The sequence below is a fragment of the Meriones unguiculatus genome, chromosome 21 (assembly GCF_030254825.1).
Source record: "Meriones unguiculatus strain TT.TT164.6M chromosome 21, Bangor_MerUng_6.1, whole genome shotgun sequence".
Classification (NCBI taxonomy): Eukaryota; Metazoa; Chordata; class Mammalia; order Rodentia; family Muridae; genus Meriones; species Meriones unguiculatus.
The window spans coordinates 3,208,605-3,280,693 of record NC_083368.1 but is presented as its reverse complement, the minus strand read 5'-3'; the positions used below and the strand labels follow the sequence as shown (position 1 = coordinate 3,280,693).

Genomic DNA, 72,089 nt, shown 5'->3' with positions numbered 1-72,089 from the left:
ATTGAAATCAGGGACAAGGCAAGGCTGCCCACTCTCCCTGTATCTATTCAAGATGGTACTTGAAGTCCTAGCTAGAGCAATAAGACAGCAAAAGGAGACAAAGCTACAAATTGGAAAGGAATAAGTCAAAGTATCACTATTCACAGACGATATGACAGTTTGTAATAATTTCATTTCCCTCCAAAATTTTTAAAAATTTAGGGGCTAGTTTTTCCAAAGTTTGGCTGTTACAAATAAAGCTGCTATGAACATAGTTGAGCAAATGTCAAGAATGAATTCATTCAATGGTGGGGAGACTTTTGGGTATATACCGAGGAGTGGTATAGCTGCATCTTGAGGTAGCACTATTCCTAATTTTCTGAGAAAGCTCCAGGTTGATTTATAAATTAAGCACTTGTGCAAGGTTACATTCCCATCAGCAATGGAGGAGGGTTCCCCGTTTCTCCACATCTTCTCCAGCATGCATCATCCCTTGAGTTTTTTTTTTATTTATTTATTTTTGTTTTTTTTTTATTTTTATTTTTTGAGTTTTTTTATCTTAGCCATTCTGATGAAATCTCAGGGTTGTTTTGATTTGCATTTCCCAAATGACTTAGGATGTTAATAATTTAAGTGTTTCCCTGCCATTCAATATTCCTCTGTTAAGTATTCTCTGTTTAGCTCTGTACCCCGTTTTTAATTTTATTACTTCGTTTGTTTAACTTCTTGCTGCTTGCTGTTTAACTTCTTCAGATATTCTAGCTATTAGCCCTCTGTCAGATATAGGGTTGGTGAACATCCTTTCCCAGTCTGTAGGCTGTTGTTTTGTTCTGATGACAGTGTCCTTTGCTTTACAGAAGCTTTTCAGTTGCATGAGGTCCCAATTACTAATTGTTGATCTTAGAGCCTGTGCTGTTGGTGTTCTGTTCAGGAAGTTGTCTCCTGTGCCAATAAGGTCAAGGTTCTTTCTCACTCTTTCTTCTAACAGGTTTAGCGTGTCTGTTTTATGTTGAGGTCTTTGATCCCCTTGGACTTTAAAATTCTTCAGTGTGATAAATATGGTTCTATTTGCATTTTCTACATGTAGACATCACCATTTAGGGATAGATACAATAGATGTGGTACATTCACACAATAGAATAATTAGCAACTTAAAAAAAAGGAAATCATGAAATTTGCAGGCAAATGGTGGAAACTAAAAAAGATCATCCTGGGTGAGGTAACCCAGAAGCATAAAGATGCACATGGTATGTATTCACTTATAAGTGGAAATTAGCCATACAACATAGGACAAACATACTAAAATCAATAGTCCTAAGGAAGCTAAACAACAAGGAGGACCCTAAGGAAGAAGTTGAAACCTCACTCAGAAGGACAAACAGGATAGACAACTGAAGTAGGACAAGAAAAGGAACAGGGCAGGAGCCTTCCACAGAGGACCTCTGAAACACCCTACCCACCAGGGTATCAGAGGAGATACTGAGAACCATAACCAAGCTTTAGGCAGAGTGCCAGAATCCTTAGGGAAGTAGAGGGAGATAGAAAGGCCTGGAGGGGACAGGAATTATAAGGGATAAGAGGGAGGATGGGTGGGACTGGGAGGATACAAGAGGGGAATTGCAGAGGGAATATAAAGTGAATAAGTTGTAATAAATATATAAATAAAATTTAAATTTAAAATATTTTAAAAATTAAAACCTTGGGGGCTAGTTTTGTATGAAACATTTCCATATACCTCCATTTTCATGGTTTTATGTATAAAACTTTAAGGATGTATACATTAATAAAAATATTCATTTCCTCTACTAATAATTATGTGTTTTTGATAAGATAACATGTACATGTACACAGTGTTCTATGACCACATTGACTACAGAGTAAACTCTCTTGTGACCATTGCAATTATACTGACTCCTTTCTTTTTCCCAACTATATTTCTTCTTATATTTGAGTCTTTTGGTTTTGACCTACTGGCTTTAGGATTACTTTTATGAGCATGAATAGAAGATTGTTTACTGGATCATAGACAAATTTCCTGGGGCCTCAAGCTTAAAGAAAATGCTATTCCTGAACCAGGAAAGCTTAATTGTCAATAAATCCTCAGATGAGACTTGGGGATTCATGACCCCTTTCCTATACAGGCTGGAACTTGTGCCAGTCCAGTGCTATTTTTTTCATTATTTCAATGATCCTGTCATATCCAAAAGACAATGTTTCATAATGATTTTCATCTTCCTCAAACTCTTATGATATTCCTGGCTTCTGTTCCAAAATGTTTCCTGGATCTAGGAAAAAGGTAAAATAACTCTTTCATTTAGGGAGGAACATTAAACAGTCACTTGCTCTGCACTTGAAAGATGTATAGTTCTTTGCATTAAGCACTACACAGTGCAAGAAGAAACTACTCAACATGCTAAAAAGTGTACTACGGGTATTAGCACAAATATTTAAGAGGCTGCCATCATTTCCATGTCCGATAAAAAACAAAATAAACAAACAAAAACCAAAAAACACAACAACAACAACAGTAGGTAGATTCTCCCCTAGGACCTTGAACTTCTTCATAAGCTTTTATGAAGGCTGCCTTCACAAAGCTATCTTCAAGTCTCTGTTATTGATGTGAATTGGCTGAAAGGAAAAAAAACAGCAAACATATAGAAAAAAGCTAGAATTGAGTGGAACATGTGCTCCAATGGAGATGAAACAAGAGCAAATTGGAAATTCAGCAAGTTCATTATATACAACAGGAAAGAAAAGGACATGGATTAACTCATCCTCATAGGAGGGGAACAGTTTCAGGTTGCAGTCATCCTAAAGGAGAAAGCTATAGTGGATTATTGCTGCATACACTGGTTTTAACTAAGGGTCAATCATTCGTAAATACTCATAATAGCACAAGAGAGAAGCTTTACTTTTTCTCTAACCCTTTCCCAGTGAAAGCTTTCCATGGGTTTGAGGTATTTGCATCCTTGACATGGCCATAATTATTTCAATAGTGCACATTAACTGTGGACTGTATTTCCTCCCTACCCTGAACATAGTGGCCTGTGAACTATGCTTCTCTACTAATTATAAACTTGTAATTGTTAAAAAGGAATTATAACAATAAAAATGAACCCTGGGATGTAATGTGCTTCTTATGCTCTCTGACCCTCAGTACTCAATTTCCCATTTTAGTTCTTCCACATCCTTCAGGAGAGATGATTTGCTCAACCTCTCTCACTTTTCTCTACAATTGAATATTCAAGATTAAAATAATAAAAGGGTAATGCTTGATTTTAATGTAACAAAACAAACCTGTTTTGGATACTAGACTATATTTAAAATAATTTATTTCATGGTTTTGTTTCAAACATTGGATTAGTAGCTTCATAAATAAGTTAAGTCACTGATTTTTGTCATATATTTATTTCTTAAGCTAATTCTTGCGAATAAATGAACAACTTTGGGGAAAATATTCTTTACTTGCAAGGCAAGGATATCAGGAAGATGTATTTCCTTTGAGTTTGATGACAAACATAGAGATTAGGTGGGCAAATCACCCCCAAAATGTCTAAACTTCTATTAAGCATTTTATCTGATGTAAGCTACACATTTTATTCGAATATTGTTTTGATCCGGATCTTAATTTTTAAACAGTTTCCACTGGGAATGCAATACAATGCCATGCATCTTCTTTGAGCTCTTGTAAAACTAAGAGACAAACTTGAACATTTATTAATTTTGTCTGTAAAATTCAGTTGGCCTGTTAGTGCCACTGAAAAGAAAAGCAAGCTATAACTAATTTCCTACAAATTTAATTTGTCAACCTTCACATAACATTGCCATAAATTGCTATAGAATATGCTTAAATCTCAATGAGCTTCATTGAGAATCACATATTTATATATCATATATCATATATGTCACATATAAAGAAAATTTAGAATAATAAAAATCACTCAATAATTCAAAATATATTACTTTTATAAAAACTAACCTTGAATCTGCTTTCTCTGGTTTTCTTCTTCTCCCTGTAAAGATTGAAATAAATATATCTTAGCTCACAAAGTGATGCCCAACACCTATCTGCCTTTGGATGAATTGGAAGAGGAAGAGTTTATGCATTTTCCTCTATTGAATTAGGTCACAAAACTCATTGGAATGAGTTCATAATATCACTTAAGAGATTCTCAGTATAGTCATACTAATCTGTGAAGAAATTAACTTACTCAAGTATTATATCAAACAAGAATAGTACTAATTTTAAAGTTAAGTCAAATAATACAGAAGCAGCCAGAATTTGGGTTGAATTCTTCTGATGCATTTTGATGTCTCAAAATGTCACTTAAACATGGTTGAGCAAATGTCCTTATTGTGTACTTGAGAATCTTTTGGATATATTCCTAGGAGTGGTATAGCTGGATCTTGAGGAAGTGCTATTCCTAGTTGTCTGAGAAAGCGCCAGATTGCTTTCCAGAGTGGTTGTACAAGTTTACATTCCCACCAGTAGTGGAGGAGGGTTCCCCTTTCTCCAGGACCTCTCCAGCAAGTGTTGTCACTTGAGTTTTTGATCTTAGCCATTCTGTCGTTTTGATTTGCATTTTCCTGATGGCTAATGAGGTTGAGCAATTCTTTAAATGTTTCTCTGCCATTCGATATTCCTCTGCAGAGAATTCTCTGTTTAGCTCTGTACCCCATTTTTTAATTGGATTACTTGATTTGTTGCTGTTTAACTTCTTTAGTTCTTTATATATACTGGATATTAGCCCTCTGTCAGATATAGGATTGGTGAAGATCTTTTCCCAATCTGTAGGCTGTCGTTTTGTTCTGAGGACCTTATCCTTTGCTTTACAGAAGCTTTTCAGTTTCATGAGGTCCCATTTATTGATTGTTCCTCATAGAGCCTGTGCTGTTGGTATTCTGTTCAGGAAGTTGTCTCCTGTGCCAATGAGTTCAAGGGTATTCCCCACTTTTTTTTTCCAACCGATTTAATGTGTCTGGTTTTATGTTTAGGTCTTTGATCCACTTGGACTTCAGTTTTGTGCAGGGTGATAAGTATGGATCTCTTTTCATTTTTCTACATGTAGACATCCAGTTAGACCAGCACCATTTGTTGAAGATGCTATCTTTTTTCCATTGAATGGATTTGGCATCTTTGTCAAAAATCAGGTGTCCATAAGTGTGTGGATTTATGTCAGGGTCTTCTATTCCATTGATCCACCAGTCTGTTTCTATGCCAGTACCATGCAGTTTTTAGTATTGTTGCTCTATAGTACAGCTTGAGATCAGGGATGGAGATACCTCCTGAAGATCTTTTACTGTAGCGATTGTTTTAGCAATTTTAGGTTTCTTGTTGTTCCATATGAAGGTGAGAATTTTTCTTTCAAGGTTTGTAAAGAATTGTGTTGGTAATTTGATGGGAATTGCATTGGATCTGTAGATTGCTTTTGATAAGATGGCAATTTTTATTATATTAATCCTGCCTAGCCATGAGCATGGGAGATCATTCCATCTTCTGATATCTTCTTCTAATTCTTTCTTCAGAGAGTGGAAATTTTTTTCATACAAGTCTTTGACTTGCTTAGTTAGGTTCACACCAAGGTACTTTATAGCAGCCTTATTTGTAATAGCCAGAAGCTGGAAACAGCCCAGATGCCCCTCAGTGGAGGAATGGATGCACAAATTATGGTATATCTACATAATGGAATATTACTCAGCAATAAAAAAACAAGGAAATCATGAAGTTTGCAGGTAAACGGTGGGATCTGGAAAAGATCATCCTGAGTGAGCTTTCCCAGAAGCAGAAAGATGCACATGGTATATACTCAATCATATAGACATATAATATAGGATAAACCTACTAAAATCTGTACACCTAAAGAAACTAATCAAGAAGGAGGACTCTTGCTAAAATGCTCAATTCCTATCCAGAAAGGCAAAGAGGATGGACATAAGAAGAAGGAGAAAAGAGGGAACAAGTCAGGAGTCTGACACAGAGGACCTCTGAAAATCTCTGCCCTGCAGACTATCAATGTAGATCCTGAGACTTAAGGGCAACCTTTGGGCAGAGTGCAGGGAATCTTAGGAAAGAAGTGGGAAACAGTAAGATCTGGAGAGGACAGGAACTCCATAAGGAGAGCAACAGAACCAAAAAATCTGAGCACAGGGGTCTTTCCTGAGACTGCTATTTCAACCAAGGACTATGCATGGAGATAACCTAAGACCCCTGCACACATGTAGCCCATGGCAGTTTAGTATCCAAGTGGGTTCCATTGTAATAGGAACAGGGACTGTCTCTGACATGAACTGATTGGTCTGCTCTTTAATTTCCTCCCCCTGAGGGGGAAGCAGCATTACCAGGCCACAGAAGAAGACAATGCAGCCACTCCTGATGAGACCTAATTGACTAGGATCAGAAGGAAGGAAAAGAAGTCCTCCCCTATCAGTGGACTTGGGATGGGGCATGCAGGCAGAGGGTGGAGGAAGGGAGGGATTGGGATGGAAGGAGGGAGGGAACCATGGGGGGGATACAAAGTGAGTAAAGTGTAATTAATAAAGAAAAAAATCTGTAATCTGTTACCTCTAAAAAAAAGGTCACTTAATATTCTATTTTTCTCTTGGAATAATTTCAGTATTTTTTCCTAATTTTAATGCACATTCAGTTTGCCAACCTGCTTTTTAAATATGTCATAGTTTAAATGGCAAGTATTCTAATATTTAAACCTTTTCAAATGTTTCATTAGATTTATGAGAGTAGAAAGTTATGAATTTATTGTCACATGAACTAGTGTTGTCATGTGACAATACTAAGTAATCAATTCAATAATGTAATCTCTACAATTCAATTCAACAATTCAATAATGTAATCTCTACAAAAGGTATCTCAGGATCCTTCTGCTTTTGTCTCTTCAGCTTCTCCAACCAGTGTGTGTCACCATAACTGGCTGAGAGTGGAAAAAGAAAGACTTCTTCAGGAAAGATCATGCCCAATGGTTATCCAATATTATATGCTCAGCCCTAAAAACATACACATAAGTAATATTATATAGACTGAGACAGTTATATGTAGGAATACAAATGTGTATACATATACAGATATGCAAATAATAATTAATGAAGAAAACTACGAATTTGAAAGAGAGCAAGAAGGTACATATGGAAAGGTTTGAAGAAGAAAGGGTAGAGGAGAAGTAACATATTTATATTAAAAATATCAAAAATAAAAAGAAACATTAAAAAGTTTTCTCACCTCAATCATTAAAGGGCTCTCTAAAGAATGATGTCATTTCATTCTATATGTTAACCTAAATAATGTAGACTGCATAGGTAAATAATGAATTCTTTGTTTCTTCATGTTTGTATGGGGATAAATGGGTAGGTAAGTAGGTAGCACATATATTTGTAGACATGAAGAAAGCATGATCTTTGTGCTGTGCACATACATACAAATACATTAGACAATACAACTATTTTCAACTGTTGCACACTACTTAATTATCTTGCAATAAGTTCTGGAATGAGCTTTCAGTTATGTGTTTGAATAGATTAACAGTCTTTTAAGCATCTGGGATTAGTTTATCTGACCCACTGAACCACTACTGGGTTAAAGGACTCTGTTATGCCTGGATTATGATATGGGTGCTCGAAACTTAAAACTTAAAACTTATGTATTTAAAAACTTAAAACTTATGTGTTTCTCTTTGCACAGCATAAAGTTATCTTACTCACAAATCCATTTCCAGAACATAGTAATGGTAATTTTTAATATTTGTTTACAACTATCAGTTTATTCCACAATTTTGTGATTGAATTCTTCATTTTGTTATTCCTGAAAGTGTAAACTATAGGATTGAGCAATGGTGTCAAGACTGTGGTAAACACAACAGCATTTTTCTCAAAGGAGAATCTGCATTCATGTAGGCCTTGCATATGTTAATATGCATGGAACAAAGAAAAAAACCACAACAATAATGTGGGATCCACAGGTAGAGAGAGCTTTAAATTTCACTTCAGAGCTGTGAGCTCTCAAAGAGTACAAGATGACACCATACGAGACAAGCAAAATAGAGAAGATTATGATGCATATAGACCCACTGTTGGCAAACACCAAAATGACAAATATGTATGTGTCAGTGCAGGCAAGCTTCAGCAATGGGAACAAGTCACACATGTAGTGATCAATAATATTGGGACCACAGAAGGGCAGCTGCAAAGTGAAGATAATTTGTATGACAGAATGCAAGAAACCTCCTGTCCAGGCCACCATCACAAGATTGCCACAGAGCTTCCAGTTCATGATGGAAGAGTAGTGAAAGGGTTGCAAATGGCCACATAGCGGTCATAGGCCATGGCTGTCAGGACAATCACCTCAACTCCTGCAAAGAAGTGCCTAGTAAACAACTGTGTCATACAACATTCAAAGGAAATGGTCTTCCTTTCATAGAAGAAGTCTACAATCATCTTGGGTGTGATAGTAGAAGAAGTACACACATCCAGGAAGGACAGAAATGCCAAAAAGAAGTACATGGGGGAACCAAGTAGTGCAGGGATGTAGATGATGGTCACCACAATTATCATGTTGCCTCCAATAGTTGCAAGGTAGATCATCAAAAATACAACAAATAGTACTTTCTCAACATTTGAGTTCCGTGAAAGCCCCAGGAATATGAACTCAGTGACACAGCTCTGGTTTTTCATGATTCTCAAGGAGATGGTAAATGTAAAATATGTTCAACTAAACCTACAATTAGGAAAAAAAAAACCACTAAATATAATTTATAGAATTACTATGAACAAGTTTTTATGTCCTTTATCAAAATTATCTTGATTTATTTTATCACTATTAGAAGCAAAATATTAAAATGTTTGTAAAGTATATAGGTATATATCATGTAGAACTGAGGTGAGAATGAACTTGAACACCATGAAATAGCCACATTTTAAATATTGGGGATGAAAGCATCTACTCTCTGGTAGGGAAGAAAAATAATATATCTTTGAACTGTTATCTTTTATCATTATCTTTGTATTTTTAAATTAAATAATAAAAACATTTAGAAACTATATTCTAGATATGTACAAAAGATCACAATTTAGCCATCTTATCTGGTATTGCACACATTAGGGCAGATGGAATTATCCTCAGTGACTAGTCAGAACACTGCCTTATCTAGCAATAAGAGAAGCTGTAAATCATTCACTTGAAAAACTGGCTGCGCTGTGAATTTGTTTAGAACAGTGAGGTGTGTTGAAACATCAAATGAATCAATCTTCATTTTACTAAAGAAAATTCTGTCTGTTGTCTGTGAGCCAAATATTGAAATTTCACTTTTACTTCATCATTTTAAAATGTGACCACAGCCCGGCTAGCTCAGTCCGTAGAGCATGAGACTCTTAATATCTTAAAATGTGACCAGGAGGGAACATAAGTTCCACAAGGAGACCAACAGAGCCAAAACATCTGGGCCCAGGGGGCCCTGCAGAGACCAATCACCAACCAAGGACCATGCATGGAGATGTAGACCATAAGCAGCTCAGTTTCTATGTTGAGTTGTCTAGTAAGGGGAGCAGGGGTGTCTCTACAAGGACTCAGTGGCCAGCTCTTTGGTTACCTTTCACTGGGGCTTGGGGGGGGACAGTCTTGCCAGGCCAGAGAGGAAGAGGATACAACCAGCCAGTCCTGAGGAGACCTGATAGGCTAGGGTCAGATAGTAGAGGATGAGGACCTCCCCTATCAGTAGACTAGGGGAGAGGTGTAGGAGGATAAGAAGGAGGAAGGATGAGAATGGGAGGAGATGAGGGTGGAGGTTACAGCCAGAACACAAAGTGAATAAATTGTAATAAATAATAATAATAAAGAAAAAAATTTAAAAAGGACATGAAACTAAATAGTTTTTGAAAGCTGAAATAAAAATGTCTAAGAAATATTTAAAAAACAAAATGATTTCCTTGTTTTTAATACCTGAGTAGTATTCCATTGTGTAAGTGTACCAGAATTCCTGCATCCATTCATTAGTTGAGGGACATCTAGGTTGTTTCCAGTTCTGGCTATTATGAATAATACTGCTATGAACATAGTTGAGCAAATGATCTTGTATGGTTTAGCATCTTTCAGATATATGCCCAGGAGTGGTATAGCTGGATCTTGAGGTAGTACTATTCCTAATTTTCTGAGAAAGCACAAGATTGATTTCCAAAGCAGTTGTAAAAAAGGTTACATTCCCACCAGCAATAGAGGAGAGTTCTCCTTCCTCCACATCCTCTCCAGCATGAGTCATCTCTTGAATTTTTGATCTTAGCCATTCTGATGGCTGCAAATTGGAATCTCAGGGTAGTTTTGATTTGCATTTCTCCGATAACTAAGGACGTTGAGCATTTCCTTTTATAAAAAAATATATTTATTATCATTTATTATAATTTATTCAATTTGTATCCCAGCTGTGTTCCCCTCCCTCATCTGCTCCTAATCCCACCCTCCCTTCATCCTCTACCCTATTCGCCTACCCTAGTCCACTGAGAGCAGAGGTCCTCCTCCCCTTCTATTTGGCCCTAGACTATCAGGTCCCATCAGGAATGGCTGCATTATCTTGCTTTGTGGACTGGCAAGGCTGCAACACTCCCCCCTCCCAGGGAAAGGTGATCAGAGAGCCTGGCACTGAGTTCATGCCAGAGAAAGTCCCTGCTTACTAGGGACCTACTTGGAGACTAAGTCTATGGGCTATATCTGAACCTGAGTTTTATGCCCTCTCCATGCATTGTCCTTCGTTGTGGTGTCATTCTCTTCAGGGACCCCAGGGCTCAGTTTTTATGGCTCTGTTGGTCTCCTTTTGGACCTCTTGGCCCCTTCAGGTCTTCCTATCTCTCCCCTTCTTTCATAAAATTTAATGTTTTCTGCCCAAAATTTGGCTATGAGTCTCAGCCTCTGCTTCAATACCTCGATCAATCGTCTTGCAGAGGCTCTCTGTGGTAGGCTGCTGTACTGTTCCCTGTCTTCTCCAGCTTCTGATATCTATCACGTTTGTCCTTCTGAATGAGGATCGAACATCTTCCCTAGAGTCTTCCTTGTTAGCTTCTTTAGGAGAATGGATTTTAGCATATTTATCCTATACTATGTGGCTGATATCCACTTATGAGTGAATATATACCATGTGTGTCTTTCTGCTTCTGGGTTACCTCACTCAAGATGATCTTTTCTAGTTCCTACCATTTGCCTGCAAATTTCATGATTTCCTTGTTTTTAATAGGTGAGTAGTATTTCATTGTGTAAATGTACCACAATTTCTGTTGAGCATAGCATTTCTTTAATTGTTTCTCTGCCATTAGATTTTCCTCTTTTGAGAATTCTCTGCTTAGCTCTGTATCCCATTTTTTCTTTTCTGTTTTTTCTTTTCTTTTTATTAATTATAGGTTATTCACTTTATAACCCAGCTGTAGCCCCCTCCCCATCCCCTCCAAATCCCACCCTCCCTCACTCTTCTTCTCCTATGCTCCTCCCCTAGTCCAATGATAGGAGAGTTCCTCCTCTCCTTTCATCTGACCCTATCTATCAGGTCTCATCAGGACTGGCTTTTTTGTTCATGTCAGAGAAGGTCCCTGTTCCTATTATTGGGGAACCCTCTTGGACATGAGCTGCCCCATGGGTTACTTCTTGTGCAAGTGTTCTAAGTTATTTCCATGCATGATCCTTGTTTGGAATATCAGCTCAGAAGATAACCCTGTGCCCAGATGTTCTGGTTCTATTGCTCTCCTTGTGGAGCTCCTGCTCCGTCCAGGACTTTCTAACTTACTTCACAATAGCCACAAAGACATAAAGTACCTTGCTGTAACTTTAACCAAGCAAATCAAAGGCTTGTATGAAAAGATTTTTCAGTCCCTGAAGAAAGAAACAGAAAAATATCTCAGAAGATGGAAAGATCTCCCATGGATTGACAGGATTAACATAGTAAAAATGGCCATCTTACCAAAAGCAATCTACAGATTCAATGCAATTCCCATCAAATTACCAACACAATTCTTTACAGACATTGAAAGAAAAAATCTCAACTTCATATGTACCCCATTTTTTAATTGGCTTACTTGGAAATTCAATTAAAATTACTTTGACATAGAACCCTTGCTTAGCCTCCAAGTGGGTTTCCTAGCAAGAGAGACAGGGGCTGTCTCTGACATGAACTCAGTGGCCAGCTCTTTGATCAAATTCCCTTGGGATTGAAGCCTTACCAGGTCAAAGGGGAAGATGATGCAGCCAGCCCTGATGAAACTTGTTAGGCCAGTGTCAGATAGAAGGGGAACAGTGGAAGAGGGAAGGAGGATAGGGGGAGAAAAGAGAGGGTGGGTAGGTGTGACTGGGAGGAGATGGAGGAGGATATGGCCTGGATACAAAGTGAATAAATTGTAATAAATAAATAATGAAAATCAAAGTGAATAAATTGTAATGAATAATAAATCGATAAAAGAAACTTCAAGATTAAATAAAAGAATAAATAAATAAATGAATAAATAAATAAAATGTGACCAGAACTTTATAAAAAACTCATCCTGTTTTTATGAAAACAAAATGATATTACTGGGACTATAAGCTACTATAAACTATGCAGGATTTAACCCCTAGTAAAAAAGTATGTGGGAAACTTTACTTATCCTATTTAATTTGTTCAAAATATATAATGAAATATATATATAATATATATAATGAAAATATTAAAATAAAGCAAAGTATAGGTGATTAATCTGGGGTCTTAAGTGACCCAGGTGTCAACATCCAGGAGGTCTCCACAGTCTACTGGTAAAGACTGAAATTGTTTTCTCAGTGAAATTGTTTTTTCAGAACAGCATTGTTTTGTTTTGTTCTGTTTTCTGCCATTTCCCTCTTTTTGTAAAGGTTAAATAATTTTATTACTTTGTTTATATGAGAAAAACATCTTTATAATGGCAGCACAATAGATGTTGAAGAATCAGTAGGGAGGGACCAATTGGCTAAACATGAAAACTGGGGAAGCATGTATCTGAAGAAGAGACCACTCATTGAGTAGAATTTAGGCTTTTGAGACTTAATTACTTGTCAATTGTTAACACAATATAATTTTTTCTGAAAATGTAGTTATAAAACTACATATACATATGTTTATGATTTGAAATCTGTATGAATTAATTATAAAATATTTTCATAAACAGCCTACCTGCTCTTCTCTAAGGATGATGCAGAAGGTAAAAAAAAGAAAAAAAAAAACCCTCAAAATGTCACTCATGGTAATTGTCTCATGTGTTTCACTTTCACAAACATTGAATAGAAAGAAGTACTAAAGTTTTTTATGGTGTTATATAAAAATTAATTCTGGAACCAAAAATCTGTAGGAAGAGATACTAAAAGTTAAGAATAAATGGCCTAAATGACCCTGAGCAATGACATTCGCCAGAAAATTCAATTTTAGATAAACTCTTGATGTGCATAGCTAAAGCTGATAAGTGCTATTCACCATATTTATGTAAAAGGCAAAACACCAAAATACTTCATTTCATAGCTACAAGATAGGATAGCTTCAATGCACAGTACTACCTAATGTTCTTAATAATTAGTGGTAGAATATAAAGACGATCTTGTGAAAAATAAAGCCCTCACTGATAGGTTCCAAGATAAACAATATTCATTGTTAATTTTAAAATCAAGTAAATCTATAAAAACTCAAAAGTTTAAAAAGCAACAAATCAAAGAAATGGTGCAAGCCATGAAAACAGAATTAGAATCAATAAAGAAAACATAAACTGAGAAATCCCTTGAGCTGGGGAACTTGGAGAAAATATCAGGAACCACAAAAGTAAGTATCACCAACAGAATACAAGAGATGGAAGAGAGAATCTCTGGAGCTGAAGACACACTTGAAGAAATTGATACTTCTCTCAAAGAAAAAGTAAAATCAGAAAAGTTCCAATCACAAAATATCCAAGAAATCAAGGAAAAGACAAAATCTAAGAATAATAGAAATTGATGAAAAAGAAGACTCCAGGCTCCAAGGTCCAGAAAATATTTTCATGAAAATCATAGAAGAAAATTTTCCCAACTTAAAGAAAGAGATGTCTATAAATATACAAGAGGCCTACAGAACACCAAATAGACTAGACCAGAAAAGAAACACATCACCTCACATCATAGTCAAAACACTAAATCTACAGAACAAAGAAAAGATATTAAAAGCAGCAAGGGAAAAAGGCCAAGTAACATATGAAGGTAGAACTATCAGAATCACACCGGACTTCTCATCAGAAACTATGAAAACCAGAAGGGCCTGGACAAGTATCATGGAGACTCTAAGATATCACAAATGTCAACCCAGACTACTATACCCTGCAAAGCTTTCAATCAACATAGATGGAGAAAACAAAATATTCTAGGACAAAACTAAATTTATACAATATCTAAACAGCAAACCAACCCTATAGAAGATACTAGAAAGAAAACTCCAATCCAACAAAAACAACTTCATTCAAGAAAACATGGAATACAGATAATATCCCAACAAAAATGAAAAGATGACAAGCAATGAAATAGGGTAAGATCACCGACTCCATTACAAAAGGAACTAAAATGCATTGGTCACTATTATCTAGCAATATCAATGGACTCAACTCACCAATAAAAAGACACAGGCTAACAGAATGGTTGCGGAAACAGGATCCAACATTCTGTTGCATCCAAGAAACACACCTATGCAAAAAAGATAAACACTACCTCAGAGTAAAGGGCTGGAAAAATGTTTTTCAAGCAAATGGTTCCAGAAAACAAGCTGGAGTAGCCATCCTAATATCTAATAAAATAGACTTTCATCCAAAGTTAATCAAAAAAGATAAGGAGGGCCACTATATTCTCATCAAAGGAAAAATCCACCAAGAGGACATCACAATTTTGAATATCTATGCCCCAAATACAAGAGTACCTACATTCATAAATGAAACAATATTAAAGCTTAAATCACACATTGATCCTAATACTCTAAATGTGGGAGACTTCAACACTCCACTCTCGCCAAGGGACAGATCAAATAGACAGAAAAGAAATAGGGAAATAAAAACACTTACCCTAAATCAAATGGGCCTAATAGACGTCTACAGATCTTTTCATCCAAACTCAAAAGAATATACCTTCTTTTCAGCACCTCATGGAACCTTCTCCAAAATAGACCATATAGTTGGTCATAAAGCAAGCCTCAACAGATACAAAAAGATTGAAACAATACCTTGTATTCTATCTGGCCACCATGGACTAAAGCCAGACCTCAACAACAACAGAAATAACAAAAAGCCGACACACACATGGAAATTGAACAACTTGTTACTCAATGACAGCTGGGTTAATGAAGAAATAAAGAAAGAAATTAAAGACTTCCTAGAATTCAATGAAAATGAAGGCACAACATACCGAAATTTATGGGACACATTGAAAACAGTGCTCAGGGGAAAATTTATAGCACTAAGTGCCTGCAAGAAGAAATTCATTACATCACATACAAACAACTTAATGGCCTAACTGAAAACCCTTGAAAAAAAAGAAGCAGATACAGCCAAGAGGAGCAGAAGGCTGGAAATACTCAAACTCAGGGATAAAATCAATCAATTAGAAACAAATAAAACTATTCAAAGAATCAATGAAACCAAAAGGTGGTTCTTTGAAAGAATCAACAAGATAGACAAACCCTTAGCCAAACTAACTAAAAAGCAGAGAGAATTTATCCAAATCAACAAAATCAGAGATGAAAAGGGTAACATAACTACAGACACTGAGGAAATTCAAACAATCATTAGGTCATACTACAAAAGCCTATATGCCACAAAATTTGAAAACATAAATGAAATGGACAATTTTCTTGATAGATTCCATCTTCCAACATTAAGTCAAGATCAGGTAGAAAGACTGAATAGCCCTATATCCCCCAGGGAAATTGAAGCAGTCATTCACAGTCTCCCCTCCAAAAAAAGCCCTGGGCCAGATGGTTTCAGCGCAGAATTCTACCAGACCTTCAAAGAAGTGCTAACACCAATTCTCCTCAAACTATTCCACAAAATAGAAACAGAAGGTACATTACCAAACTCATTCTATGAAGTGACAGTCACCCTGATACCTAAACCACACAAAGACCCAACAAAAAAAGAGAACTTCAGACCTATCTCTCTTATGAACATTGACACAAAAATACTCAATAAAATACTTGCAAACCGAATCCAAGAACACATCAAAGATATCATCCACCATGACCAAGTAGGCTTCATCCCAGGCATGCAAGGATGGTTCAACATAAGGATATCCATCAATGTAAACCACCACATAAACAAACTGAAGGAGAAAAACCACATGATCATCTCCTTAGATGCTGAAAAAAACATTTGACAAAGTCCAACACCCATTCATGTTTAAAGTTTGGAGAGATTAGGGATAAAAGGCACATATCTAAACATAGTAAAGGCAATATACAGCAAGCCTATAGCCAACATCAAACTCAATGGAGACAAACTTAAATCAATCCCACTGAAATCAGGGACAAGACAAGGCTGCCAACTCTCTCCATACCTCTTCAACATAGTACTTGAAGTCCTAGCCAGAGCAATAAGACAACTAAAGGAGATCAAGGGGATACAAATCGGAAAGGAAGAGGCCAAAGTATCACTATTCGCAGATGATATGATAGTATATATGAGCGACCCCAAAAATTCAACCAGAGAACTCCTCCAGCTGATAAACACCTTCAGCAAAGTGGCAGGATACAAAATCAACTCAAAAAAATCAGAAGCCCTCCTGTATACTAAAGACAAAAGGGCCGAGAAAGAAATTAGGGAAACAACACCCTTCAAAATAGCCACTAATAACATAAAGTACCCTGGGGTGACACTAACCAAGCAAGTGAAAGACCTGTTTGAGAGAAACTTCAAGTCTCTGAAGAAAGAAATTGAAGAAGATATCAGAAGATGGAAAGATCTCCCATGGTAATGGATTGGTAGGATTAACATTGTGAAAATGGCCATCCTGCCAAAAGCAATCTACAGATTCAATGCAATTCCCATCAAAATACCAACTCAATTCTTTACAGACCTTGAAAAAAAGATTCTCAGCTTCATATGGAGAAACAAAAAAAACCAGAATTTTCAAAATAATCCTGTACAACAACAGATCATCTGAAGGTATCTCCATCCCCAATCTCAAGTTGTACTACAGAGCAATAGTAATAAAAACTGCATGGTATTGGCATAAAAACAGAAAGGAGGATCAATGGAACTGCATAGAAGACCCAGAAATAAGCCCACACACCTATGAATACTCGATTTTTGACAAAGAAGCCAAAACCATTCAATGGAAAAAAGACAGCATCTTCAACAAATGGTGCTGGTCCAACTGGATGTCCACATGCAGAAAAATGAAAGTAGATCTATATTTATCTCCCTGCACAAAACTAAAGTCAAAGTGGATCAAGGACCTCAGCATAAAACCAGATACTCTAAATCTGTTAGAAAAAAAAGTGGGGAACAACCTAGAACTCATTGGCACAGGAGAAAACTTCCTGAACAGAACACCAACAGCACAGGCCCTAAGAGCAACAATCAATAAATGGGACCTCATGAAACTGAAAAGCTTCTGTGAAGCAAAGGACACCGTCATCAAAACAAAACGACTGCCTACAGATTGGAAAAGAATCTTCACTAACCCTTTATCTGACAGAGGACTAATATCCAGTATATACAAAGAACTAAAGAAGCTGAAAAGCAACAAACCAAGTAATCCAATTAAAAAATGGGGAACAGAGCTAAACAGAGAATTCTCGACAGAGGAATATCGAATGGCAGAGAAACACTTAAAGAAATGCTCAACCTCATTAGCCATCATGGAAATGCAAATCAAAACGACCCTGAGATTTCACCTTACACCCATCAGAATGGCCAAGATCAAAAACTCAAGTGACAACACATGCTGGAGAGGTTGTGGAGAAAGGGGAACCCTCCTCCACTGCTGGTGGGAATGTAAACTGGTACAACCACTCTGGAAATCTGTCTGGCGCTTTCTAAGACAATTAGGAATAGTGCTTCCTCAAGACCCAGCTATACCACTGCTAGGTATATACCCAAAGATTGCTCAAGTACACAAAAGGGATACTTGTTCAACCATGTTTATAGCAGCTTTATTTGTAATAGCCAGAACCTGGAAACAACCCAGATGTCCATCAACGGAGGAATGGGTACAGAAATTGTGGTGTTTTTACACAATGGAATACTACTCAGCAATCAAAAAGGAGGAAATCATGAAATTTGCAGGCAAATGGTGGGATCTAGAAAAGATCATTCTGAGTGAAATATCCCAGAAGGAGAAAGACAAACACTGTATATACTCACTTATATAGACCTATAAGATATGATAAACATAATGAAATCTATACACCTAAAAAAGATAATCAAGAGAGTGGACATGGGGTAAGATGATCAATCCTCGTTTAGAAAGACAGATGGGATGTGCATTGAACGTATGACAGGAGTCTACTGAGCGCATCTGAAAGACTCTAAGTAGCAGTGTTTTCAAAGCAAAGACTCATGACCAAACCTTTGGCAGAGTACAGGGAATCATAAGAAAGAAGAGGAGTAAGTCTGATGGGGAAAGGATAGGAGCTCCACAAGGACCAAATATATCTGGGCACAGGGTCTTTTCTGAGACTGACATTCAACCAAGGACCATGTATGGATATAACCTACAACCTCCGCTCAGATGTAGCCTGTGGTAGCTCAGTAACCAATTGGTTTCCCAAAGTGAGGGGAACAAGGACTATTTCTAACAGGAACTCAATGACTGGCTCTTTGGCCTCCCCACCCCCCAAGGGAGGAGCAGTCCTGTTAGGCCACAGAGGAGGGCTTTGCAACCAGTCCTGAAGATACCTGACAAAACAGGATCAGATGAATGGGGAATGGACTATCAGTGGACTTGGAAAGGGGCACGGTGGAGATGAGGGAGGGAGGGAGGGAATAAGGGAGCAGGACATGGCTGGGATACAGAGTTAATAAAATGTAACTTATAAGAAAAAATAAAATTCAAAAAAAAAAGAAAAGAAGATAAACAGGAAAGAGGACCCAGGGTAAGATGATCAATCCTCACTTAGAAAGACAAATGGAATGTGCACTGGACATAGGAAAGAACAAGTAACAGGATGGGAGCCTACCACAGAGGGCCTCTGAAAGACTCTACCTAGCAGTGTATCAAAGCAGATACTGGGACTCATGACCAAACTTTCGGCAGAGTGCAGGGAGTCATGTGAAGAAAGGGGGAGTTACTGTGACATGGAGAGGATAGGAGCTCCACAAGGACCAAATATATCTGAACGGTAGGATTAACAGTGAAAATGACCATCCTACCAAAAGCAATCTACAGATTCAATGCAATTCCCATAAAAGTACCAACACAATTCTTTACAGAGTTGAAAGAAAAAGTCTAAACTTCATATGGAATAACAAGAAACCCAGAATTGCTAAAACAATCCTCTACAATAAAAGGTCTTCTGGAGGTATCTCCATCCCTGACCTCAAGCTACACTAAAAAGAAATACTAATAAACTGCATGTTATTGGCATAGAAACAGAAAGGAGGATCAATGGAACCAAATAGAAGACCCAAAAATAAACCCAAATATCTATGAATACTTGATTTTTCACAAAGAAGCCAAAACCATTCAATAGAAAAAAGACAGCATCTTCAACAAATGGTGCAGGTCCAACTAGATGTCTACATACAGAAAAATGAAAATAGATCCATATTTATCACCTTGCACTAAATTAAATCCCAAGTGGCTCAAAGATCTCAACATAAAACCAGATACTCTAAATCAGTTAGAATAAAATTGGGGAAGAGCCTAGAAATTATTGGCACAGGAGACAACTTCCTGAACAGAACACCAACAGCACAGGCTTTAAAAGCAACAATTAGTAAATGGAACCTCATGAAACTGAAAAGCTTCTGTAAAGCAAAAGACACTGTTGTCTGAACAAAACAACAGCCTACAGACTGGGAAAGGATCTTCACCAACCCTATATCTGACAGACCTAATATCCAGAATATATAAAGAACTAAAGAAGTTAAAAAGGAACAAATCAAGTAATCCGATTTAAAAAAATGGGGTACAGAGCTAAACAGAGAATTCTCTGTAGAGGAATGTAGAACAACAGTGAAACACTTAAAGAAATGCTCAAAGTCCTTAGCCATGAGGGAGATGCAAGTCAAAATGACCCTGAGATTTCACCTGACACCCATTAGAATGGCTAAGATAAAAAACTCAAGTGACATCACATGCTGGACAGCTTATGAAGAAAGGGGAACGCTTCTCCATTGCTGGTGGAATGTAAACATGTACAACCACTTTGGAAATCAGTCTGGAGCTTTCTCAGACAATTAGGAATAGTTCTTCCTCTAGATTGGCTACACCACTCCTAGCCATATATCTAAATGATGCTCAAGTACACAACAAGAACAATCATGGTTTTTTCTTTTTCAACCATTTTTGTAGCAACTTTATTCACAAAAGCCAGAACCTGGAAACAACCCAGATGCCCCTCAACTGAGGAATGGATACAGAAAGTGTGGTACATTTACACAATGGAATACTACTCAGCAATTAACATTAAAGAAATCATGAAATTTGCAGGTGAATAGTGGGAACTGGGAAAGATCATCCTGAGTGAGGTATCCCAGGAGCAGAAAGACTCACACAGTGTATATTCACTTTTAAGTGGATATTAGACCTATAATATAGGATAAACATGCTAAAGAAGCTAAACAAGAAGGAGGACCCAGGGTAAAATGATTAATCCTTGCTTAGAAAGGCAAATGGGATGGACATTGGAAGTCAGAGAAAAGAAGAAGCAGGACAGGAGCTTACCATAGAGGGACTCTGAAAGACTCCACCTAGCAGTGTATCAAAGCAGATGCTGAAACACATGGCCAAACTTTGGGCAGAGTGCAGGGAATTATATGAAAGAAGGGGGAGTTAATATGACCAGGAGAGGACAGGAGCTCCACAAGGACCAAATATATCTGGGCACAGAGGTCTTATATGAGACTGTTTCTCCAATGAAGGACCATGTATGGATAAACCTAGAACCCCTGCTTGTATGTAGCCCATGGCAGCTCAGTATCCAAGTGGGTAACCTAGTAAGGGGAACAGGGACTGTCTCTGACAGGAACTCAATGGATGGCTCTTTAACCTCCCGCATTCCTTGAGGGAGGAACAGCCTTCCTAGGCCACAGTGGAGGACACTGCTGCCAATCCTGAAGAAACCTCATAAGCTAGAATCAGATGCAAGGGTAGGAGGACCTCCCCTATCAGTGGACTTGGAAAGGGGCAGGGATGAGATGAGGGAGGGAGGGTAGGACTGGGAGGGAATGAGGGAGTGGGCTACAGCTGGGATACAAAGTAAATAATCTGTGATTAATATTTAAAAAATAAAAATTTAATTAAATAAAAGAAAACAACCCATAACTTTCTTAGCTTAGAAGTCTAATTCCAAAGTATTTTCAATGTCTGTCTCATTAGGAGCCCATGGCCCATTGAAAGAGAACAGTTTCTGCCTTCCTTATAAAAAAATAACATAATCCACAGTCCATTTGATATAGTAATACAGTTCAGAGTCTTAACAGTAGGAGTTTTAGAAAATAGGAAATCTGTTAAGAAAATAGAGTCTAGAGAAATAAAGTGGTGGATTTGTTCAGATTCTTCCCAGTACCATGCTATACTCTCAGGTTCTGTGGATACTGTATCCCTGTGGATTCTGTTCCCACAGAACTGTAGCCTAATCCTCCTGTCCCAAGTAACGGACTGCTAAATACTGCCATGGACATCTTCACAGCTCACTAATAGGAAGTCCAGTCCTATTTTTTTGTGTAATAGGAAGAATTCAAAGCAGTTGGAATGCAGCAGTGAATGAAAGAAGCCACCCATCCCCCAACAATCATGTACTTTACATTGTTATAACCAGATAGCAAACAACAGTTTTTCTAACTGAATACTACTGAGAGCAAACTTTCAGGAGTAGGTTACTTGTGGAGTGGGTTATAAATCAAATCAGACAATTAATCAAACAACATTTGTGCTAAGATTGTAGAAGCATATCATATTGCTAGGTCACTGCTATAGATTATATTTAGAGGTTGCAGCTAATTTGCTGGCTATCTTTCTCCTCTGGTAGCATACAGCGTATCTTCTAGTACCATGAACACTAGTCAACTGTGGTAAAGCCTCTAGTTAGGTACCAGCCCTACAGCTCCATGTGCAATGAGATATGTAAGAATTGTCTTCAATAATAGGGCCTTACCTTTGTGGAGAGCCTTGTGGCCTCTGTGTTCTTGCCCCAGCATCCTGTCCTGCTTTGAAGTGAGACAGAAAAAGAGAGAACAGATCCTCGAGAACCAGCAGCCTAAGGGGTCCAGTGATAGACACCTCCCTGTCTTGCCCAAGGTCATTGCCCTGGTCCCAGGTACCCTCATGGAAGACCAAAACAACCTGCTCAGCAAAAGGTAGGTAGTCTGGCTGTACTATGCCAGTATCCATCCAGGGCTTCAGAACTCAGGGGTGTCTTCTCTACACTCAAGACGCAGCAGCCAGATCCCATTATTGAGGTGGGTGGAGCAATGGCTTCTGACCTCTTCACAGTACTTTCCACCAGCCAGCACTTCACAGAGGACCAGTGGCTGAACATGCAGGCCTTCTCCATACTATGAAAACGGCTGTTTCACGGTGACCCCGAGGAACCAAGCAGTCCAGATGCAGATGACAAGTCAGAGCTGGAGGATTCCACCCTGTCTATGCTCTCTGCTTCTTCCACACCCAACCAACTGCTTCTTTCTCAGGAGCAACTGAGTGAGATGGCCTTTGAGTACTGCCAGCACCTATTGGAGCAGAACAACTGGAGAACATTGAGGAAGTGGGGTGCTCACCTACAAAAAGCTTGCCTGATGAAACTGATGCTGACACTCACAGCCAAACTCTGTTCAGAGTGCAAAGAGACTTGTGGAAGAATCAGAGGACGTATAGAAGGGAGAGGAGAGGAGGGACACAAGAAGACCAACAGAGCCAACTAAACAGTGCTGGGGCAGTGGTGTGTAGATGACAGGACTTGCAGAGATTGAAGCACCAAACAAAGACCATGCATACACTAGGACCTAGGCTCCCTACACAGATGTAACCAATGGGCAGTTCTGGCTTCATGTGAGTTACCTAGTAAGGGGAGCAATTACGGAATGGATACAGAAATTGTGGTATTTTTACACAATGGAATACTACTCAGTAATTAAAAAAAACAAGGAAATCATGAAATTTGCAGGCAAATGGTGGTATCTGGAAAAGATCATCCTGAGTGAGGTATCCCCAGAGCAGAAAGACACACGTGGTATATACTCACTTATTTAGATCTATAAGATATGATAAACATAATGAAATCTACACACCTAAAGAAGATAAACAAGAAAGAGGAACCAGGGTAAGATGATCAATCCTCACTTAGAAAGACAAGTGGGATGGGCATTGGATGTAGGAGAAAAAAAGAAACAGGACAGGAGCCTACCACAGAGAGCCTCTGAAAGACTACCTAGCAGTGTATCAAAGCAGACACTGAGACTCATAACCAAATGTTCAGCAGAGTACAGGGAATCATATGATAGAAAGGGGAGTTAATATGTCCTGGAGAGGATAAGAGTTCCACAAGGACCAAATATATCTGGGCACAGGGGTCTTATATGAGACTGATTCTCCAACCAAGGACCATGTATGGATATAACCTAGAACCTCTGCTCAGATGTAGCCCGTGATAGCTCAGTATCCAAGTGGGTACACAGTAAGGGGAACAGGGACTATTTCTGACATGAACTCAATGGCAGGCTCCTTGACCTCCCCAACCCCCAAGAGAGGAACAGCCTTGCTAGGCCACAGAAGAGGATTTTGCAGACAGTTCTGAGGATTCCTGATAAACCAGGGTCAGATGAAAGGGGAGGAGGACCTCTTCGAGTAGTAGACTTGGAAAGGGGCAGGGAGGAGATGAGGGAGGGAAGGGGGGTTGGAAGAGAATGAGGGAGCAGGATACAGCTGGAATACAGAGTTAATAAAATGTAACTAATAATAAAAATAAATTTAAAAATTAGAACAATAAAGAGATGCATGCTATAAAAACAAAAAGAAAATGCCTTTGTAAAATTGGTCTATTGGCAAGTCTGTAAAGGCATTTTCTTAATTAGTAATTTATGGGAGAGGGTCCAGCTCATTGTGGATAGTGACATCCCTGGGCCTGTAATCATTGATTTCATCATGAGAAAGCAAGCATGGTAAGCCATGGAGACTAAGCCAGTAACCTGCCTGTAACCTCCATGGCCTTGCCATCAGCTCCTGCCTCCAGGTTCCTGTCCTGTTTGAGTTACTGCCCTGATTTCCCACAGAAATAAAATATTATGCGGAAATGTAAGTTGAAACAAACACTTTCTTGCCCAAGTAACTTTGGTCATGGTGTTTCTTTAGAGCAATATTAACCTTAAGACAGAATGTTGTCAAACTGCCTTCTAATATTTATGTTCATGTCCATTGATTAGTGCTACTTCCAGCCTTGGTCAGAGAAGCTTCCTATTATTTTGGGTGGTTGTCAGTGCAAAGAATAATAACTGCTCAATGTGCTGAGAATAAGTTACAGTGAGTGCTCATTAGAAGATGGATTATCTATATCAACATCACCAAGAATCAAATCACATCATGGAAAATTGCACAGAAAGAATTTAAGACCTTGAAGACAAAGAAGAGTGCTGTGACATAGCCATATCACATTAAATTAATGAACATATGAATCCATGGAAGCTATGGTTACTTTTAGAACGTGTACAAAGATTAGACCAATGACAAAATCCCAGTATTAAAAGGAGAGGTATTTGTTGGCTGTTCTCTTTATGCATGAATAGGATCTTTTAAGATTTTTTTCCATTTACATTGGAATGTCAACTAATGCTGCTGTATAGATCTTGTTAAGGTGGCCACATGGTTAATGTTTCATGAGTATGAGTGTAGCTCTCTATCTTAAATAGAAGACACTGTCTTAAAGCAGACATTCTGGTTCCTTGGTTCTTGAAGCAAAGTCAAAGGAGCGAAATAAAGGCATACAAATAGGAAAGAAAGCAGAATATTTTTCTTTCTTTCTTTTTTCTTTTAGTTTTTTTTTTGGCAGATAATGTGATATATATGTTAGACCCTGAAGACTCAACCAGAAAATTATTAGATATTATTAAGTAATTTCTTTTTTAACTATTTTATTTTTATTAATTATAGTTTATTCACTTTGTATCCCCCCATACTTCCTTCCCTCCTCCCCTCCCAGTCCTATCCTCTCTCTTCCCCACCCGTGTCCCTCTCCCAGGCCACTGAAAAGGGAGGTCCTCCTCCCTTTTCCTCTGACCCTAGTCTATCAGGTCTCATGAGGTGTGGCTGCATTGTTTTCTTCTGGGGCCTAGTAAGGCTGCTCCCCTGTCAGGGGAAGGTGATCAAAGAGCAGGCCAATTAGTTCATGTCAGAGACAGTCCCTGTTCCCATTACTATAGAGGCCACTTGGATACTGAAATGCCATAGGCTACCTCTGTGCAGGGGTTCTAAGCCATCTCCATGAGTGGTCTTTGGCTGGAGTATCAGTTTCAGAAAAGACCCCTGTGCCCAGACTTTTAGGATCTGTCACTGTCCTTGTGGAGCTCCTGTCCTCTCCAGGTCTTAACTATTCCCACTTCTTTCATAAGATTCCCTGCACTCTGCCCAAAGTTTGGCTATGAGTCTCAACATCTGCTTCAATATCATGGAGGATAGATCCTTTCAGAGGCCCTCTGTGGTAGGCTCCTGACTGTTCCCTGTTTTCTCCCTCCTCTGATGCCCATCCTCTTTGCCTTTCTGAATGGGGGTTGAACATCTTAGCCAGAGTCTTCCTTCCTGATTAGCTTCCTTAGGTGTACAGATTTTAGTATGTTTATCCTATATTATATATCTAATATCCACTTATGAGTGAGTATATACCCTGTGTGTCTCTCTGCTTCTGGGATACCTCACTGAGGATGATCTTTTCCAGTTCTCACCATTTACCTGCAAATTTCATGATTTCCTTGTTTTTGTTTTTGTTTTTGTTTTTTATCACTGCACTTTCTCAGACAATTAGGAATAGTTCTTCGTCAAGATCCAGCTATACCACTGCTAGGCATATATCCAAAAGACACTCAAGTATACAACAAGGACATCTGCTCAACCATGTTTGTAGCAGCTTTATTTGTAATAGCCAGAAGCTGGAAACAGCCCAAATGTCCCTCAGTTGAGGAAGGGATACAGAAATTGTGGTACATCTACACAATAAAATATTACTCAGCGATAAAAAACAAGGAAATCATGAAATATTAAGTAATTTCAACAGAAAAGCAGGTATAGAGTCACTATTCTTTCCTAGCTGAAGAGTTGTTGGTAAGTGGCTTCTGGGGGAGAGAAAGTCACGCAAATTTGTAATTTTGCCACTGGAAGCTAGTCTGTGCTCCAGTGAATGTCCTTACACCATACACATATAACTAGCACTAATTGGACTTAAGAGGATAAAGAAATAATTTTAATGGGAAGGCATTAAGTAGAAAGAGATTTTATCATGTGGTTGGATGGATATTATAACTACACATTGTACAGACACATGAAATTTACAAAGAATAAATTAAGTTTAAAAAATAGGAATCTCAGATCTCCATCTTTAGTGATTAAAATTAGCATGACTATTCTTTTGTAGGTGTTTCTGGCAATATTCCATCTCCCCTTGGATTTTGACTCATTTCTTGTATGGCTTCTTCTAGCTTCTACAACTTTCTTTTCTAGGTGATGCTTTTTTTCTGGAAGTAGTTAGAATTTTGCCAATATCTTTATTGTCTTTAATGTATAGAATGTATTTTAGGTTTATTATAAACTTGATTTCTTGTATTGTATAGGTTTTAGTGTATATAGAGACATATTTAGATTACGGAGCTTCCATGTAATTTAAATGGTATCTGAAGATTAAGTACTTCTGAATTTATTTTTTTAATTAAATTTTTATTTTTTAATATTAGTTACAGTTTCTTAACTTTGTATCTCACCTCTAGTCCATTCCCTCATTCCCTCCCAATTTCCAAGTCCACTGATAGGGAAAGTCCTCCTTCCCTTCCATCTGACCCTAGCTTATCAGGTTTCTTCAGGACTGGCTGCAAAGTCCTCCTCTGTGGCCTAGCAAGGCTGCTCCTCCCTCATAGTGGGGGGTTGTCAAAAAGCCAGCCATTGAGTTCATGTCAGAAATAGTCCCCATTCCCCTTACTAGGGTACCCACTTGGATACTGAGCTACCATGGGCTACATCTGAGCAGACATTCTAGCTTATATCCATACATGGTCCTTGGTTGGAGAAAAAGTCTCATAAAAGACCTCTGTGCCCAGATATATTTGGTCCTTGTGGAGCTCCTGTCCTCTTTAGGTCATACTAATTCCCCCTTCTTCCATATGCTTCCCTGAACTCTGCTGAAGGTTTGGTTATGAGTCTCAGTATCTGTTTTGATACACTGCTAGGAAGAGTCTTTCAGAGGCCCTCTGTGGTAGTCTCTTGTCCTGTTACTGTTTTCTCCTACTTCCAATGTCCATCCCATTTGTCTTTCTAAGTGAGGGTTGATCATCCTACCTCAGGTCTTCTTTCTTATTTATCTTCTTCAGGTGTAGAGATTTTAGTATGTTTATCCTATCTTATAGGTCTAGTATCCACTTATAAGTGAATATATATTGTGTGTGTCTTTCTGCTTCTGGGATACCTCACTCAGGATAATCTTTTCTAGATCCCACCATTTGCCTGCAAATTTCATGATTTCCTTTTTTTTAATTGCTGAGCTGAATTTATTTTATGATATCATTTTCAGTAAAGTTGGATTGGACATGTGAGGATTATCTCATCTAAATTGTATCAAAACTTTTAGTACATTAATAAGCAATGACTTATGATATATATTATTTTCGCATATCTGTCCTATATGAAGCATTGAGCTTTTCTTTCATGTCAGTGCCTTCTGGATTTAAATTTTAAAATCCATGTTGATTGAAATTAACTCTTATACAATGTTTTATACAATATTTTTGCTTTTGGTAGATAATTTGATATTTACTGTTAGTTTTCTGTTTTATTCTACTTGATTATGCTGATTTGACTGTCCAGGTACAACACTGAACATACAAACTTCATTGGAAGGAGTATCAGTTCTCTTGGGCATGAATCCTTGGTTAACTTAATTTGAAGCAAGCACTTTGGGGAGTATTTGAAGCATTCCCTTTGGGAATTAGTGTTGCCTCAAGGTGTAAAATAAAAGCCATTTCTTACTAGACATGAACCACATTGATGCAGATATATAAATGCACAGTAATGAAAAACAAGTTATTCAGTACTACACGTATCTGACTAAATGTATTATAAAATTTTATTTTTAAGTAAATGAGTAAAGCTTTAGAGTTGCTTGCCCTTGACATATTCTCAACAAGAATTTTCACATGAGACGACACATCAAGTACTCAGCCTCATTTTTTAAGTCAAATGTAGGTAAGCCATAATTTAAACTAAAATGCATTTAAAATGGAAAGAATACAGATATCAGTGCAAGCTAAAGGAGCGCAATATTTGTGTGACTAAGATTTAAAGTCTCAGTAAGTATGTGTGCTCTCATCCTGTTCTTGCCATTATACATGGATTGATATGGTCATAATATTATCTTATCTTCATCAAACTAAGTTATGATTTTCAGGGTTTAAAAACAAAGTCGTAGACATCTAGACTTTAAACAAGTGGCCAAAAGGAAAAGCAAACCGAGCTAACATATTTATGGGAAATCTGCTTATTTTGAACAAGTTGTACCTCCCTTAATTATGCCTTCAGTTATATCAGAAAATTTTTACGCTGTGGCCAAGAATAGGAAAGCATATACATGCATTTAATTTTATAGATTAGTGCTAGAAAAAACACAATTAAAGTAATATCTTCAAATATTGTTTAATGTTTTGGAATGTGTTGTAAGATGGAGAAAAGCTATGGTAAAGCATAACAAGTACCATAACTTATATATTTTACAGTGCTATTTCATAATATAAAGTATATCTTTAATTTCAGTTGGAGAATATAACTGTTAATAAACTGTCACTTTAATGTGTTATTTTAAAATATCCAAGTGCTCATTATTTCTGATTTTGGTAAAATATACAACATACACTGTCAAGCAACCATCACTGATTTTGTGAGTATGCAGATAATTTTTAATTGTTTTTCTGTATTTCCATGGATAGAATAAAATTTAAGGTTTATTTTTTGATCCTTTACATCTCCAAGGGGTTTGATATTGAAATAATAATTTGAGTGTCTGGGGCAATTGCTGTTATTTACAGATGCTAGGAACTCTTACTGTGTAATCAGAAAGGCTGTCTTTAAACTTTGTCACAAAATTTTATGATGTATGTTCTAGATATGATTTCATATAAATACAGACATATAGTCTTCATGTGATTGTATTTTTCCTAGATCTTTTCACAGATAAATCACCCAAGTATCTGCCAGATCCCTGAAGATTCACTACTATGGTTGTAGAAAGGAGTTTTTGAAAATGAGTGGAGCAATGCAGTAAGAAATTCAAACTAACTATGTAACCAAAATGGAGAATTGATGAGAAAATGGCTACAGTGCAACATAGAACTTATCATTTCGAAAGTATCATTTTAAAATTCATCTGCTCTTGTCTGCAACCTCTGACATCTGAATGAATTCAACAACCTCTGAATAACATGGAAAGGAGGAACAATGTGACTGAGTTTATCCTCCTGGGATTCATCCAGAACCCAGAGGGCCAAAAGGTTCTGTTTGTCATATTTTTGCTCACCTACATTGTGACAGTGATGGGCAATTTGCTCATCATGGTGACCATCATGGCCAGCCAGTCCCTGTGTTCCCTTATGTACTTTTTTCTGGCTTATTTGTCATTTATAGATACTGTCTATTCTACTGCCATTGCTCCTAAAATGATCATTGACCTGCTCTATGAAACAAAGACCATTTCTTTCCAGGCTTGCATGACTCAAGTTTTTATAGATCATCTATTTGCTGGGGCTGAGGTCATTCTTCTGGTGGTGATGGCCTATGATCGTTATGTAGCCATCTGTAAACCTCTTCGTTATTTGACAATCATGAATCGATGGATGTGTGTTCTCATGCTGTTGGGGGCCTGGATTGGAGGCTTTCTTCACTCACTAATTCAGTTCATCTTCACTTATCAGCTCCCTTTCTGTGGCCCAAACATCATTGACAACTTCGTGTGTGACATATATCCTTTGCTAAAGCTAGCTTACACCAATACTTACCTCATTGGGCTTTGTATGATCACTAATGGAGGGGCAATTTGCACTGTCACCTTTATAATTCTCCTAGTTTCCTATGCTGTCATTTTTCATTCCCTTAAAGCACATAGTCTGGAAGGGAAGCACAAAGCTTTGTACACATGTGCATCCCACATCACTGTGGTTGTTGTATTCTTTGTTCCCTGCATCTTCCTATATGCAAGGCCTACTTCCACATTTCCCATTGATAAGTCTGTGACTGTGGTTGTAACTTTTATAACTCCAATGCTAAACCCCTTGATTTACACACTAAGGAATACAGAAATGAAAAATGCCATGAGAAGCTTTGGAGCAAAAAATCAATCTCAGTTTTGAGTGGTCTATATAACTCTTGAAAAAAGAAAGCCGGGATTTTTATTATTTTACAGAGACAAAAATTTTATTGCGTTACAGAAGCTTTTCCATTTCATGAGGTCTCATTTATTGATGGGAGCTGTGCTGTTGGTGTTTTGTTCAGGAAGTTGTCTCCTGTGCCAATGAGTTCAAGTGTCTTCTTCACTTTTTCTTCTAACAGATTTAATATGTCTGGTTTTATGTTGAAATCATTGATCTACTTGTACTTTAGTTTTGTGCAGGGTGATAAATATGGATCTATCAGCATTTTTCTACATGTAGATTCAGTTAAACCAGCATCATTTGTTGAAGATGCTATCTTTTTCCAATTACAGTATTGAAGCAAATGCTGAGACTCATAGCCAAACTTTGGGCAGAGTGCAGGGAATCTTATGGAAGAGGGAGATAGAAATACCTGTAGGGAACAGGAGCTCCACGAGGAGAACAACAAGGCCAAAAGTTCTGGGCTTGGAAGGGTGGGGGACTGCAGAGACTGATGTTCCAACCAAGGACCATGCATGTAGAGGACCTAGTCCACCTGCTCAGATGTACCCCATAGGCAACTCAGTCTCCATGTGGGTTCCCCAGTAAAGGGAGCAGAGGCTGTCTCTGACATGGACTCAGTGGCTGGCTCTGTGACCACTTCCCCCCTGGGGGGTGCAGCCTTGCCAGGCCACAGAGAAAGATGATGTAGTCAGTCCTGATGAGACCTGATAAGATAGGGTGAGACAATAGGTGAAGAGGACCTCGACTATCAGTGGGCTAGGGGAGGAGTATAGAAGGATAAGAGGGAAGGAAGGTGGGATTGAGAGGAGACAAAAGAGGGGGCTACAGCCGGTATGCAAAGTGAATAAATTGTAACAAAAAATAAATAAATAAAAATGAAAAAAAGTTTCATTATTGTTCTCTTTTGCTACTTTAGTCTCTTAGTCAAAAGCAGGCATTTAAATTAACATTTAAGTAGATAATCTTTATTCTCTAGAGAATACAATAGTCACCCTATCTTAATATTTATTTCAATACTGTTCAATTTTATTTCCTTAATTTGGAGTTTCAAATATATTTTAACATATAAGCATTATTTTCTCATTCATCCTTTTTGAATTTATAAATGATTTTCTCAGTGTAGTTGGCAATATTAATACTTTTAGGTATTCATCGACATGTGTGAATCATAAGCACCTTTATCAGAAATTAAACAGATATTAACTATAATCTGTCCATGAAATGTTCACTCAATGGTGGAGAAAGCAGAAGTAATATAGATAATTAATTCCTGAGATCGGAGTCAAACATGGACAATTAAGTTCATAAATATTAGAATCAGAGAGTCTAGCTAGCATCTTCATAATATTATGAATATGCCAGAAATCAGGGTTTCTTCATTAATGCTGTCACAGAGATAAAGAAGCTAAATTCCTGAAGAAAATTTTCTATTTCTATTTATCAAGTTGTATATAGAAACAATATAAAAAGTTTTAATGTGTGTGTTCCAAATTACATTCTGTAATTCTGACAAGAAGTGTCACCTTTTAGTTACTCTGAGAGATGAAAGTACAGCTTGATTTCTCACTATAATAGTGATTTTTCTCAAGTCCATGTATCAAATGACTATGCTATAGACCATCCATTCACAACATCTTTTTAATATATTAATTTTTTTAAATATTAATCACAGGTTATTTACTTTTATCCCAGCTGTAGCCCCCTTCCTTATTTCCTCCTAATCCCACCCTCCTTCCCTCATCTCCTCCCTGTCCCTATCCAAGTCCACTGCTTGGAGAGGCCCTCCTCCCCTTCCATCTGACCTTGGCTTATCAGGTTTCTTCAGGACTGGCTGCATTGTCCTCCTCTGTGGCCTAGCAAGGCTGTTCCTCCCTCGGGGGGTGGAAGGAGGTAAATGAGCCAGGAATTGAGTTCCTGTCAGAAATAGTCACTGTTCCCCTTACTAGGTTACCCAGTTGGATACTGAGCTACCATGGGCTACATCCAATCAGGGGTTCTAGGTTATATGCATACACGGTCCTTGGTTAGAGAAACAGTCTCATAAAAGACCTCTGTACCCAGATATATGTGGTCCTTGCGGAGCTCATGTCCTCTCTAGGCCATACTAACCTCCCCTTTTATCATATAATTCCTTGCACTCTACTGAAGGTTTGGTTATGAGTCTCAGCATCTGCTGTGATACACTGCTAGGTAGTCTTTCAGAGGCCCTCTGTGGTAATCTCCTGTCGTGTTTCTTTTATTCTCCTACATCCAATGCCCATCCCACTTTGTTTTTCTAAGTGAGGATTGATAATCCTACCCTGGGTCCTCTTTCTTGTTTATCTTCTTTAGGTGTACATATTTTAGTATGTTTATCCTATCTTATAGGTCTAAATAAGTGAGAATATACCATGTGTGTCTTTCTGCTTCTGGAATACCTCACTCAGGATGATCTTTTCTAGATCCCAGCATTTGCCTGCAAATTTGATGATTTCCTCATTTTTAATTGCTGAGTAGTATTCCATTGTGTAAAAGTACCACAATTTCTGTATCCATTCTTCCATTGATGGACATCTGGGTAGTTTCCAGTTTCTGGCTATTACAAATAAAGCTGCCACAAACATGGTTGAGCAAATGTCCTTGTTCATTCAAAACATCTTTACAACATTCATTGTACTCAGACTCTGAATTACTGCACAGTGTCAGATACTCCTGGGCTGTGTTAGATTTACTCAACATTTAGTGATTTGAAATGCTGGATAGACCTTATTATTTTATTAGATGAATTCTTTCTTTTTATTTATTTTTATTATTAGTTACATTTTATTAAATCTGTATCCCAGCTGTATCTTGCTCCCTCATTCCCTCCAAATCCCACCTTCACTCCCTCATCTCCTCCCTGCCCACTTCAAAGTCCACTAATAGGGTAGGACATCCTCCCCTTTCATCTGACCCTGTATCATCAGGTATGTTCAGGACTGGCTGCAAAGTCCTCTGTGGCCCAGCAAGGCTGCTTCTCCCATGGAGGGTGGGGAGGTCAAAGAGACCACCATTGAGTTCATGTCAGAAGTAGTCCCTGTTCCCCTTACTAGGGTACCAACTTGGATACTGAGCTACCTTGGGCTACATCTGAGCAGAGGTTCTAAGTTATATCCATACATGGTCCTTGATTGGAGAAACAATCTCCAAGACCCCTGTGCCCAGATATATTTGGTCCTTGTGGAGCTCCTATCCTCTCCAGGACTTTTTAACTTCCCCTTCTTTCATATGATTCCCTGAACTCTGCTCAAGGTTTGGTTTTGAGTCTCAGTATCTGCTTTGGTACACTGCAAGACAGAGTCTTTCAGAGGCCCTTTGTGGTAGGCGCCTGTCCTGTTACTTGTTTTCTCCTACATCCAATGCCCATCCCATTTGTCTTTCTACGTGAGGATTGATCATATTACCCCAGGTCTTCTTTCTTGTTTATCTTCTTTAGGTGTGTAGATTTCATTATGTTTAGCATATCTTATAGGTCTAAATAAGTGAGTATATACCATGTGTGTCTTTGTCCTTCTGGGACACCTCATTCAGAATGATTTTTTTCCAAATCCCATCATTTGCCTGCAAATTTGATGATTTCCTCATTTTTAATTGCTGAGTAGTATTCCATTATGTAGAAATACAACAGTTTCTGTATCCATTTCTTCAATGATGGACATCTTGGTTGTTTCCAGGTTCTGGCTATTACAAATAAAGCTGCTACAAACATGTCCTTATTGTGTACTTGAGCAACTTTCTGATATATGCCAAGGAGTGATATAGCTGGATCTTGAGGAAGCACAATCCCTAATTGTCTAAGAAAGCCCCAGATTGATTTCCAAAGTGGTTGTACCAGTTTACATTCCCACCAGCAGTGAAGAAGGGGTCCCCTTTCTCCACAACCTCTCCAGCATGTGTTGTCATTTGAAATTTTTATTTTAACCATTTTGATGGGTGTGAGGTGACATCTAAGGGTCATTTTGATTTGCATCTCTCAGATGGCTAAGAACATTGAGCATTTCTTTAAGCGTTTCTCTGCAATTCTATATTTGTCTACAGAGAATTCTCTGTTTAGCTCCATACCCCAGTTTTTTAATTGGACTGCTTGATTTGCTGCTTTTTAACTTCTTTAGTTCTTTATATATTCTGGATATCAGCTCTCTGTCAGATATAGGGTTGGTGAAGATCCTTTCCCAGTCTGTAGGCTTTCGTTTTGTTCTAAAAATAGTGTCTTTTGCTTTACAGAAGCTTTTCAGTTTCATGAGGTCCCATTTATTGATTGTTGTTCTTAGATCTTGTGCTGTTAGTGTTCTGTTCAGGACGTTGTCTTCTGTGACAATAAGTTCTAGGCTCTTCCCCAATTTTATTCTAACTGATTTAGAGTATCTGGTTTCATGTTGAGGTCTTTGAGCCACTTGGACTTTAGTTCAGGGTGGTAAATATGGATCTATTTTCATTTTTCTGCATGTAGACATCCAGTTGGTCCAGCACCATTTGTTGAAGATGCTGTCTTTATTCCATTGAATAGTTTTGGCTTTTTTGTCAGAAATCAAGTATTCATAGAAACTTGGGTTTATTTCTGGGTCTTCTATTCGGTTCCATTGATCCTCCTTTCTCTTTCTATGCCAATACCATGCAATTTTTTATTACTATTTCTCTGTAGTACAGTTTGAGGTCAGGGATGAAGATCCCTCCAAATGTTATGTTGTTGTAGAGCATTGTTTTGGAAATTCTGGGCTTTTTGTTTCTCCATATGAAGCTGAGAATCTTTCTTTCAAGGTCTGTAAAAAAAATGTTTTGATATTTTGATGGGAATTGAATTGAGTCTGTAGATTGTTTTTGGTAGAATGGCTATTTTCATTATGTTAATCCTACGGATCCATGAGCATAGGAGATCTTTCCATCTTCTGATATCTTCTTCAAATTCTTTCTTCAGAGATGAAGTTTTTTCCAATAGGTCTTTCACTTGCTTGTTTAGAGTCACACCAAGGTACTTTATGTTATTAGTTCTATTATGAAGGGTGTTGTTTCCCTAATTTCTTTCTCGGCCCTTTTTTCTTTGGTATACAGGAGGGTTTCTGATTGTTTTGAGTTCATTTTGTTTCCAGCCACTTTGCTGAAGGTGTTTATCAACTGAAGGAGTTCTCTGGTTGAATTTTTGGGGTTGCTCACGTATACTATCATATCATCTGCGAATAGCAAAACATTGACTTATTTTCCTATTTGTATCCCCTTGATCTCCATTAGTTGTCTTATTGCTTTAGCTAGGATTTCAAGTACTATGTTGAAGAGATACAGAGAGTGAGCAACTGTGCCTTGTCCCTTATTTCAGTGGGATTGATTTAAGTTTCTCTCTATTGAGTTTTATGTTGGCTATAGGCTTGCTGTATATTGCCTTTACTATGCTAAGGTATGTGCCTTGTATCCCTGATCTCTCCAAGACATTAAACATAAATGGGTGTTGGATTTTGTCAAATGCTTTTTCAGCATCTAAAGAGATGATCATGTGGTTTTTCTCCTTCAGTTTGTTTATATGGTGGATTACATTGATGGATTTCCATATATTGAACCAACCATGTGTGCCTGGGATGAAGCTTATTTGGTCATGGTGGATGATATCTTTTAAGTGTTCTTGGAGTCAGTTTGCAGGTATTTTATTGAGTATTTTTGCATCAATACTCATAAGGGAGATATGTTTGAAGTTCTCTTTTTTTCTTGGGTCTTTGTGTGATTTTGGTATCAAGGTGACTGTGGCTACTTAGAATGAGTTTGGTATTGTTTCTTCTGTTTCTATTTTGTGGAATAGTTTGAAGAGAATTGGAGTAAGTTCTTCTCTGAAGCTCTGGTAGAATTCTTCCCTGAAACTATCTGGCCGTCTCCTTTTTTGGAAGGAAAACTTTTGACGACTGCTTCTATTTCCTTGGGGGATATGGGACTATTCAATCTTTCTACATGATCTTGGATTAATTTTGGTAGATGGAATCTATCTAGAAAATTGTCCATTTCTTTTAGATTTTTGAATTTTGTGGCATATAGGATTTTAAAGTAAGACCTAATGATTGTTTGAATTTCCTCAGTGTCTGTATTTCACTTCTGATTTTATTGATTTGGATAGTTTCTTCCTACCTTAGTTAGTTTGGTTAAGTGAATGTCTATCTTGTTGACTTTCTCAAAAAACTAGCTCTTGGTTTCATTGATTCTTTGAATTGTTTTATTTGTTTATAATTAATTGATTTCTGCCCTGAGTTTGATTATTTCCAGCTGTCTACTCCTCTTTGGTGTGTCTGCTTCTTTTTTTTCCTAGGGCTTTTAGGTGAGCCATTAAGTTGCTTGAATGGGATGTCTCAAATTTCTTATTGAAGGCACTTAGTACTATGAACTTTCCTCTTAGCACTGCTTTCATTGTGTCCCATAAGTTTGGGAATCCTGTGCCTTCATTTTAATTGAATTCTAGGAAATTTTTAATTTCTTTCTTTATCTCTTCCCTGACCCAGCTGTCACTGAGTATCGAGTTGTTCAGTTCCATGTATGTGTAGGCTTTTTGCTATTTCTGTTGTTGTTGAGGTCCAGCTTTAGTCCATGGTGATCAGATAGGATACAAGGGATTATTTTAATCTTCTTTTATGGGATGAGGCTTGCTTTGTGACCAACTATATGGTCTATTTTGAAGAAACTCCCATGAGGTACTGAAAAGAAGGTATGCTCTTTTGAATTTGGGTGAAAAGTTCTGTAGACATCTATTAGGTCTATTTGATATAGGGCCTCTGTAAGTGCCCTTATTTCCCTGTTTTGCTTCTGACTGGATGATCTGTCCCTTGTTGAGAGTGGAGTGTTGAAGTCTCCCACTATTAAGGTCCTGGGATCAATGTGTGACTTTAGCTTTAATAATGTTTCATTTATAAATGTAGGTGGTCTTATATTTTTGGCACAGTTATTCAAAATTGTTATGTTGGAATTATTCTTTCATAAGAAGAAAGTGCCCCTCATCTTTTTTGATTAATTTTGGTTGAAAGTCTATTTTATTAGATATTAGGATAGCTACTCCAGCTTGTTTTCTGGGTCCATTTGCTTGAAAAACATTTTTCCAACCCTTACTCTGAGGTAGTGTTTATCTTTTTGCAGAGCTGTGTTTCTTGGATGCAGTAGAATGTTGTATCTTGTTTCCACACCCATTCTGTTAGTCTGTGTCTTTTTATTGGAGAGTTGAGTCCATTGATGTTGATAGATAATAGTGACCAATGAGTGTTAGTTCCTTTTATTGTAGAGTTGGTGGTCTTACTGTGATTCATTGCTTGTTTTCTTTTAATTTTTGTTGGGATATTATCTGTATCCTATGTGTTCTTGGGTGGAGCTGTTTTCATTGGATTGGCGTTTTCCTCCTAGTATCTTCTGTAGGGCTGGATTGCTATGTAGATGTTGCCCAAAATTAGTTTTATCATGGAATATTTTGTTTTCTCCATCTGTGTTGAATAAAAGCTTCACTGGGCTGGCATCTGTGGTCCCTTAAAGTCTGCATGACATCTGCCCAGGCCTTTCTGGCTTTCACAGTTTCTGATGAGGAGTCTGTTTTGATTCTGATAGTCTTCCTTCATATGTTACTTGGCCCTTTTCCCTTGCTGCTTTTAATACTTTTTCTTTGTTCTGTAGGTTTAGTCTTTTGACTATGACAGGATGTGAAGAGTTTCTTTTCTGGTCTAGTATATTTGGTGTTCTGTAGGCTTCTTGTATGTTTATGGACATCTCTTTATTTAAGTTGGGAAAATTTTCTTCCATGATTTTCTTAAAAAATATTTTCTGGACCTTTGAGCCTGGAATCTTCTTTTTCATCTATTCCTATTTTTCTTAGGTTTTGTCTTTTAATGGTGTTCTTGATTTCTTGGTTGTTTTGTGTTTGGGACTTTTCTGATTTTACTTTTTCTTTGAGAGAGGTATCAATTTCAGCAAGTGTCTCTTCAGCACCAGAGATTCTTTCTTCCATCTCTTGTATTCTGTTGGTGATGCATACCTTTGTGGTTCCTGATCTTTTCTCTAAGCTCCAGGGTTTTCTCAGTTTGTGTTTTCTTTATAGATTCTAATTCTGTTTTCCTGCTGTTCACCATTTCCTTTATCTGTTTGAATGTGTATTCTTGTCTTTCTATAATGGCCCCTATTTTTTTTATAATGGTCCATAGGCCACTAATTGTGCCTCTACTTGGGTGGCTATACTTTTCTATATTTCTTTGAGAGCTTTGTTTATTCTTCTTTATTAGCCTCCACTTGTGGGATTATTATTCTGAGAAATTTGTTCATTTCTTCTTTTTGTTCTTCTAATAACTGCATAAGCATAGTTTTAAAGTCATTTTCCTGTGTTTCCACTGAATTAAAATATCCGTTGATTTTAGGGGTTGCTGGTGGAGCCATGATGTACTGATTTTTGTTGGGTGTGTTCTTACGCCGACCTCTGGCCATTTGCTTATCTCTAGCCTTCACAGTTTGTTCCTGGAGTCAGTACTTCCAACTGGAACTATTTTTCTCTGGTGTCTGGAGTATTCTTCAGGAAGATGAGAGAGGTCCACTGGTTTGAGAGGGTGAGTTGGTGCTTCAGCTATACCCGAGGGAGGAAAAGCTTCTGGCCTAGAATCCTTATTGTGGGGGAGCAAGCATGTGTGTTTGTGTGTGTGTGTGTGTGTGTGTGTGTGTGTGTGTGCATAGAAGTGTGTGGTGAAGGAGAGAGTGCTAGAGAGTGTAGGTGCTTGGGATATGGAGGATGGGAGCAAGTGCAGGGGGGGATGTGGATGCTCGCACTGGTTACAAGCACAGATTTGGGGCTCAATGTGCCTGTGCAGATTTCTTGAACACCCAGTGGTCTACAGTCTGAGGGGGTCTCTGTGGGCTGGACTCTGAGCTCTGTGGCTGATGCTGCGGGCTGGACCTGTACACTGTTGTAGGTTCTGTGAGTCTGGTACTGTGCTCTGTACTAGAAGTTGTGGGCATGGCAGGCTAGGCTCTGCTCTTTGAGTTCAAAAGTGTTGTGGGTTTCCTCTGCTGCCTCCGCCTCCACCTTTGCCAAGGAGGGATGATGGAGGCCTGTTGTGGGGAAAATTACAGGGTTTTGAGTGTTCTCCCTATCAAATCTAAAGCAGGGAGATCTGTGCTTGGAGCAGCCAGAACTGTACTCTGCACAGAGCTGCATGCAATGTGGCCCACCTCCTCTGCCTCCTCTGCCTCCTCTGCCTCCTCTGCCTCCTCTGCCTCCTCTGCCTCCTCTGCCTCCTCTGCCTCCTCTGCCTCCTCTGCCTCCTCTGCCTCCTCTGCCTCCTCTGCCTCCTCTGCCTCCTCTGCCTCCTCTGCCAGCTGCAGTACCTCCACTGCTGCCTCTGCTCATTATAGGAAAGTGCCTGGGAATTGAGTCCCCAGGAGGATTCCACGGTGATGTCCACTGCTGACCTGTATCTTATTGGTCTCAGTTCAGGAGACCTTCACCCCTTCACCCCGGAAGCCTCAGTGCCATTACTTTGGGTTCCGCTGCCCCTCCACTCACCAATTTCGGAGTTTCAGCTCTTCTGCCCCTCAGATATGATGCACACTGTTCGCTGCCATCTTGGATCCTCCAATGAGTTGTTTTCATTACTATGAAAATTCAGAAGCAAAGATAGTAGCTCCCAGATGAATTAATATGATTTTCCAATTGTGAAAATCAGATTTGATTATTTTTTTATATATCTACATTGTTCATTTGGATTTTTTGTACAAGCCTTTGTATATGCTTAATCATTAATACTAAAACTTCAATATTATCTCTAATATTTTAATAAAAATATTTTTATTAATTATACTTTATTCACTTTGTAACTCAGCTGTGGTCCCCTTCCTCTTCCCCTTCCAATCCAGCCCTCCCTTCTTCTTCTCCTCTCATGCCCCTCCCCAATTCCTGATAGCAAAGGTTCTCCTCCCCTCTGTCTGACCCTAATCTGTCTGGTCTCATCAGTACTGGCTGCATTGTCTTGCTCTGTGGCCTGGTAAGGCTGCACCTCCCTTAGGGGGAGGAGTCTTTTCTGAGGCCGATACTCCAAACAAGGACCATTTATGGATATAACCTAGAACCCCGGCACAGATGTAGCCCATGGCAGTTCAGTGCCAAGTGGGTTCCCTAGTAATGGGAACAAGGACAGTCTCTGACATGAACTCAGTGGCCTGCTCTATTTAATATTAATATGCTAAGAAATTTTAACATAATTATATAAAAAGGTCTCTTTCAAATACAAAATAAAATGTATATTTTAAATATTAACATCTTATTAATAATGTGTGAGGTAAAGAGTCAAGTCACTACATAGTATTTCTTTATTCTTGATAATAAACTTTCTTAGCTCTCAAAAGCAATTAAATTTATTTTAAAAACAAAAAAATGTCATTAAGTAAAATAAATTTGCAATACTAAGTATGGCACGTAAATCTTTAGTCTGTATAAAAAGAATTCTGTCACCCAGATTTAATGCACATTTTTCTACAAATTCTGAAAATCTTAAAAATACATGTTGTTCATTGTAAGAATTCACATACTAATTGTTTTCATTGTGCTTAGTTGTTAACATTGAGAAACTTAGTGTGATAAAATAATATTCTGTCAGGGTGACACTCCATACAGAAGATTAACTTCTTTTCCAAACAGCCATCATTTTCTGGCCTATTTCTCTTTCACGTCATTTCCTTTTACTTGTCCAAAGTTTCCTCATGGCATTTTTCATCTTTGCAGTTCTCAGAGTATATATGAGGGCATTTAGCACTGGGGTGATAACAGTGTAAAATACAGTCAATGACTTCTAAATGGGTAAATAGTCTCACATACATGTGTGTGTGTGTGTGTGTGTGTGTGTGTGTGTGTATACATTTTTTTAATGGCAGCTCAGTGTCCAAGAGGGTTCCCCAGTAATAGGAACAGGGGCTGTCTCTGACATGAACTTATGGGATGGCTCTTTGATCAACTCCACCTGATGAGGAAGCAGCCTTACCAATCCACAGAGGAAGGCAATGAAGCCAGTCCTGATGAGACTTGATAAACTAGGGTGAGATGAAAGGGGAGGAGGACTTAATCTATCATTGGACTGGGAGAGGGTCATGAGAGAAGAACAGGGAGGGAGAGTGGGATTGGGAGAGGCTAGGGGAAGTGGCTACAGCTGAGATGCAAAGTGAATAAACTGTAATTAATAAAAATAAAGTTAAAATACAGGGAACAAAAAGAGGACTATCATAATGATGTGGAAGCTGCAGGTGGATAAAGCTTTGCACCTCCCTTCCTGACTGAGATTCTTCAGGGAGTGAAGAATGTCCCCGTAAGAAGTTAGCAACAGCATAAAGATGACCACAGAGATTGACCCATCATTGGGAACAACTGTGAGACCAGTAACGTAGGTGTCTGTGCAAGCTAACTTTAATAAGCGGTACATGATGAAGTGGTCAGTGATGTTAGGACTACAGAAAAGAAGGTTATAAAGAAACAAAAGTTGAACTACTGCATACATGAAACCCCCCAACTCAGGCCAACTACACTAGAAGATATACACACACATTGGTTCATGATGGTCAGATAATGCAAGGGTTTTCAAATGGCCACTGGTCATAGACCATTACAAGCAAAAGTTAGATATAGCACCATCATACAAATGTCTTATGAAAAGCTGGGTAATTCATAACCAAACCTTCGGCAGAGTACAAGGAATCATGTGAAAAAAGGGGAGTTAGTATGATGTGGAAAGGATAGGCACTCCACAAGGACCAAATAAATCTGGGCATAGGGTCTTTTCTGAGACTGACACTCCACCAAAGACCATGAATGGATACAACCTAGAACCTCTGCTCAGATGTGGCTCATGGTAGCTCAGTAACCAATTGGTTTCCCATAGTAAGGGGAACAAGGACTATTTCTAACTCAATAGCAGGCTCTTTGACCTCCCCACCCCTCAAGGGAGGAGCAGTCCTGTTAGGCCACAGAGGAGGACTTTGCAGCCAGTCCTGAAGATACCTGATAAAACAGGGTCAGATAAAAGAGTAAGAGGTCCTCCCCTATCAGTGGACTTGGAAAGGGGCAGGGAGGAGATGAGGGAGGGAGGGTGGGATTGGAGAGGGAATGAAGGCGCAGGATAAAGCTGTGATACAGACTTAACAAAATGTAACTAATAAGAAAAAAAAAGAAAGAAAGAAAAGCTTGGTCATGCAAGTTTGAAAGGAAAATTTTTCTTCTCCTACCCTAAGTATATAATCATATTTGGTGTAACTGTGGTTGTATAAGCAGTATCCACAAATGATAAGTAGCCAACAAAGAAGTAAATGGAGGCATCTAAATTTGAGATGACCACAAGAGTCACAACAATGAGTAGATTTCTGGCCAATGTCACAACACAGATGACCATGAACACAACAAATAATATTTGGACTGTGAATGAAGTCCAAGAGAACAAATTCAGTCACAGTTATTTTTTTAGGTTATTTTATGTATACTGTATATTTTTATGTCAATAGTAAAACAAAGTGTTTGAAATGAGAATGGTGACTTCATGAAATTTTAAAATAGTGTTTATTCATTCTAGAAATAAAAAAATAAAGACCATGGCTGATTTTATTCCAGAACTTATAGATAACACAAATACGAGTTTCCAGATTCAGTGGTATTACAGGCAAGGAAGTAAATTAAAGATCTATAGAAAAAAGGCAAATTATGAAATAAATTAACTGTCACAACTAGCTTTTACAATTACCTGGTAGATAATGAAAATCAGACATAAGACTAGTACAATAAGCAAAAACAGAATAAAGATGTATTAAATATATAATATAAAATTAAAATAAGTTGATTATAAAAGGAACAAAAGCATACAAACAATTAATAAAGAAATGGCATAGAGTAAATAAATATATCTGAAGGTTAAATTTAATAAAATTTTTAAATAAATAAAATGTAAGTTTAATATGAAAATTAATTAAAAAATACAAACAACATGGATCAGTAAGATTAACATAGTGAAATGGCTATCCTACCAAAAGCAAGCTACAGATTCAAAGCAATTCCCATCAAAATACCAACACAATGTTTTACATATAGTGAAAGAACAATTCTCAATTTCATATGAAAAAAAAAACAGAATAGCTAAAGCAATCTTGTACAACACCAGATATTCTGGAGGTATTCTCATTACGGATCTCAAGCTGTACTATAGGGCATCAGTAATAAAAACCACATGGTACTGACATAGAAACAGACTGGGAGATCAAAAGAGTCAAACTGAAGATTCAGAAATAAATCTACACACCTATGGATACCTCAAGATCCAGCTATTCATGATTTCCTTGTTTCTAATTGCTGAGTAGTATTCCATTATGTAAATGTACCACAACTTCTGCATTCATTCCTCCTTTGAGGGACACCTGGGTTATTTCCAGATTCTGGCTATTAGGAATAAAGCTGCTAAGAACTTGGTTGAACAAAAGTCCTCTTTGTATACTTGAGCATATTTTGGATATATGCATAGGAATGGTATATCTGGATCTTGAGGTAGCACTATTCCTAATTTTCTGAGAAAGCACCAGATTGATTTCCAAAGCGGTTGAACAAATTTACATTCCCACCAGCAATGGAGGAAGGTTCCACTTTCTCCATATCCTCTCCAGCAAGCAAATGATGGGAACTAGAAAAGATCAATCTGAGTGAGGTATCCTAGAAGCAGAAAGACACACACAGTATATACTCACTTATGAGTGGATATTAGACATATAATATAAGATAAACATATTAAAATCTGAATACCTAAAGAAGCTAAGCAAAAAGGAGGACCCTGGGTAAAATGATCAATTCTCATTCAGAAAGACAAATGAGATGGACATTGGAAGAGGGAGAAAAGAAGGAACAGGACAAGAGCCTACCACAGAAGGCCTCTGAAAGACTCTACCCAGCAGGATATTAAAGCAGATGCTGAAACTCATAGCCAAACTTTGGGCAGAATGAAGGGAATCTTATAAAAGAAGGGAGAGATAGAAAGACCTGGGAGGACCAGGAACTCCACAAGGAGAGCAACAGAACCAAAAAATCTGGGTACAGGGGTCTTTTCTGAGACTGATACTCCAACCAAGAACCATGTCTGGAGATAACCTAGAACCCTTGCACAGATGTAGTTCATAGAAGCTCAATGTCCAAGAGAATTCCCTAGTAAGGGGAACAGGGACTGATTGTGACATGAACTCAGTGACTGACTCTTTGATCACCTCCCCCTGAAGGGAGGAGCAGCCTTACCAGGCCACAGAGCAAGTCAATGCAGCCGGTCCTGATGAGACCTGATAGGCTAAGGTCAGATGGAAGGGGAAGACCACTATCAGTGGACTGGGGGAGGGGCATGGGAGGAGATGAGGAAGGAAGGGTGGAATTGGGAGGGAATTGGAAGGGGCTACAGCTGGGATACAAAATGAATAAACTGTAATTAATAAAGAAAATAAAAAATTTAAAAAAGATTCAGCTATTCCACTCCTTGGCATATACCCAAAAGATGTCCCACGATTCAGTAACAACATTTGCTCAACCATGTTCATAGCAGCACTATTCATAATAGACAGAATCTGGAAACAACCTAAATGTTCCTCAATGGAGGAATGGATACAGAAAGTGTGGTACCTTTACACAAGGGAATATTACTCGGCAAGTAAAAACAGGGAAATCATGAATTTGCAGACAAATGGTGGGAACTAGAAAATATCATCCTTAGTGAGGTAACCCAGGACGATATATACTCACTATAAGTGGATATTAGCAATATAATATAGGATAAACATACAAAACTCAAAAGCCTTAAAGAAGAGAACAATGCAGCCAGTCCTGATGAGACCTAATGGGCTAGGATCAGATGGAAGAGGAGGAGGACTTCTGATATCAGTGGACTGGGGAAAGGGCATGGAGGAGAAGAGAGAGGAAGGAGCTACAGTTAGGATAGAAAGTGAATAAATTGTAATAAATAAAAATTTTAAATAAAAAATAAGAAAATGAAGAAATAAAAAATAAGCTAAAAAACAAGGAGGACCCTAGAAAAGTTGCTTAATCCTCATTCAGAAGGGCAAACAGGATAGACATCAGAAGTAGAAGACAAGGAATAGGACAGGAACCTTCCACAGAGGACCTCTGAATGACTCTACCCACCAAGGGTATCAAACGAAGTACTGAGACTCATAGCCAAACTTTGGACAGAGTCCCAGAATCCTTATGGAAGAAGAGGGAGAAAGAAATACATGGAAGGGACAAGAACGCCAGAAGAAGAAAAACAGAGCAAAAGGCCTGGTCCCAGGGGTGCCAGTAGAGACAGATACTCCAACTAAGGACCACACGTGGAGAGGATCTAGACCCTCTGTTCCAAGGAAGCTCATTGGCTACTCAGTTTCCAAGTGGGTTCCCTAGTAAGGGATACAAGGGCTGTCTCTGACATGAATTCGGTGGCCAGCTCTTTGATCATCTCCCCGTGGAGGTGCATCCATGCCAAGCCACAGAGGAAAATGATGCTGCCAGCCTTGGTGAGGCCTGATAAGCTAAGATCAGATAGAAGGGGAGGAGGACCTCCCCTATCAAGGGACTATGGAAAGGGCATACGGGGAGAAGAGGGAGCGTCAATGGGACTAGAAGGAAACAAGGGAGGGGGAATACAAAGTGAATAAATTCTTATATATCAATACATAAAAAATAGATAAAATTTTTAATTTTAGCTTTTATTATTTTTATATTAATTACACTTTATTCACTTTGTATCCCCCCATAAACCCCTCTCTCCTCCCCTCCCAATCCTACCTTCCCTCCTCCTTCTCCACGCATACCCCTCCCTGAGTCCACTGATAGGGGAGGACTTCCTCTCTTTCCTTCTGATCCTAGTCTATCAGATCTCATCAGGAGTGGCTGCACTGTCTTCCTCTGTGGCCTGGTAAGGCTGCTCCCCATCAAGGTAAGGTGATCAAAGAGGAGGCCAATCATTTCATGTCAGCTAGGGTCAGGTGGAAGGGGAGGAGGACCTCCCCTATCAGTGGACTTAGAGAGGGGCAGGGAGGAGATAAGGGAAAGAAGGTGAGATTTGGAGGGAATGAAGGAGGGGGCTACAGCTGGAATACAAAGTAAATAAACTGTAATTAATATAAAAAACAAAAATTTAATTAAAAATGGTATTTTATAAATGACTGACATGTTGCAATCAGTTATTGGGTACAAATAAAATACAATATGTAATTTTTGTCAAAAAAATAACTTAGAATTATTCAATTAAAATCATATAGTAATTAACGAATTGAACAAACATAATGAAGGTCATTGTAGTCCTATCTCATTTTAATTAAGACCCCATCAAAAGTTTCTATACCTACTAAATGGCAGAATCATTGTCTCCTCCACAGGTAGACTATAAGTCTGAACCTTCGCAGACTTCACAGACTTCAGTCAAACCCTGCAGCTCAAAGCAGCTGTGGAGATTCTCTCTCTCAGTGCAGGGCTATGTTTTGCTGGGCTGATGTTGGGTGTTTTCAATATTACCCACCTTACTTAAATGTTTCATACTTCAACTTTATCTCCTAGTTTCTTGATTAATATACTTGAAAATTTATTTTCTTATGATACATATTTCAAATAAACAATTGTTAGATTCTCATTCTTGGCAACATTCAAGGTGTTTACCTCTAGGGATTATTGAAAAGAAGTCCATTCAAAAGAGATGATCTCATTTGAGTTTGTTCCAAATATTTTAACAAGCTTATCTATTTAAATGTTGATAGTGCCCCCCCCCCCAAAAAAAAAAAAAACTCATAGGCAGAATTGTGAATATAAACGGAAGAAATATTGTCCTGATCAAATGGCCCAAGAAGTCTCTGGTATTTAACCCTTGATGTATCTTGTCTTTATTCTTTAATTTTTTAATCTTTATTTATTTATTAATTTTTAATCTTTATTTATGATAGTCTTTGGAAGGTTTCAGCTTTCTACAGTGTTTTACAGGGACATGTTTTAAAAGTAAAGAAAAGGATTTTACAGAGACTCCATCTGAGTGATAGAGCCTGAAGGCTTCTGGAATTCTTCAGTAATTTAAACCACTGAGTACCTGATTTATTGTGAGTCACATGGATGCTGCTATACTTTATTAAAGTCAAGGCTTTTTGATGCCTTTAATACAATTGACTCAAAAGAGAAAAATTATATAATTAATTTTAGTGTTGTGAATTTTTATTTAAATCTGACCATGTCAAGAGGGTTGACAATTTCTAATTTAATAATTAATGGTGGATTACTAATTACTAATGGTGGATTTTATACAAATACAAATAACAAGTCTTTGTATTTTTATGAAAAAAAAAATTTAGAAGGTGACAACATCCATGTACTTTTTCCAGTACACTTTAAAAGTAAATTTAAATATTTTAATTTTAAGTTTTAACTTGGATGCTCTTACATTTCTTTGAAAGACTGATATACTTTGAAGTTTTATGGAAATGTATTTTATGCAATATCTTGATGGCCTTTTCTCATCTATTGAACAGTCATAGGCTGTCATCTGCTCTGTGAAGGCAAATAGATACATAAAATAATTTAAAGTATATCAGCAAAGGAACCCTCAGTTTTTCTCAAACAAAATTAACAACCATGTTGTGAGCTTATTGGACTACAAACAAGAATGTTACCTAAAGTCATGTATTTTCACAAGAACCATCTAAATTGGGAAAATTAAAAGGTAATAAAAATAAATTAATCATAAACTACAAGTACATTTTATATTAGTGTAACAGACTTTTTTTGTGGGGGGCGGGGAGAGGACTATGTTCCATTTGGCCAAGAAGCAAGTGAAACATTTGACACATTACAAATGACAATGATTTATGATTTTTATTTTATGGAACATTGTGTTTTATGTGCTTCATTAATAAGGATGCATAATCACTTTAAATATATTTAAATTGGAAAATAAAAATGTATCATTACAGGTGCTTTAAGTGTACAAGAACAAATCTTTGTCATGTTTCAGTTGCTTGATGTCTTTTATGTGTGTATCTTGAAACTGTCCAATGAATTTGTTATTTTATGTAAGCAGAGAAATTGATATGGGAATACATTGCCTTATACCACAAATGTTTGCTAGTTTGTTATTGTGTAGTACTGTGTAGGGTACTTTAAAACCTTTATTTTATTGGATTATGTAAATATATTTTCATGAATGCATATGTTATAATCAGAGCAAACATCCTCTCTTTATCGCACTTTTTTATCCCCCTCCCAATCCCATTTGCTTCCCTGGACAGTTTCCTTTCCACTCTCATTTATTCTGTGAGTATATGATTTTATGTATCTACTGAAAGTCTAAAAGTCACAAATGAGAGAAAATGTAATATTGTCCCTCTACTGGTGAGTTAAATTGACTAATATGTTTATTTCCAGTTGCATCTGTGTTTTGGAAAGTGATAAACTTCACTGCTCTTTAAAACTGATAGAAGTTCATTGCGAGGCAAAGCACTTTTTAAAATTAAAGAATGTTTTACAAAAGGAATGTTAATTAATAACAGGATAATAATAATAAAATAATAGCAGGCATAATAATTAATAACAGGATTAAACTATTATTTTTCTAGAAGTGTGTTAGCAGTAGTTTAAGATGAAAGTAGGCATGTTAGCCTTCAGTATTTATAAAGTCAAACCTTTGATAATGTACATTATACATAAGCCTAGTATAGTACAGCTTATGTACTCTGGTTTTTCTCTATTATATAAATAATTACACTTGACATGAGAAAGTTTGGCCTCTTAGAAATCAATGCTGATCAAAACTGAAAGACACTAAACTGTGAGAAGGTAAAATGTAGAAGACATAATTGGCATGCTATGTGCTATCCCTTTGTTCTGTGACAGGCATGCATATACCAGTTAGGAACTTTAAAATGATAATGATGATGTTCTGATTAAGGTCAAAGCAGAAATCTAAACGAGACATCTGTAAGTTGCATCCCAACTCTTTCATGTGCAGCTCCGACTCAGTACATATTCTTCTCTGTTACCAAGTTCATACAAATGGAATACTTACTTCACAGGTGAGTATTGAATATATATGCAAATTATTATGTATAATAAAAATACAATTTTAACGTATCATTTCAATCTAAGTTCAGAAAGTGGTTCATGAGTGCATATATGCACTATGTCTTCATTCTTGCTAAATGGACAGAAATTTTCATGACATATTCTCAGCTGATGCTCACAGTACAACATCCAAAAATAGTAAGCACAGCCACCACCAAAATGTCTGAAGTTATAAGCAGTGTTTTAGACACTTCCTATGAAAGTAAGAACACCAACAGACCATTCAGGAGATGGATATCATGGAAGTTCCTGTGGTACAGATGGTGAAACACAGACATGGGCGATTTACTAAGATGGCCAATATCAGAATGATATTTACTGAATGAACCTTATGTGTGTGGCTTCAGGGTCCACAGCGTTCATCACTGCCATTTTTTCTGTCCAAGTATTTCTCAGATTTTTTCTTACTACAAATGTGAGAAAGAATGAAATGACATCAGAAGAGAAAGGGAAGAGGTCAGAAGTAATGGTGCTAGAGACCATTAGAGACTATGAGACTGGGAAATATTCTGAAATATTGTCTAATTGTTTTCCAGGATACAAATAGAGATATATTTGTAATTATGTTTAGAAAATGAACCTAACCCATATCTTTGTATGCTGGTTATACACTTTCCTTGCATATTCTGCATTTGGGGATATATACAACAAATTCTTTTGTGAGGATTCTCGGCATCTTTATCCTAGATGCTTAAATTTATTAATATTAAATTTAATCTTAATTTTCAGATTAAAAAGCATATGCCTTCACTATTAACTTTCTCTTTTATTTTTCCTCTGTCTCTTTGCCTAAGATTTCTGGAAAAAATACTGTCTGTTAATGCAAGACTTGATAAGAGCCATGGGTTAATTCAGGTAAAGTAAAAATATTTTTTAAAATCTTGCTGGTGGATGTTTCTGTGTTGGTAATGTAAGAAGCAAAATATGGCAGACTCAGATGAAGCATTTACTATTAGCAATGCTGTCTCAATAATATTGGAGCTATTTTATGCAGTTCAAAATTTCCTTCAGTTTTTACATTAAGTGAGATATATATGACTATAATTATCTCGTGAAGTGCGGTGTCTATGTCAAATAGTGCAATATAATAGCACTGACAAGAATCCTTGAGGATCAGTGCTTTTGGGGACACCACCCAAGTTTATATTTTAAAATATTTTGCACAGATATTACTAGCTCAGAATCTTGCTGTTTTTTAGGTGATATACTTGGGATATAATGCCACAACCATTTTTCAAGTTTCTTAAAAGAAAAATCTTTGCTGTTATCATTTACTGCTAAGATGTAATATATTTTACATAACTACTTTTGTGGGTGACAGACACCTCTGTAAATACATACTTTTATATGTTTGAGTGACATATATTTCTGTTTGAATTTCTGTCTGAAGATCCACTGTTATTTTGATAAACCTTGTAGTTAGCAGTTTATTAAAAGAAAGTGAATGGAGCTTGTCACAAGGTGAAGATCAGTAGATATTTACTAAATGCCTACTATTGGTTACCTACTGTAGAAGACAGTATATGCATCATGACAGAATGCATTCATGGTCTTGTTCACAGTTCATGGCAGGTCCCATTCTCCTGAGCTCTTTCTCTGAAAAAAGCCTGATAGAAGAATAAATGGGCCAGAGCAACAATGTCACAGAATTTGTTCTTCTGGGCTTCACTCAGGATCCTGCAGGGCAAAGAGCATTATTTGTTATGTTTTTACTCATGTACATTGTGACGATGGTGGTGAACCTGCTCATTGTGGGGACAGTGATTGCTAGCCCTTCTTTGGGCTCCCCAATGTACTTCTTCCTTGCCTCTCTGTCACTTATGGATGCTGTTTATTCCACTGCTATCTCACCCAAGTTGATTGTAGACTTGCTCCGTGATAAAAAGACCATCTCCTTCACAGCTTGCATAAGCCAGCTCTTTATAGAACACTTGTTTGGTGGTGTTGATATTGTCATTCTGGTGGCAATGGCCTATGATCGCTATGTGGCTATCTGTAAGCCACTGCATTATTTAACTATCATGAATCGACGGGTGTGTATCCTCTTCTTGGTGATGGCCTGGGTGGGAGGTTTCGCACATGCTTTATTTCAAGTTCTCACTGTGTATAAACTTCCTTTCTGTGGTCCCAATGTCATTGACCACTTTGGCTGTGACATATACCCACTATTGCTACTTGCATGCACAGATACTTACTTCATTGGCCTCTCTGTCATTGGCAATAATGGAGCCATGTGTGTAGTGATATTCCTCCTACTACTACTCTCCTATGGAATAATCATACGGTCTCTCAAGAATCACAGTCAGGAAGGGAGGCGCAAAGCTCTGTCTACCTGCAGCTCCCATATCACTGTCATTTTCCTTTTTTTTGTTCCTTGTATTTTCATGTATGTTAGACCTGTTTCTAGTTTTCCTGTTGATAAATCCATCACTGTATTCTATACCGTTGTCACTCCAATGTTGAATCCTTTAATATATACATTGAGAAATTCAGAGATGAAAATTTCTATGGAAAAGCTTCTGCAAAAAGTGTTAAGACCCAATAGAAGAAGATTTTCTTCTTGCTGCTCATATTACTAAGCTGTAGAAAACAATCATAAATAAATTCCTTTTTTAATTAAATTTTATTATTTTTTATATTAATTACAGTTTATTTACTTACAAATAAATTTTTATAGTGTAAGTTTCACCTTGAATATTAACACTAACAGTTGATATTGTGAAATTACTTGTGTTGTGAATGTAATTGATAAATATTAGTATCCGTTGTGAATTTTTTATAATTAGTGTAGTTATATATAATCTTTCATTTATTAGCTACTTCTTTTAAGCATTTTTGATGATTGCATATTATGTATTGCTTCACATTTTCAATAAATAAATTAATTTTTTTCACGTAATATATTTTGATCACAGTTTTCTTCCCATCTCTTCCAAGCTCCTTTTCTTCCCTTATCCTCTCCTCCAACTTCATGTTCTCTTTCCCTCTTTCTCTCTCTCTCTCTCCTTTCCCTCTTAACCCTCTTGAAACCAAAAAAAAAAAAAACCCAAACATGAAAACAAAGAAATGAACAAACAAAAAAACTCAAGAAGACAAAAAATACCAAACTGAACAAAATGAAACAAAAAGCTCCCTTGTCCTCCAACAAACCAAACCAAACAAAACCCATGGATTTCATTTTCTGTTGGTCAAACCAGTCTTGGGCATGAGACCCACCCTGAAGTTTGGTTGATAAACCCAGTGACATTCCATTGGAAAATACTGTTTTTTCCTCTCCCAGCTGGTATCAATTACAGATAGGTTCTGGTTAGGCATGAAACTTTGTGTTTATGTTGTCTGTTCAGTACTGAGATTTTTGTCTTGCTTTAATCTGTACAGGTTGTGTGCATGCTGTCACAGACTCTGTGAATTGATCCATGCTTCAGTGTCTGGAAAACTTTCCTTGAAGTCATCCACAACCTTTAGCTTTTATAGTCTTTTCACTTCTTCTGCATAGGTCCCTAAGCCTTGAAGGGAGGGATTAGATGAAGATACTCCATTTAGGAGAAATGTGATGTGCTTAGTCTTAAATGGTTTCCTTAATATAATTGATTTGGTGTAGTTCTTTAGGTTTTCTAGGAACTAATTCTATATTTTCATATGGATTATAAAATCTCTTCCATTTATACTTATTTCTGTACTAATTTTATTTATTTTGATAATAAAAATCCTAATTTAATTAAACTTTACCTTAAAATATATCTTTAAATGTTTTTAAAAATAAATTTATTAAAATACTTATAATTTGTGATGTACCTATGTTGTTTTGAAATGTGTAAGAATTATATAGTGACAAATTGACTTACTTTTCATTTTGTTATCACTACTATCATCTGTGTGTAGCGAGAAATCCATGATCTATTTTTTATGCCTAGTAAATTGGGGTATTTTTTTCTTATTGTTGTCCCTTTTCATTTCCTAAAAGAAGTATTTTCTTGTTTGATGACATAGCATGTTGTTTATATTTTATGTTCTTGTTCTTATGGGTCTCTTTTTAAACTACCTAATTTGGCGAATTAACCATTTTCCTAATTTAATACCTTATTATTAGATGCCAATAAAGCAGGCTTCGAAAAACAATAAAATATTTTCCTTTAAATAGTATTTAAACAACTTTTCCAAAATAAGAATAGCTTTGTTTGATGGTGTTTAACATATAAGTAGTTTAGAGAAGAGCTGCTGTCTTGATTTCATTACATCTTTCTTTTGAAGAACATGAAAATTATGTTTCTGCAGGTACTTCATTAGTTTTATTCTTAGTTTGTTTTCATTATTTAGAATCATCACATTTTTTTTCTGCTCAAAACAATCGTGTGCTGAATTGGCAGAAGCAAGCAAGTGAGCTTCCTGGAGGCAGCCCACTCAGTTACGCACGGCTGACAAATGGGTTACGGCTGACAAATGGGTTTATACCTGGTGTAGGATTTTGCCTCAAGACTTCCTACTGTTGCTATACTGCCTTTCCATGCTTGTTTCATATATCTGTCATGGCAGAGACCCTCATTACTTATTATTTCACTATGTTGGGCAGATTTCCTGCAGATTATTTTGAAGATGTACCTTCATAGTGCTGTTTCAACAAATTGATGATTGCATTAACCCCTGATGATGATTTTAAAGAATTTCTGAATTGACTTAAGTAATTTTAAAACCCTCCTGCAGTGTAACAAAAACTGCTAGGAGCTCTATGAACCTCCACATGTCAAGTACTTGATTTACACCAAGAGGGAAAACAAGATTGAAACAAATTAGTAATCAAAGAAATACATTCATTCTAGGTTTAATCCAAGGATAAGGCGCAGGTATACACCACGATAAGAAAGACATACGAATATAGAAACAAAGAATAAATGGTTAAACCTTGATATAAAATACTTGCTTTGAACATATAAAGTGCATTAAAATAAGAAGACAAAACTTCTGTTTTGAACTCATAATATTTAGATAAAGCCATTGCTTTAGACTTACAATAAACAAAACATCTAGTTAGACACTAGAATCAGTAGTCCTACTGTAAAACCCCTTTATGTATCCATTTTTGAATGATATACACATATATATATATTCATATATAGAGAACCTTTGTATTAGAGTATAAAAATCCAAGACAGAATTAAATATGGGTTGAGGCCACCCACTTCATCCAAAAATGTGTCTGTCTGTCTAATTGTCTGTATATATTTTATATATATATATATATATATATTTATATCTATACGTTTACATATATGTGGATGAATGGTGTCTTTGGGAGCTCCCTTGTGTTGTCTATTGATTGTATGTGTGCATGTGTGTGGGAGATTTGTAAATATCTGCCTGTTTTGTCTGTCAAATGTGTACATTTTTGCGTGTTCCTGAATTTAGTAAGTTTAGTAAGCAGTCCAGAGTGTTTTTTCATCCTTCTTTTTTTAATTAAATTTTTATTCTTTTTTACATTAAATACATTTTATTTGCTTTGTATCCCAGCTGTAGCCCCCTCCCTCATTACCTCCCAATCCCACCCTCCCTCCCTCATCTTCTTCCATGCCTCTCTCTAAGTCCACTGATTGGGGAAGTCCTCCTCCCCTTCCATCTGACTCTAGCTTATCAGGTCTCATCAGGACAGGCTGCAATGTCCTCCTCCATGGTTTGGAAAGGCTGCTCCTCCCTCGGGGTGGTGGTGGTCAAATAGCCAGTCACTGAGTTCATGTCAGAGACAGTTCCCCTTACTAGGGAACCCATGTGGATACTGAGCTGCCATGGGCTACATCCAAGCAGGAGTTCTAGGTTGTATCCATGAATGGTCCTTGGTTGGAGTATCAGTCTCAGAAAAGACCCATGTGCTCTGATATTTTGGTTCTGTTGCTCTCCTTGTGGAGCTCCTGTCACCTCCAGGTCTTACTCCCCCTTCTTTCATATGATTCCCTGCACTCTGTCCAAAGTTTGGTTATGAGTCTCAGCATTTGCTTTGATACACTGATAGGTAGAGTCTTTCAGAGGCCCTCTATGGTAGGCTCTCCTAGGTATAAATCCAAAATATGCTCAAGTACACAACAAGGACATTTCCTCAACCATGTTCATAGCAGCTTTATTTGTAATATCCAGAACCTAGAAACAACACAGATGTCCCTCAACAGAGGAATGGATACAGAAATTGTGGTACATTTACACAATGGAATACTACTCAGCAATTAAAAACAAGGAAATCATGAAATTTGTAGGCAAATGCTGAGAACTATAGAAGATCATCTTGAGTGAGGTATCCCAGAAGCAGAAAGACACGTATGGTATGGTATATACTCACTTATAAGTGGATACTAGACCTATAAGATAGGATAAACATACTAAAATCTGTACACCTAAAGAAGCTAAACATAAAGGAGGATCTGGGTGAGATGATCAATCCTTACTTAGAAACACAAATGGGGTGGATATTGGAAGAAGGAGAAAAAAAGAAACAGCAAAAAAAGAAACAGCGTTCTTTTTTGTTGTTGTTTTTATTTGTTTGTTTTCACAAAAAAAGTGATTCTTTTTAAAATTTATTACTTTGTATCCCAGCTGTAGCCTCCCTCACTTATCTTTTCCCAATCCCACTCTACTTCCCTCTTCTCCTCCCATGCCCCTCTCCAAGTCCACTGATAGGGGAAGTCCTCCTTTTTTTCCATCTGACCCTAGCCTATCAGGTCTCATCAGGACTGGATGCATTGTCTTCCTCTGTAGCCTGGTAAGGCTGCTCAGGCTACTCCCCATTCATGGGGAGGAGATCAAAGAGGCAGCCACTGAGTTCATGTCAGAGACAGCCCCTGTTCCCCTTACCAGGAAACCCACTTGGAGACTGAGCTGCCTTGTGCTACACTTGTGCAGGGGTTCTAGGTTATCTCCATGCATGGTCCTTGGCTATATCTTCCAGCAAGCCACTGTTCATTGCTGAGCCATTAAATCAATTGAATTAGGTTTTTCTTTCTTTCTTCTTCTTCTTCTTTTTCTTTTTTTTGTGAACAGATAATGCTTTAATTGAAAGAGTAACAGATATGAATAACTAATGGAAATCAGAACCAAAGGTAAAAAGAAATGTTATTAAAATAAGCATCAATTATAAGGCACTCTAAATTCAGAACTAAAACCAAATTAAACAGCACAGCGTCTCCCAAAAACACTGTAGCCACATGTTTTTTACTTAAAAGAGTAACATGAGTTTGGCTTTGCCCCTGTTATATATCATAAATGCAAATTTCATAGCACATACTATAGACAATATATGATTGAATATACTTTTGTTTTAAAAAACAACTTGATAGCTGCTCTATTACAACATTCTTCCCTCCTAAAGGGATATGCGCTGACCTTTCCCACATGCACACCTCTTAGATATTTAACACTATTGCACTAGAGTGTTAGAGATATTGAGTTTTGTTGGAAGTCTGGCTAACAAAACAGTATTTGTGAATATGGTTGGGTAGATGGGAGATGCAGGGCAGGAAAGTCAGGGGAGAGTCAATGATGTGCACTCCTCAATTCCCTTTACAAATTAAAAGTTTGCAATATTAAAAGTAACTTGTAAATGATGTTTATAATAGCTTTCTATACTTGAACAAAACCAAACCAAAAAAAACAAAACAAACAAACAAACAAAAAAAAACAAAACACTAAACCATGGAAGAACTGAAGGGCAGTTAATTCTTTGTTTGGAAATACAGTCTTAAAATATTTTAAGATACCCTTAAAATACAATATTTTAAATATTTAAAATATAGATATTTTAAGATACCCTTAAAATATAGATATCTATGAAGGTTTTTCTTTTTACAACCCCTTGTATTTACAGAAAGAAACTGTCAGGGCTTGTACTGCCGCTGCTTGTACTCTGAATTAAAGAAGCCACCTGGTTTACCTGATTAAGACCCTCTGCTGTCTTTTCCTTTAGAGGCTCTCATGGGAGTTAGCTGCTCCTTTGAGTTAAACTGTATATAGAGTTAAACTGTACATACAGAATTAAAATGTATGTATAGAGAGCCCCAAATATCAAGGCTACCAAAGTGGAAATTTAAAAGTTAAAGTGTATATAAAGAGTAGCAAGGCTACCAGCCTGAGACTTTAAGAGTTATAAACACCAGGCACAAGCTGGTCATCTCTGACACTGTGACCCACCTTGGTTCACCCTGCGTGCTGGAACTGGTCTTTAGTATTTTTCTTTTCAGTTTTTTTTAATTGGTGTCATTTTTAATTAAATGTCTCCTTTCTATTCTGCATTTGCTAGTGATTGTGACAAATATGAATTCTGATGCTTTATCAACAATCTTTATATAATGTGATGAAATTTTTGTTAATTCTTTGGATTTTCTAGATAAAAAAAAAAAGATACCATCTGCATTTCTCTGATGACTAACGATGTTGAGCATTCCTTTAAATGTTTCTCTTCAATTTGATATTACTCTGTTGAAAATTCTTTGCTTAGCTCTGTACTTCATTTTTTAATAGATATTAGTCTTTATCAGATGTAGGGTTGGTGAAGAACTTTTACCAATCTGCAGGCTGTGGTTTTGTTCTGTTGACAGTGTCCTTTGCTTTACAGTAGCTTTTCAGTTTCATGAGGTCCCATTTATTGATTGTTGATCTTAGAGCCTGAGCAGTTGGTGTTCTATTCAGGAAGTTGTCTCCTGTGCCAATGAGTTAGAGGCTCTTCCCCACTTTTTCTTCCAACAGATTTAGTGTGTCTGCTTTTAGATCAATTGGCAGCCCAGTCTCCATTTAGATTATTGAGTGGATGAAGCAGGGGAATGCCTCGAACATTAACTTGTTTGCCTGCTCTTTGATCACTCACTCCTGATGATGTGGCCTTCCCAGGTCATGGAGGAAGAGGTTATAGGCAGTCCTGATGAGACTTAACAAGCTATGGGCAGATGACAATGGTAGAGAACTCCTCCTTTCAGTGGACTAGGGGAAAGGGATAGGGGGAAGAAGGAGGAATGGTGAGACTGAGGGGCAGCTTCTGTTTGGCTATATAATGAATAAATTGTAAAAAAATAAAATAAAATAAAACAACAAAAATGGTACCATCTGAAAAAAGTATTTATGATTCCAACAATGTCTATCTAATATTTGAAACATATTTTGTCATTGGGCTGATGTATTAGTTAAAACTGAAAAATAACTATCATAATTTGGAAGATACTACTTAAATTAGTCTTAGGTTGTTTCATGGAGGCAGTCAAAATGATTTATAAAGCTTCCTCCACTAACAAGGGTTTGAATATGTTTTAAATTACCATAATCCCATTGTGAAATCTACTAATTTATACTCTGAGAACCTCAGTAATGGCCAGTGTTCCAGAGAAGCTTTATTGGAGAAAAGTGATACTAGGTTGCATACAACTCGTTTACCTTTGATATAGAGGGATTCAGATGTTATTACATGATTTTGAACAAGAAGTCTTCTTAAATGTAATGCTGTTTCTCTTTCTTCAACATATTTATATAATTACAACTGAAATATGAATTCACATTTATATTATCAGTAACAGTATATTTTTGCTACTATAAGCTCTATGACACTTTGTTTATAAATACTTGAATAATATGGATCTTAAAATTACATGGAAAGAATTATTGAATAATTTTTTGTACTCATATAGAAGTAAAGTTAGTTTTCTTTTCTATATTGGAATTTTAAAGTATCCTTTTTGTATATTATATAATATAAATATCCTTTACTTAACCTATCCTAAGGACTCCACCAGAAAATCTTAGCTATGAAAGCTAATTTTTTATTATTTTTTATTTTTTATTATGTTTTTTTAAATTTTCTTATTAGTTACATTTTGTTAACTCTGTATCAAAGCTGTATCCTGCTCCCTCATTCCCTCCCCATTCCACCCAACCTCCCTCATCTCCTCCCTGACCCTTTCCAAGTCCACTGATAGGGGGGACCTCCTCCCCTTTCATCTGACCCTGTTTTATCAGGTATCTTCAGGACTGGCTGCAAAGCCCTCCTCTGTGGCCTAACAGGACTGCTCCTCCCTTGGGGGGGGGGGAAGGTCAAAGAGCCTGCCATTGAGTTCCTGTTAGAAATAGTCCCTGTTCCCCGTACTATGGGAAACCAATTGGTTACTGAGCTACCACGGGCTACATCCAAGCAGAGGTTCCAGGTTATATCCATACGTGGTCCTTGGTTGTCAGTCTCAGAAAAGACCCTGTGCCCAGATATATTTGGTCCTTGTGGAGCTCCTATCCTTTCCCCATCAGACTAACTCCCCTTCTTTCTTATGATTCCCTGTACTCTGCCAAAGGTTTGGTCATGAGTCTTTGCTTTGAAAACACTGCTAGTTAGAGTCTTTCAGATGTGCTCAGTAGACTCCTGTCATACGTTCAATGCACATCCCATCTGTCTTTCTAAACGAGGATTGATCATCTTACCCCATGTCCACTTACTTGATTATCTTTTTTTACGTGTATAGATTTCATTATGTTTATCATATCTTATAGGTCTACATAAGTGAGTATATACTGTGTTTGTCTTTCTCTGGGTCTAAATAAGTGAGAATATACCATGTGTGTCTTTCTGCTTCTGGAATACCTCACTCAGGATGATCTTTTCTAGATCCCACCATTTGCCTGCAAATTTTATAATTTCCTCCTTTTTGATTGCTGAGTAGTATTCCATTGTGTAAAAATACCACAATTTTTGTATCCATTTCTATGTTGATGGACATGTGGGTTGTTTCCAGGTTCTGGCTATTACAAATAAAGCTACTATAAACATGGGTGAGCAAATGTCCTTGTTGTGTACTTGAGCAAATCTTGGGTATATACCCAGCAGTGGTATAGCTAGGTCTTGAGGAAGCACTATTCCTAATTGTCTGAGAAAGCGCCAGATAGACTTCCAAAGTGGTTGTACCAGTTTACATTCCCACCAGCAGTGGAGGAGGGTTCCCCTTTCTCCATAACCTCTCCAGCATGTGTTGTCACCTTAGTTTTTCATCTTGGCCATTCTGATGGGTGTAAGGTGAAATCTCAGGGTCGTTTTGATTTGCATTTCCCTAATGGCTAATGAGGTTGAGAATTTCTTTAAGTATTTCTCTGCCATTCGATATTCCTCTGTTGAGAATTCTCTGTTTAGCTTTGTTCCCCATTTTTTAATTGGATTACTTGGTTTGTTGCTCTTCAGCTTCTTTGGTTCTTTGTATATACTGGATATTAGCCCTCTGTCAGATAAAGGGTTGGTGAAGATTCTTTCCCAATCTGTAGGCAGTTGTTTTGTTTTGATGACAGTGTCCTTTGCTTTACAAAAGCTTTTCAGTTTCATGAGGTCCCATTTATTGATTGTTGCTTTTAGAGCCGGTGCTGTTGGTGTTCTGTTCAGGAAGTTGTCTCCTGTGCCAATGAGTTCCAGGCTCTTCCTCACATTTTCTACTAACAGGTTTAGTGTGTCTGGTTTTATATTGAGGTCTTTGATCCACTTGGACTTTAGTTTTGTGCAGGGAGATAAGTATGGATCTATTTGCATTTTTCTACATGTAGACATTCAGTTAGCCTAGCACCATTTGTTGAAGATGCTATCTTTTTTTCATTGTATAGTTTTGGAGTCTTTGTCAAAGATCAGGTGTCCATAAGTGTGTGGGTTTATTTCAGGGTCTTCTATTCGATTCCATTGATCCACCAGTAGGTTTCTATGCCAGTACCATACAGTTTTTAGTATTGCTTTATAGTACATCTTGAGATTGGGGTTGGAGATACCTCCAGAAGATCTTTTAATGTAGAGGATTGTTTTCGCAAATCTGGGTTTCTTGTTATTCCATATGAAGTTGAGAATCTTCTTTTAAAGGTATGTAAAGAATTGAGTTGGTATTTTGATGGGAAGAATCTTTGGATTGCTTTTGGCAGGATGGCCATTTTCACAATGTTAATCTTATCAATCCATAAGCACAGGAGATCTTTCAATCTTCTGATAATCTTCAATTTCTTTCTTCAGAGACTTGAAGTTTTTCTCAAACAGGTCTTTCACTTGCTTGGTTAGTGTCACCCCAAGGTACTTTATGTTATTAGTGGCTATTGTGAAGAGTGTTGTTTTCCTAATTTCTTTCTCGGCCCTTTTGTCTTTTGTGTACAGAAGGGCTTCTGATTTTTTTGAGTTGATTTTGTATCCTGCCACTTTGCTGAAGATGTTTATCAGCTGAAGGTGTTCTCTGATTGAATTTTTGGGGTCTCTCATGTATACTATCATATCATTTGTGAATAGTGACACTTTGACCTCTTCCTTTCCAATTTGTATCCCCTTGATCTCCTTTAGTTGTTTTTTTTTCTGTTTTCTTTTTTTTTTTCAATGCAGTTTATTCAGGAACCTTGAACAATCCTCGGACCCCGGGGAAAGCCAGCCCACAGCTTAAATAGCCTCTAGGTAGCCAACCCAGGCATGCCACGTGGGCAATGCAGATAGGTCCACATACATGGAAGCAAGCCAGATCCTCAGCCTTAGCCAAATGTGGAATTGTTCGTGACAGAGCGCACTCACCGTCGGGAAGGTGGAAGGCAGAAACCAGCTCCATCTTTAAGGCATAGCATTCCGCAGCTCTCTACAGTTCCCCCTTTTTGTTTTAGATGCATCAGGCAAGAGTAGAGGTCTGATCTCTGATATTAGAAATAAATTGGGACTTTGTACCGATGTTCATTTAGGTGTCATCCACCCAAAGAGCATCAGACCCATCCAATACCTTTTTCTCAGATGCGGGACCTGGGGCATCAACCCGCATGCAATCAGACTTGCTCTTCTCTGGGTCAAAAGCGGCTGACCCTGAGTGCAGTGCTTAGCCTCGCATCCTGAGCATAACATTTTAGCTTTTTATGGTATCCAACCATGCTTGGGGAGAATGTCCTGCTTCAATGGCTGTAAATGATCATGGCTGCATCACACTGTTGCGAGACTCTAATCTTAGTTGTTTTATTGCTCTGGCTAGGACTTCAAGTACTATGTTGAAGAGATATGGAGAGTGTGGGCATCCTTTTCTTGTCCCTGATTTCAGTGGGATTGTTTTAAGTTTCTCTCCATTGAGTTTGATGTTGGCTATAGGCTTACTGTATATTGCCTTTACAATATTTAAGTATGTGCCTTGTATCCCTGATCTCTCCAAGACTTTAAACATGAATGTGTGCTGGACTTTGTCAAATGGAAAGCTATTTTCAATAAATAAAAATTACAAAATCATCATTCCAAAACAGATGGAATGGAGGATGGGAGTAGTAGATGGAACATAGGGAAGAATAACTTCTTCCATATATATCTTTAGTTGATTAACAAATTGCATATTGGTAGTCTAAGTACCTGACGAGAAGGCAACAGATATACTTAGTGATAGGAGAGTCTTGGGTGTGGGTTTGGTAGTTAGCAACTACCATCTTGTAAATAAAAAAAAAAAACCTCAGATGTTATCACACAGTGATAAGAAGGAGCAGACATCTTGCAAACAGCTGAAGAGTTAGCCAGTGAAGATAATACAGAAGAGTAAGAAAAGTGGCCAAAGTCCTTTGCAGGAGCCAAGAAGTTTGTGAATAGATCCCAGGTATTGGACATTTCTTTGATCTGATTGTGATTATGTCCTAGAATTTTCCTCTTGAAAATTTGTTTGTAGAAAGCAGCTTGGTGGTTGAATCCTGAGCTGGTGTGGGGGTACCATTCAGTAACCAGAGATTTGACTCTTTTAGACCTCATGCTTAGCTTGCACACACAGCTTCCTGTCAATGCTCCCTGTTACAAGTTGGCTGCCCACAGTACCCGTGATTCTCTTGAGTTAGAATTTGAAAGTCCCTAGCCAGTCCATCACCTGCCTTCCAGAGAAGGCCTGCTGGGACCCAGGAATATCCAGGTTAGATCGCCCCCTGCCAATCCCCTGCCTGCTGAATCCACTTGGGGCACAGCCAGCAGAGGTGAACTGTGCTCTGTCCCCTGAGCTCCACCATCAGGTTTACGGCTCTGCCTTGCTTCCTGAGGAAGCCTGTGGGACCCCAGGAACATTCAAATCCTTCTGGGGCACAGTCAGCAGAGGTGCTATTCCCTGAGCTCCATGTCAGGCCCAAGGCTCTGCCTGCCTCCCCAAGGAGTCCTGCCTGCATCAAGAACATCCAGTAAAGACCAGGAACAACCAGATGGCTAAAGGCCAGCATAAGAACATAATAAACAAAAAACAAGAAATATGGCACCACTAGAACTCAACTAAACCACCACAACAAGCCCTGAGTACCATAACACAACTGAAGCACAGGAAGATGACCTAAAATCCAATCTTATAAAACTGATAGAGTCCTTTAAAGAGAAAATGACTAAATCCCACAAAGAAATACAGAAAAATACAATTAAACAGGTGAATGAAATGAATAAAAATGTTCAACACCTGAAAATGGAAATAGAAGCAATTAAAAATTTCACAAACTGAGGAAATCTTGGGGATGGAAAACTAGGGTAAAGAAAATTAACTAAAGATGCACGCATTACCAATGGAATACAAGAAATGGAAGAGAAAATCTCAGGCATAGATTATAAGATTAAAAAATTCAATATACCAGTCAAAGAAAATGTTAAATTGAAAAAAGCTATTGATATAAAATCTTAAGAAATCTAGGACACTATGAAATGATCAAACTTAAGAATAGTAGGAACACAGGAGATCTTTCCATCTTTTGATATCTTCTTCATTTTCTTTCTTCAGACACTTTTAAATAAGTCTTTCACTTGCTTGGTTAGAGTTACACCAAGGTACTTTATGATATTAGTGGCTATTGTGAAGGGTATTGTTTCCCTAATTTCTCTTTCGGTCATTTTGTCTTTGGTACACAGGAGGGATACTGTTTTTTCTTTTCTTTTCCTTTCTTTTCTTTTCTTTTCTTTTCTTTTCTTTTTTTGAGTTAATTTTGTATCCAACCACTTTACTGAAGATGTTTATCAGCTCAAAATTCTTTGGTTCAATTATTGGGGATACTAATGTACACTATCATATCATCTGCAAATAGTGATACTTGGACTTCTTCCATTCTGGTTTGTATCTCCTTGTTCTCCTTTAGTAATCTTATTGCTCTAGCTAGGACTTCTAGTACTATGTTGAATAGATATGGAGAGAATGAGCAGCCTTGCCTTATCCCTGATTTCAGTGGGATTGATTTATGTTTCTCTCTGTTTAGTTTGGTTAAAGATCTCCCATGCTTATGGATCAGTATGATTAACATAGCGAAAATGGCTGTTCTTCCAAAAGCAATCTACAGATTCAATGCAATTCCCATCAAAATACCACACAATTCTTTACAGACCCTGAAAGAAAAATTCTCAACTTCATATGGAAGAACAAAAAAACCTGGAATTGCCAAAAAGATTCTGTACAACAACAGTTCACCTCAAGGTATCTCCATCCCTGATCTCAATCCCTACTACAGAGCAACAGTAATAAAAATTATATGGTAGTGGCATGGAAACAGAATGGTGGATCAATGGAATTGAATACAGGATCCAGAAATAAACACACACACATATGGATACTTGATATTTGACCAAGAACCCAAGACCACACAATAGAATGAAGACAGCATCTTCAACAAATGGCACTGGTCTTATTGGATGTCCACATGTAGAAAAACGCAAATAGATCCATATTTATCACTCTGTACAAAAAACCCTAGCTTATTAGGTCTCATCAGGACTGGCTGCACTGTCTTCTTATGTGGCCTGGCAAGGCTGTTCCCCCCTCAGTGGAGGGTGGTTAAAGAGCCGGCCACTGAGTTCATGTCACAAACAGTCCCTGTTCCCCTTACTAGGGAACCCACATGGATACTGGGCTGCCCTGGGCTACATCTGAGCAGGGGTTCTAGGTTATATTCATGAATGGTCCTTGGTTGGAGTATCAATCCACCCCAAGTGGATCAAAAACCTCCACATAAATCCAAACACACTAAACCTGTTAGAAGAAAAAGTGGGGAAGAGCCTGAAACTCATTGGCACAGGAGACAACTTCCTGAACAGAACACCAACAGCATAGGCTCTAAGAGCAACAATCAATAAATGGGACCTCATGAAACTGAAAAGCTTCAGTAAAGCAAAGGACACTGTCATCAAAACAAAACGAATGCCTACAGATTGGGAAAGAATTTCATCAATCCTCTATCTGAGAGGGCTAATATCCAGTATATATAAAGAACTGAAGAAGTTAAACAGCAACAAACCAAGCAATCCAATTAAAAAATGGGGAACAGAGCTAAACAGAGAATTCTCTGTAGAGGAATATCAAAAGGCAGAGAAACACAGAAATGCTCAATATCCTTAGTCATCAGGGTAATACAAATCAAAACAAACCTGAGATTTCACCTTACACCCATCAGAATGGCTAAGATCAAGAACTCAAGGGACAATGCATTCTGGAGAAGATATGGAGAAAGGGGAACCTTCTTTTATTGCTGTAAATGTCAACTGGAACAACCCCTTTGGAAATCAATCTGGTGCATTCTCAGACAATTAGGAATAGTGCTTCCTCAAGATCCAGCCATAGCATTCCTAGGCATATATCCAAAATGTGATCAAGTACACAACAAGGACATTTGCTCAACCATGTTCATAGCAGCTTTATTCACAATAGCCAGAACCTGGAAACAACCCAGATGTCCCTCAACAGAAGAATGGTTACAGAAACTGTGGTACATTTACACAATGGAATACTACTCAGCAACTGAAAACAAGGAAATCAAGAAATTTGCAGGCAAATGGTGGGATCTAAAAAAGATCATCTTGAGTGAGGTATCCCAGAAGCAGAAAGACACACATGGTATGTACTCACTTATAAGTGGATATTAGAAATATAATATAGAATAAACATACTAAAATCTGTATACCTAAAGAAGCTAAGCAAGAAGGTGGATCCTGGGTAAGAGGATCAATCCCCACTTAGAAAGACAATTGGGATAGACAATGGAAGGAGAAAACATTAAATTGGACAGAAGCCTACCACAGAGAGCCTCTGAATATTTCTACCCAGCGGTGTATCAAAGCAGATGCTGAGACTAATAAGCAAACTTTGGACAGAGTGCAGGGAATCTTAGGGAAGAAGGGGAAGATAGTAAGACCTGGGGAGGACAGAAACTCCACAAGGAGAGCAACAGAACCAAAACATCTGAGAACATGGGTCCTTTCTGAGATTGATACTCCAACCAAGGACCATTCATGAATATAACCTAGAACCCCTGCTCAGATGTAGCCCAGGGCAGCCCAGTATCCATGTGGGTTCCCTAGTAAGGGGAACAGGGACTGTTTGTGACATGAACTCAGTGGCCGGCTCTTTAACCACCCTCCACTGAGGGGGGAACAGCCTTGCCAGGCCACATAGGAAGACAGTGCAGCCAGTCCTGATGAGACCTAATAAGCTAGGGTCAGATGGAAGGGGAGGAGGACCTCCCCTATCAGTGGACTTGGAAAGGGGCATGGGAGTAGATGAGGAAAGGAGGGTGGGATTGGGAGGTAATGAGGAATGGAGCTACAGCTGGGATACAAAATGAATAAATTGTAATTAATATACAAAATAACATAAAATAGTGAAAACACACACACTTACAAAAAGATATTATAATAACTACCCCAGCTTGTTTTCTGGGTCTGTTTGCTTGAAAAACCTCTTTCCAGCCCTTTACTCTGAGGTAGTGTCTTTCATTGTTGCAAAGGTATGTTTCTTGGATGCAGCAGAGTGTTGGATCCTGTTTCTGCAACCATTATTTTAGGCTGTGTCTTTTTATTGGAGAGTTGAGACCATCAATGTTGATAGATAATAGTGACCAATGGATGTTAGTTCCTTTTATTATGTTGTTGGTGATAGTGTTTGTGTGCTTCTTTTCTTTTGATTTTTTTGTTGTGAAGTTATATATGTCCTGTGTTTTCTTGGCTGTAGTTGGTTTTGTTAGATTGGAATTTTCCTTCTAGTATCTTCTGTAGGGCTGGGTTGCTGTGAGGTATTGTTTAAATTTAGTTTGGCATTTTGTTTTCTCCATGTACGTTGATTAAAAGCTCTACTTGGTATAGATGTATGTGTTCTCTTAGAATCTGCTTGACATCTGTCCGGGCCCTTCTGGATTTCACTGCTTCTGTTGAGAATTCTGGTGTGATTCTGATAGGTCCACCTTTTGTATGTTACTTGGCTTTTTTCCCTTGCTGCTTTTAATATTTTTTCTTTGTTTTGTAGATTCAGTGTTTTAACTATTATGTGGTGTGAGGAGTATCTTTTCTGGTCTAGTCTATTGGTTTTCTGTAGGTCTCTTGTATGTTTATGGACATCTTTCTTTAAGTTGGGAAAATTTTTTTCTATGATTTTCTTGAAAATATTTCCTACATCTTGGAACCTGGAATCTTCTTTTTTTCTATTTATTCTTTTTTTTTTTAAATTAATCAATATATTTTAAAAACTTAGTCTCTTGGAGATTTCTTTTTTTTTTTTTTTTCAATGCAGTTTATTCAGGAACATTGAACAATCCTCGGACCCCGGGGAAAGCCAGCCCACAGCTTAAATAGCCTCTGGGTAGCCAACCCAGGCGTGCCACGGGGGCAATGCAGATAGGTCCACATACATGGAAGCAAGCCAGATCCTCGGCCTTAGCCAAATGTGGAGTTGTTCGTGACAGAGAGCACTCACCATCGGGAAGGTGGAAGGCGGAAACCAGCTCCATCTTTAAGGCATAGCATTCCGCAGCTCTCTACAGTTCCCCCTTTTTGTTTTAGACGCATCAGGCAAGAGTAGAGGTCTGATCTCTGATATTAGAAATAAATTGGGACTTTGTGCAGATGTTCATTTAGGTGTCATCCACCCAAAGAGCATCAGACCCGTCCGATACCTTTTTCTCAGAGGCGGGACCTGGGGCATCAACCCGCATGCAATCAGACATGCTCTTCTCTGGGTCGAAAGGGGCTGACCCTGAGTGCAGTGCTTAGCCTCGCATCCTGAGCGTATCATTTTAGCTTTTTATGGTATCCAACCATGCTTGGGGAGAATGTCCTGCTTCAATGGCTGTAAAGGCCTGAATGATCATGGCTGCAACACACTGTTGTGAGACTCTAATCTTGCATATATACCACAGGCAAACCAAGGAGACCAACACCAGAAGGCCTGCTAACACTCCCATGCCCGCCCATTCCTTCAGATGATTCATGTCTGCAGCAATCCATGTTGATAATCCTGTGGCTAGTCCTGCGTCCACTCTGGTAGAATTTACTGTGACAATGGCCACTCTCAGCTGCTCCATCGTAGTATCGAATTCTCCAGTCCAATTACCTAAAATATAGCTCGACAATTGTTTAGACAGATTTGCAGCACAGGAAAAATTCTCATGTTGTATGCTAGTGACACAAAGTCCAGCATACTTTCATTGACAGCCAGGTTGAGCGATTTGCCATAGGGTATCAATTTGCTCCTGCAAGAGGTCAATCCTCTGATTGAACACCATCAAGCTTCCTTTTAGTTGAGCATTAATTCCTTTATGTACAACTAAGGCATGAGCTACATTGGCTAAATGATTATTCAGGGTCTGAGCAGTCTGCCCAGTATGACTCATGGCTAATGCCCTGGTGGTAGCTCCAACAGCCGTCAATAAGATGGTAGTAACAATGGTGGCTGTAGTTCCAAGATCCCTTTTCTGTCTGAAGAGAGTCATAGCGTGAGGGGCATCAATGGGCACAGGCACCCAGTGAGGCATGCAAGTAACCAGGGCATACCTAGATTTACTAGCATTCCAGCATTGGGCAAAAAAGCAAGTATCATTACCACAATTACTTGGCTCTATCTGGCTAATAATGAATAAAAATGGGGGATATAGACAAACAGGTGTGAGCTTATAGGAAATATTATGAGAAGCCTTAACCCCTCGTTGGAACATCCTGCGTCAGTTCTAGAACTAGCAGTGGTGGTGTCCGAGGTCTGAGTAGGTTCAGGAGACCATTGCCCCCAGGGGCGAGACGTGCTCCATGCCAATTGACTAACTCCATATTTTCCTCCAATTTTGAAAGTCATTTAAGGTTCTTAAATTAATTTTTTCCCTTTTTTCTTAAATTTTTCATCAATTACACTTTATTCATTCTGCATCCCCCCATAAGCCCTCCCTCCTCTCCTCCCAATCCCACCCTCCCTCCTCCCTCTGCTTGCATGCCACTCCCCAAGTCCACTAATAGGGGAGGTTCTCCTCTCCTTTCTGATCTTAGTCTGTCAGTTCACATCAAAAGTGGCTGTATTGTCCTCTACTGTGGCCTGCTAAGGCTGCTCCCCCCCCCCCAGAGGGAGGTGATCAAAGAGCAGGCCAATCAGATTATGTCAGAGGCAGTCCCTCTTCCCTTTACTATGGAACCCACTTGGACACTAACCTGCCCTGGGCTACATCTGTGCAGGGGTTCTAGGTATCTCCATGTATAGTCCTTGGTTGGAGTATTAGTCTCTGGGAAGTTTCCTATGTTCAAATTTTCTTGTTCTGTTGCTCTCCTTGTGGAGACCCTGTCCTCTCCAGCTCTTACTATTTCCCAGTTCTTACCTAAAATTCCGTTCTCCTGCCCAACAGTTGCCCATCCGGCTCAGCATCTGCTTTGATAGTCTGAAGGGCAGAGGCTTTCAGAGGCCCTCTGTGGTAGGTTCCTAGGTTGTTTCCTGTTTTCTTCTTCTTCTGATGTCCATCCTCTTTGCCTTTCTGGATGGGGATTGGACGTTTTAGTTAGGGTCCTCTCTCTTGCTTAGTTTCTTTAGATGCACAGGTTTTAGTGGGTTTGTCCTATGTTGTATGTCTATATGAGTGAGTATATACCATGTGTGTCTTTTTGCTTCTGGGACAACTCACTCAGGATGATCCTTTCCAGATCCCACCATTTACCTGCAAATTTCATGATTTCCTTATTTTTCATTGCTGAGTAATATTCCATTGTGTAGATGTACCACAATTTCTGCATCCATTCTACAGTTGAGGGGCATCTGGGTTGTTTCCAGCTTCTGGCTATTACAAATAAAGTTGCTACAAACATGGTTGAGCAAATGTCCTTTTTGTGTACTTGAGCCTCTTTTGGATATATGCCCAGTAGTGGTATGGCTGGATCTTGAGGAAGCGCTATTCCTAGTTGTCTGAGAAAGCGCCAGATTGATTTCCAGAGTGGTTGTACAAGTTTACATTCCCACCAGCAGTAGAGAAGGGTTCCCCTTTCTCTACAACCTCTCCAGCATGTGTTGTCAGTTGAGTTTTTGATCTTGGCCATTCTCATGGGTGTAAGGTGAAATCTCAGGGTTGTTTTGATTTGCATTTCCCTAATGGCTCGTGAGGTTGAGCATTTCTTTAAGTGCTTCTCTGCCATTCGGTATTCCTCTACAGAGAATTCTCTGTTTAGCTCTGTTCCCCATTTTTTAAGTGGATTACTTGGTTTTCTGCTTTTCAGCTTCTTTAGTTCTTTATATATACTGGATATGAGTCCTCTATCAGATAAAGGGTTGGTGAAGATTCTTTCCCAATCTGTAGGTGGTCACTTTGTTTTGATGACGGTGTCCTTTGCTTTACAGAAGCTTTTCAGTTTCATGAGATCCCATTTATTGACTGTTGCTCTTAGAGCCTGTGCTGTTGGTGTTCTGTTCAGGAAGTTTCCCCCTGTACCAATGAGTTCTAGGGTATTTCCCACTTTTTTTTCAAGCCGATTTAATGTGTCTGGTTTTATGTTGAGGTCTTTGATCCACTTGGACTTCCGTTTTGTGCAGGGTGACAAGTATGGATCTATTTTCATTTTTCTACATGTAGACATCCAGTTAGACCAGCACCATTTGTTGAAGATGCTATCTTTTTTCCATTGTATGGTTTTGGCGTCTTTGTCAAAGATCAGGTGTCCATAAGTGTGTGGGTTTATTTCTGGGTCCTCTGTTCGGTTCCATTGATCCACCATTCTGTTTCTATGCCAGTACCATGCAGTTTTTAAAACTGTTGCTCTATAGTACAACTTAAGATCAGGGATGGAGATACCTCCAGAAGATCTTTTATTGTAGAGGATTGTTTTAGCAATTCTGGGTTTATTGTTATTCCATATGAAGTTGAGAATTTTCCTTTCCAGGTCTGTAAAGAATTGTGTTGGTAATTTGATGGGCATTGCATTGAATCTGTAGATTGCTTTTGGTAAGATGGCCATTTTTACTATGTTAATCCTACCAAGCCATGAGCATGGGAGATCTTTCCATCTTCTCATATCTTCTTCTAATTCTTT

At 38.0% G+C, this 72,089-nt stretch overlaps 2 protein-coding genes and 3 pseudogenes across 2 annotated transcripts; 3 read left to right on the top strand and 2 right to left on the bottom strand.

The window, feature by feature from the left end:
* Positions 1–7,722: 7,722 nt before the first annotated feature.
* On the bottom strand, positions 7,723–8,658 carry LOC110544973 (olfactory receptor 4C15-like; annotated as a pseudogene).
* Positions 8,659–22,246: 13,588 nt separating this feature from the next.
* LOC132649771 (AP-5 complex subunit zeta-1-like) lies at positions 22,247–26,785 on the top strand (annotated as a pseudogene).
* A 3,008-nt stretch (positions 26,786–29,793) lies between these two features.
* LOC132649688 (olfactory receptor 4A15-like) lies at positions 29,794–30,717 on the top strand. The gene has a single exon (XM_060373859.1). It carries the CDS (start codon positions 29,794–29,796, stop codon positions 30,715–30,717), a length of 924 nt encoding a protein of 307 aa, XP_060229842.1.
* Positions 30,718–41,936: 11,219 nt separating this feature from the next.
* LOC132649770 (olfactory receptor 4A47-like) lies at positions 41,937–50,127 on the bottom strand (annotated as a pseudogene).
* A 1,344-nt stretch (positions 50,128–51,471) lies between these two features.
* On the top strand, positions 51,472–52,428 carry LOC110542472 (olfactory receptor 4A5-like). Its single transcript, XM_021629056.2, has one exon. The coding sequence runs from the start codon at positions 51,472–51,474 to the stop codon at positions 52,426–52,428; it is 957 nt and encodes a 318-aa protein (XP_021484731.2).
* Positions 52,429–72,089: the final 19,661 nt, after the last annotated feature.

What these genes read in the sequence shown, in the direction of transcription:
- LOC132649688 (XM_060373859.1), top strand. Translation starts at nt 29,794, where the DNA reads ATGGAAAGGAGGAACAATGTGACTGAGTTTATCCTCCTGGGATTCATC.
- LOC110542472 (XM_021629056.2), top strand. Translation starts at nt 51,472, where the DNA reads ATGGGCCAGAGCAACAATGTCACAGAATTTGTTCTTCTGGGCTTCACT.